General features: G+C 36.1%; 4 protein-coding genes across 4 annotated transcripts; all 4 read right to left on the bottom strand.

Moving 5' to 3' along the window:
- Positions 1-24,795: 24,795 nt before the first annotated feature.
- LOC141437978 (gamma-interferon-inducible lysosomal thiol reductase-like) lies at positions 24,796-27,930 on the bottom strand. Its single transcript, XM_074101588.1, has 5 exons — positions 27,780-27,930; positions 27,125-27,177; positions 26,128-26,283; positions 25,276-25,461; positions 24,796-25,073 (listed from the first exon to the last, which is right to left on the bottom strand). The coding sequence occupies exons 1-5, from the start codon at positions 27,844-27,846 to the stop codon at positions 24,837-24,839; spliced, it is 699 nt and encodes a 232-aa protein (XP_073957689.1). The 5' UTR covers positions 27,847-27,930; the 3' UTR covers positions 24,796-24,836.
- Positions 27,931-31,757: 3,827 nt separating this feature from the next.
- LOC141438494 (gamma-interferon-inducible lysosomal thiol reductase-like protein) lies at positions 31,758-34,404 on the bottom strand. The gene is made up of 5 exons (XM_074102393.1): positions 34,247-34,404; positions 33,586-33,638; positions 33,295-33,450; positions 32,551-32,736; positions 31,758-31,994 (listed from the first exon to the last, which is right to left on the bottom strand). Exons 1-5 carry the CDS (start codon positions 34,311-34,313, stop codon positions 31,758-31,760), a joined length of 699 nt encoding a protein of 232 aa, XP_073958494.1. The 5' UTR covers positions 34,314-34,404.
- A 991-nt stretch (positions 34,405-35,395) lies between these two features.
- LOC141437989 (gamma-interferon-inducible lysosomal thiol reductase-like protein) lies at positions 35,396-39,296 on the bottom strand. The gene is made up of 5 exons (XM_074101598.1): positions 39,151-39,296; positions 38,832-38,878; positions 38,287-38,442; positions 37,282-37,464; positions 35,396-36,246 (listed from the first exon to the last, which is right to left on the bottom strand). The coding sequence occupies exons 1-5, from the start codon at positions 39,236-39,238 to the stop codon at positions 36,013-36,015; spliced, it is 708 nt and encodes a 235-aa protein (XP_073957699.1). The 5' UTR covers positions 39,239-39,296; the 3' UTR covers positions 35,396-36,012.
- Positions 39,297-42,301: 3,005 nt separating this feature from the next.
- On the bottom strand, positions 42,302-47,237 carry LOC141437912 (GILT-like protein 2). Its single transcript, XM_074101489.1, has 5 exons — positions 47,016-47,237; positions 46,875-46,918; positions 46,188-46,352; positions 43,358-43,546; positions 42,302-42,866 (listed from the first exon to the last, which is right to left on the bottom strand). The coding sequence occupies exons 1-5, from the start codon at positions 47,098-47,100 to the stop codon at positions 42,633-42,635; spliced, it is 717 nt and encodes a 238-aa protein (XP_073957590.1). The 5' UTR covers positions 47,101-47,237; the 3' UTR covers positions 42,302-42,632.
- Between the last annotated feature and the right edge of the window lie 24,852 nt (positions 47,238-72,089).

A 72,089-nucleotide genomic window follows, 5' to 3' on the forward strand; every position in this document is an offset into this window, starting at 1 on the left:
GACTTGTTAACGCACGCTCAAATAATGCACGGACTGATAATCCGTGCTTATGTTCACGGATTATCATGCCGTGCATTATCTACCCGTACCGAACTAGCACGAGTGTAGTTAATGTACGACTTGTTAATGCACGCTCAAATAATGCACGGCATGATAATCTGTGCTTATGTAGATTTGTTTTTCGTGTACACCGAATATTAATAAATGGCGTAGAAAATAACTTAATTTGGTCCTTGTGTGGTCACAATAATTGGACCTAACACAACCTAACACAAATCTATGGTCATTCGAATCTATTGGATTCAGATTATCACGTCATACATTATCATTAAGTACGTATATTACAGCGCGCGCAATATTTTGTACGCCCTGATAATGCGCGACCATGATAATCTGTGCTTATGTAGATTTGTTTTTCGTGTACACCGAATATTAATAAATGTAGTAGAAAATAACTTAATTTGGTCCTTGTGTGGTCACAATAATTGGACCTAACGCAACCTAACACAAATCTATGGTCATTCGAATCTATTGGATTCAGATTATCACGTCATACATTATCATTAGGTACGTATATTACAGCGCGCGCAATATTTTGTACGGCATGATAATGCTGCGGATATTTCGAGTTGTATATTATTGTTTCCCCAAAATACTTTAATTTTTATAAGTATGATGTAACGCCACAGCATCGCAGCAGGTTCGACATGGCGAGGATGACGTTTTGATTTTTTACTTTTTGGTACTGGCCACTAAGAACGGACTTGTTAAAAAAAATGTCACAAAACAAAAACAAAAATTGGCGGGAGCAACGCAGTCATTGGATTGTTGTTTGTTTTGGGATAATTTTTTTTTTCAAAATACCACAAACGGGACTTATCACGCTAAAACACACGAGTAATATTTACCTCGACGTTTTGACCACATTACAGTGGCCGTGGTCACGAGTAGACTGAAGTGTTGGGTGTCAAGTCTGCCTAGCAGCACGAGTCTTTCGAAATACCCGCACTTGATCACAAAAACCACTATTAAATCAACGTGTAGGTATTACTCGTGTATTTTAGCGTGATAAGTCCCGTTTATGGTATTTTGACTATTAGTGAAAATCACGAAAGTTTAAAACGTTAAATATTTTTTATTTCCTCGCAGTAATCGTGAAAAGCACAATGTTTAGTAGTCTCGGCCAAAAGTTGATAGATGAACTCGTATTATTGAAGGCCCTTAGGGTCGGCCTTCAAACTAACTCGTTCATCTATTGCTTACTTTTCAGCCTCTACAACAATGTACTATTCTATAACCGGTAGAATGGAAGCTTATATAATAAGAGCTAGTTTAAGGCTGATGCCTCAGGGATAATAGTATTCTGTAGAAACGGGGCAAACATTGAAAATAAGATACACAACAATCTTGAAATGATAATTAAGTATATACTAGTCTATATTTTTTGCACAGTTGTTATAGCAACGTTTTTTGTTATATCACTTTCTTTTATACACGAATACACAATATCAAAGTTAATTATTTATTAATAAAACTCCTCAAGCGATAGCTTTACAGAAGTAATGTAAGCAGTGCACAATGAATTGGCCTGCTACTTTTTGTGTATCAGCTAATGATGTTATTTCCAATAATGTAGGAAACTCGTGTGAGTCCATTATCTATTGTGTTATCGGTGAATTCATTAAACTGTACTCTCATGTACTCGTACCACCTGCATGCATACCGATGTAATTATTCAACATTCGTATAAAACATTATTATTCCGCTTTCAGAATATGCCCATGTAACACCGTCGTTGCACTTTTGAAATAAGCATAGTAGTGGAACTAGTTTCGAAAATTAATCACATTCAGTGCAATCTACTGTACAGTCCACATGCCATTTGTATAAATACGAGTCACAAAGCAACTAACGTCATAGACGTGGATATATAACAAGAATTAATACATTTGTAGAATATAAACATAAGAAAGTACCCAAATATGACTAGGATATGTACTGATTGTAAAACAAAAGAAAAAGTCAAAAAGACATTCGTTCATAAAGACATTCGCACTCGTAGCTATCAAAATCTCGACGATATCTGCACCTACAAGGTACCTACCGTCTTTATTCAAGTAGATTGTACCATCAGCCAAATATGTGGTCTACTACCCTAAAGTTCATAATCGTTTGCATGTCATAAAACAATAATGCCAATAGTGGTGTTTGTCAACTTGAAAGTTTGTCTTTAGCGACATATTCATTTGATAGGAACTTGTTTAAAAATTGATAGACCACTTATTTGGCTGATGGTACCTGACTATTACAGGTAGGATGATGTAAGCACTGTCTCCACTTGTACGAATGTCTAGCCTCATCTACAGCTAAATTATAAAGAGTGAAAGTCTATTTGGACTGTAATGCCATCCAAGTGATTGGTCAAATGATATCTCCGTAATTTGCTTTTTGTTTTTTATTACATTGTTCTCAAAAATGCAGTGTTTCTGTAGGTACAGATTATAAAGTAATACTAATTTTGATTAAAATAAGCTTCACTCGATAGCTGTGAAAACCAACGCAGTTTCGAATCGAATGTGATATTGGAGACGAATAAAGTCCCTATAGTATTTATCTATGTTGATTTTTTTCACAATACATGCCCTATTTATTTTTATTTCAAAAAAATATCAAGCGAGCTGACTGCATAATGTTATCACACTTAGAATGAGAACGTTAAAATTTATCACTAGTCGATTTGACATTAAATTATCTAAAATTTGCACGGCTTTTTATTTTATTATGTGACTGTTTTGTAGGCATGTTGCTAAAAATGCTAGCCTAAATTTGGAATGAACAGATGAGTGGTCAGCCAGGCTAGTGGAGCGAGTGGTAAGGCCGCATGCCCGTGCCCAGCGGCGCGGCGGCGCGCGCGCACTCCGTGACGCAACCGCGCGTGACCGTGACACCAGTCCGCGCTGGGTGCTCCATCATCTGGCGCCACCACCCCGAAAAAGCATGTCCCGGTTACGTGTTCTGTGCTGCACTTCACCGTATATACAAGTTAAACTCGCAGTTGGTCGCATTACAGTCGCAGTGTCGTAATAACGGGTCGACTGTAAAGTTTGTAAATTATGGATACCGTTTATAAGAATTTGGGCATAAATATATTTTTTCGTGAATAAATATTAATGATGCAATCTTTCATTAAGTAGGTACGTTAAGGTCACCCTTGGCTGATTTCGATTGACTAAGAAGCAGTCACATTTTATTCGTTATTCTGTTACTGAAATCCGATAATAGTCGTAGGCCTCTAGGTAGGCAACGCGTCTGCAATACCCCTGGTGTTGCAGATGTTTATGGGCGGTGGTGATCTCTTACCATCAGGAGACCCACTTGCTAGTTTGCCATCCAGTCAAATTAAAGAAAAAAAAAATAGAAATGAATTACTTAACAGAAATACTGTAGCAAATCTAAAATCAGAAAAACTTAGTAAGTAATCTGCTTGATGAACTTAATACCAACACTTTTATGTAGGAGATTTTACGAAACTTTGTGTACAGAAACCTGCATATTTTATGAGGATAAAGAACCGTAAATATATTTTTTTAAACAAATTTACAATATTATTAATTCAATTATTAACTTACTTAATACCTAGGTAGCATTATTTAAAGATGTTTTTTTTAAATATTGATCAGTTATAATTTAATATTCTCTGAACAATACCGTGATTTGTGACCTTCATCTGACGTCTATAGACACACGTATTGAAGCACGGAGTAGACTTCCGGGAAGCACTTGTTAAGTCAATTAAGTTTTGTACTTTTATTTGGACATATTAAGTTAAACCGGAGAAGTTTTTGTTATATCTTTTTCAATACAAATCAGATAACTCTTTCGAGCAAAAAAAGGAACCGGCCAAGTGCGAGTCAAATTCACGCACTTAAGGTTCATATAGATTGAAAACTAAGCAATAATTAAGTATGTATTCCTACGAAAAACAAGTAATTTTTTGAACTAAAATAATTTCCTTGCTCACCCGCGACCTTACGATAGCTAAGCTTATGCAAAATATGCGTGTTCATGCAGTTCCTCCACCTCCACACTGTAAGAACACACACAAATCACACAAACCCATCTATCACCACCACCACACTACACTGACGCGTTTCGAACTCAAACAGAGCTCATCTTCAGAGTGACACAACCATACACCATGCTACCAGTTGTTAGACTAACGAACCACAACCACCGTTTTAACTTGTCACTGTAACTCCCCAAGTACCCACATACGTTTTATGAAACAAAACAAAACTACCCACAAATTATTAATAAATTTTTTTAACCGTCCTTCAAAACTACCTTGATTTTTATTTATTTACTGTCAAGGCATGTTTTATTAACTACCATTGCTGAAATTAGATCCAAGCCGTAGCAAGGGAGATGAAACTAAATTTACCTGCTCATTAATAATAGACCCCATACTGTTGTATCTAATTATCTCCATGCATTCTAAAACATCGAGACGAAACCCCTTGCCACAATAATGTAAGCGCGTCAGTGGTGTGGTTGGTTTGTGTGATTTGTTCTTACATATAGGTTGAAACTAAGCAATAATTAAGTTAGTATTCCTACGAAAAACAAGTAATTTTTGTTTTTTTGTGATTTTGAATTTTTTGATTTAGGTATTTGAGATGGTGAGGCCTAGGCATTTATTTATTAATTTATTTTAGGGACAATAAGATATTACAATGTAAGTTACAATAAAGTGTTACTCTATGTACAATCAACGACATAATCCACAGAGTACTGTGAAACTATAGTCGGTTGTCAAACATCGGACTGCTGTACATTTAAACTCAGATAAATTAAGTAGATATACATATTACATAACTTAACTTACTCGTAGTTATATATTATATCGCGTAGAATCTAATAGATACTGATTAACTTTATGCATTGCTTTGATGTTAATGCTTTTATGAGACAATCTTTGAATTTATATTTTATTTATACAAAAATTACTTATAAAGGTAAAATTTTAGAATAGATACATTTTTTACCATTGTATGCAACGAGAAGCACCTAAGTTTCTGATTCTATCAGTTTTTGTATGAAAGTACACATTTAAAAGATGTCTTCCGATCGCGTGAACTAGAAACTTAATTTTGTCATCTTAGTTCTTTGTAAGACATATTGCAAACCTAATTTTTAGCGTTCCGTAGTCTTACCTACAAGGAACCGTTATACAGCCACAGCTACATACAGCTTCTATTCCCGATTAGCTATGTTTCACGGTTGAGGGAGACATAACGAATTTAAAGGAAATAGGTACCATAACAGATAAGTAGGCTCTATAGGTAGGTTAACAAGTAAAGTCGATCAAAATGTAATATTGAATATTTGTCGCATTAATACGGAACTCTACATCGCGCGTGACCCGACACTCACTTGGTCAGTTCTTGTGATGTTTAATTCAACTTGATACCTCCACGCGTTAAAAAAGGTATTGACAGACAGACAAATAGCAGACAACAAAGTGATCCTATAAGCGTGATGGTTTTACTATATTTTTTAAAACGGTTCTTACACATTAGAATAACAAAATTATTCACTGAATATCACTTACATATCGAATCGACGACGGTTTAAAGGCTAATTGATCTGAGCGCCAATTTTTTGAAAAACTTTGAACATAGCTCAAACGACGGAGGATAATTCACTGATTCTGTAAATATTATAACTCAATATCTAAAAAAAAACAACACTTATTTCGATTAGCCTTTCAACTGTCTCCATATTAAATAAAATACTATACAGGTTACAGATGTCATTTGTTCGAAGTTAAAAAAGATGACAGTGGCGTGGCGGACAAAACAGTACTTTTGAGTGATTTGTAATGTGATGTGGCAGTAATCTTATTTTTATTTATTTCTCAATAAGGACTTAACGACATTGAATAGTTTCAATTAAATAGCGCAGACTATGACCCATTGCAGGTGACTTTCATTGTAACTGTCACCTTTTTAACGTATAATTATTGAGCATGCCAATAATTTAGTACTCGTATTATGTAAAATAAATGTTCGTGTTTTACACTATATTGTCATACTCTATGTACCTCCTGTACTGCGTTAGAGACTCTTAATTTAGTAAATAGGCCAGCTCCATTGCATTCCCGGTGATAAAATATTTATCATCAAATTCGCCTTTGCGAGTCACGTTAGAGCCCACGAATGGAAGTAAGCTGTAATGGTGAATTGGTTATACTTAAGTATAAAGTTTTAAACATTTACAATATATAGTATTATAGTCAGGGCGGCCGCTATCATAAGCGATGTATACATCTAAATATAATAAACTAGGTAACTAAACGTTTCTGCAACCAATCATTCTCAGTATATAAATAACAGTACGGACTTATCTATTGTGTATAAGAACGTGATCAGAATCGGAAGGTGTAACGAATGAAAACAGAATAAAAATAAAAGATGAGTGGAGGTATTCACATCCTCTCATTCGTCTCACAAGGGATTTTAAAGGTCGTAGACAGACTGATGGTTTGATGCGTGATTGGGATCGGCTTACATCCCTATGTTTTTTTCTTCTTTTGACACATCGAAACCTCCGTCAACCCCAATAAATGTACTTAGATATAATTATTGTTTATGTTGATTATTTAACAAAATCTAACTTAAAAAAAGTTATTATTTCCTAGGAATTACAATTATGTCCTCGTGGAAAAATATGTAAATATTGTAGTTAACACAAAATTGATCCATTTGTCCTGCACAAACAACAGTGCAGCTGATAACGTGGTTACTCATTTGAGGAAGTTCGGGATTTGCGGGTATTTTACGAGCAATAAGTTTTTAATCTATTGTTCATTATACGTTCGTAAAGCTACCTACTACTTCTGCAGTTATGTATTTTTTGGAAAGTATTCCAAAGTTAATGAAGATTTAACAGTTTATAAAAGGGTACACTAGGACACTAGGACACGCTTTCGACCTCGAGGATACTGTGCTAACTTAGGGAGACAAAAACCTCAAAATTGTCTTACTTTTTGGCATGATGGATTTAGTGTAATAAATAAATAGCATTACATAGTATGAATGAATGGTATGAAGTATGAAATAAACACGAAATATTAGTACCTACTATGCTAAAATAGGTAAATCTTTCCAACCTTCAAATGAGGGCAATTCCAAAGATATTGTATCGAATGATATTTTCGAATATTTACTTAGTAACAGCGCCAGTAGCTCGCCTTATGCCTGTTTAAATAGTGTTATCAAAGTCAAAGACTAGCCCAGGCCCAACATGGCGAGCAAGGCAATTGACCCTAATATCTGTTGACATCGAATTATCGCTACTCGACATTAGAGTGCTCCATTTGCCCCAAGATTGTTAAGAATTAGAACTTTTGAAATAGTTGAGTCGGCTCGTTAGTTTGATTGGTTGTAGAGTGAGAAAGAGATACGGGTAGGTAATATCGAAAGCCGGCCCGAGGACGGAAGTCGGCGCGTATTTATCTGTACAGCAGGCTGGGTGGCTATCACAGGAAGCGCTGGGTACCACTGCGCCGCGAGCCCCTATATCAAAGCTGCGACTCTGATGGCAGCTAGAAATAATTGCATGCCACTGGCAGATAAGTATGTTATTGCAACAGTAACAGATTACGGTCACGCTTAGATCGCTAGCTAAACAAGAGCGGATATATGTATATTTTCATGCACATAGGTTTGAACCAAACTCATCTTACAAGTGTCTGTTCTCATGGCTCTATTCTATAACTTTTTGTTTAAATAAACCGTAAAATCGTATTGGTGAAGTAATTAAGTTCAGCAAGGTCAGATGTTGTTATTGATGATATCCATAGTCCATAGCGATGATCTACTGACCCCGTTACTGCGTAGAATTGATTTGTCGGATCGAAATCTGTGCTTTGTAAATGCAGTAGCGCAGCGCAGCGTTCTATTTCGGTACATCCTAGCGGTCTGCGCAGTGCACTAACGAGGGGTCAGAGGCTGCAACGTTTACGTCTATGATTTATAATGATGGTGCAGTAAACAGGACGGCGGTTTATCGCGCGGGCGACCCGCCGCCGCGGTTCTTCACCCCGACGGCTGCACACTGACTCCTGCGCACTCGTCATGTGTCACGCGTTCACGCGTCGTCCTGTTATGTTCCCTAGTACAATGGTAAAAGTAATTAAATTAGTATATTTGACTGGGTCTTGAACGATCTGCAGCGTCTCAAAAGATTTGTAAGCAATGACCGGACTATTCATTAATTTTGTCTTCTATTTCGGTGATCAAAACTATGCCTCGTCGCTTTGATGCGAAAACAATTGGAAAGAAAATAAAAAGGTTTACCTTTCGGAGATTATAAGTATGAGCATAAAATAACGTAATCTACTTGTAATTTATTAAATGCAATGTTGAACTCTGACTTGACCCAATAATGCAACTGAACGATCTTTATTATCTACATAAACTCTGTTACGTAAGGTACCTACCTACCTATGACCGACTGAGCAGATACATAGTTAGGTACCTATTATGTATGACATTTATATTACGGCTTTGAATGTGTGTTGCTACAGCGAACCAAACCGAATTACTGCGACAAACTTGGTAGAACTTTTACTTGATCACGGCATACCTTTATAAAATACAATCAGTTATGTATGTTATGTACCTACTTAAATAGCATGTACTGTGACATTTTATGTGGTATTTACGACGCAAAGGTGGATATTGCAATGACAATGTTTTTTGTAATATAATAAAAAACATAATTTTTCGCGTTAACCCTGTAATTCAAAATTAAGGCACAATTAGAACTTAGTGCAATTATTTTAAATATATTACAATCAATAAAAACAAAGAGTGATTTAAAGCAGCGATATTCACGCGCAGTGAAGTTCTTATCACATTTTGATTAATGTTTCCATGGCTTGTGTGACAGTATTACTCCGAACACGTTAATGGCTTCGATATGAGGATGAAATATAATATATTATTTGTATTACGCGGATATTACTCGTGTAAACCGTCCTAAACGAGAGATGGAACCAAAATGGTAATTAACCGTGCATTCCAACACTATGATTTAAGAGTTAGTGCCTGTTGAATGTCTTGCGGGACGTGTATTAAAACCTTATGAATAATCGGAAAGTGACATGGACGATTTGATTTATTACCCGAGTTGATATATGTTCGTTTATTTATAGCAGAATCTCATTCAGAGCCATATCAGGTCCGGCAAAACAGCTCTTACACTTTAAAAAATCTTTAGAAAATTAAGTTACATATCGCAGTACCATAGTGGTTCGTTCTGGTGTATAGTACACCTAAACCATATAAGTTGTAAATATGGCCTCGCGTGCATTGCGCTAAGTACTGAGCTCATCAAAACAAGGAAAACTAATATGGCTTTAACTTTCCTTAATGAATATTTCATGAACTCAATTCCGAAGCGGCCATTAAGTGCTACAGTTATATTACTTACCTAAACTGTAATTGAAAGTACTGGTTTTGCGTTATCGATAAATATATGCTGGCAGCATGTCTTAAATTTGAATGATAGACCTAATAATGTATTCGTAGAATAGGATTTTTAAATCTGCGCTACGCATATTTAGACGCATAGGTAAGATTTCGTAACCTTTTACTGAATTTATCGATTTAAAGATGGTGGTTTACAGTTTTTGTGCGACTGACGTATGGATCTTAGGTAAACCAAAATATAATTTAAGGTTTTGTTTTTTATTTTAATTTTTTTGCGGATTATCATTTGTCTTTACTTATTCATATTTGTGAATTAAGTATTTGTATTTGAGCTTCCCTGCCTATTTTTTTTTTCTTAACTAGAAAGTTGTGTACCTACTATGTAAGTAAACAATACTTACACCTGTTGTAAACTAGTCCTTCTTTCGTTCTGTAAAAAAGGTTGCCTGGAAGAGGTCGCTCTTAAGCGATAAGGCCGCCTATTGCTTACCTTGTAATTCTTTCTCTGTGTATCTGTTTTCTGGATCGCTTACTATTTCTGGTGTACAATACAGAGTCTTTGTATTGTATTGTAATACACTGCACAGTACACACCTTACTAAATACTTTAGATAAGTTCTTCTGATTCTGTCGCCATACTCCGCGTTTAAAATAGTATTTTCAAAACCTCAATAGATATTCGAGTGTTGTGTGGAAAAGAAATAGTTACATTAAAGCGAAGATTTCGTAGACTATTCGCATTCAGAATTAAAATATCCAATAATGTTCTAACACTCGGAGAAAATACCGATTCATGTTAAACTTTTACTTATCCTAAGTATTTGACTCAAATAGCTTGTATTAAAAATGATTTGTAAGCGATGGCTCTGGTTCTATTGGGCTTCGTAATCAATATCAATATCAAAGTCAAAATATCTTTATATTTATAACAAGCACTTATGATTGTCAAAAAAGTTACCACCGGTACGGAAAAACCTCTTCTTATTGAAAAGAATCCGGCAAGAAAGTCAACGAGGTATACGAGTATGTGTTTGTGTATGTACCTATATGTTTCTGACCAAGGCAAGATAATACCATTATCCCACTCATATTATAAATGCGAAAGTTTGTAAGTCTGTTTGTTTGTTACTTCTTGACGTCTAAACCGCTGATCCAATTTAGATGAAATTCGGTATACAGATAGTTTGAGTCACGGGGCATAGGCATAGGACATAGGCTAGTTTTTATCCTGGAAAATTTCACAGTTTCCGCGGGATAACGATAACCGAATTCTATGCGGACGGAGTCGTGGGTAACAGCTAGTCTTACATATATCAGAATAATCGACGGGTGCCTGCTACTGCCATTCCATACATGGTTGGTCCTGTTATTATTAGTATGTTTATACTTGGCGTAATGAAGGCAAAGTGATTAAGAATAATCATAAAGGTAGGTATGATTACGCCTGTCTTTATCTCCGTCATATATTAGCACGGATAATATGTCATGATAAACACAACATGATATTCATATCGCACTTTATCTGAATTATTCTTTATAAATTGTTTAATTATGTTCAAACAATACCTATCCAGGGCAAGGTACCTATATAGGGCTTCGTGGATTTAATGGTTGGCCAAGAGCGCCCTAGTTACGAATTGCACAGTCGAGTTGAAAAAGTAAAAGTAAGTTGAAAAAAAATCGCGTACCGGCGTGGAACCTTTTTTGCTGCAAATACCAAGTTGACATTCTATACATTTGTCAAAGATATAATGGCGAAATGATTGAGAAAAGTTCCACCCTGGTATACAATTCAGTTTCTCTATTGTACTACTACTCGTAGGTCTTTGAACAGTGTGTGTTGCCAGTGATGACGGATCTGAGACGTGGGCGCTAACGATGGGTCTCATGAGGAAGCTCAAAGTCACTCAGAGAGCTATGGAGAGGGCTATGCTCGGGGTTTCTCTGCGGGATATAATCAGAAATGATGATATCCGCAGTAGAACTAAGGTTACCGACATAACCCGAAGAATTGCGGAACAGAAGTGGCAGTGGGCGGGGCACATTGCTCACAGGACTGATGGCCGATGGGGTCAGAAGGTATTCAAATGGCGTCCGCGGACCGGGAGACGAGCTGTCGGTAGGCCTCCAACAAGATGGAGCGATGACCTGGTTAAGATCCTGATTCTGGATCCTGGTCTGAGTGGACAGCCTTGGGGGAGGCCTATGTCCAGCAGTGGGCGTCTGTCGGCTGACATGATGATGATGACGATGACAGTACCTAGGTAATTGCTTAAAAGTTACTTACTTATTTAACGGACACAATCAAAATATAGATAGATTTTTTTTCATACACAACTAGGTATGCTGTAGGTATGTACATTGATTTAAGTGCTTGCAGCAGTTATACCTAATATAATAAACAACTATGTAAATAAAAGGTAATAACTATTGATGGTAATAACATTTAAAAAAGATTATGTATTTTATGGAAATTGTCATGGAAATTAACCCTTAAAACAGTAGAGGCGATTTAGCGACCACATGAATGTGGCTTGACTTGGAAATTCAACCTTAGTGTATTAGTTACAATATAAGTTACAATATCCATTGTAATTATTGACAATACTACTAGCTTTAAAAACATCTTTTGTCAGGTAGGTATGTATTCGATAGCTGCTTTTGATTCAGTGGTAGTATGCTCCAATAAATTGGGGCATTATTAAGCGTTAAGTAAAATACTGGAATTTCAATTCAACTGCTAGTTTTGGGAATAAACCTTTCAATAATTGATTGGTTCAGGCGTCACTTTGCGAAGGTTCCGTATCAATGATTGGTTGCGGTAGAGGTTGGGGGCCATCCATAAACGTCACACTAATTTTGATCATTCTTAGACGCCTCTCCCCTCCTTTTTATTCCTATTGAGGGCTAATTTACTGGCGAAATATCGCTAGATGGCGTTAGTATCGTGAGGACCGTTTGACGTTATAAGTAGCGTAGTAGAAATAAGCAACCTGAGATATGTACGCATAGGAAAAATTCGTGTCTAGATTCCTGTCCAGCGGTGGTGTAGGGGTTATAGCACGCAGCACGGATTGCTGAGGACCTGGGTTCGATTCCCAGCGCTGGTCTCTTTTTCTGGTTTTTCTGTGCATCCATGTCTCAGTTTGTATTTTCGATATGGTTTCACGGGATACCCGTAAAAGTAACAAATTTGGAGTTGAAATAAAAAATACAAAAAGACTCCAAAAAACCAATCATAGTTACGATCTTGCTTGCAATTGGTTCATTTAATATGTTAATAGCCTGGACATGCTACAGTTTTTTAGGAAATAATTCAATATAAGGCTAACTTTTTGTATACGGCTTTTACGTGTAATTTTAAGAACCTATCATTTCGAATCCACCAAAATTTGGTTCCGGAAGATAGTAAAAAAAATTGTACCTACTTTTTTTTACTTCTGAAAATATGAAGCTTTTTTTTAAGTTCCTTTAAAAAATATAAGTGGATTTTAAATGAGTTACAAAGAACATAAATAAAACTAGTAAATTATGAAGTAAATAGGCTTATTGTAATTTCATCTGATTTTTAAAGAATTATTAAAGATTATTTTTTGTAATATTTTACTGTCGCGGTGATAAATTTTGATGGATTATTGAAGAATATATTTGAAAATTACCTGACCTAATTTTTAATGCAAAAAATGGCTTATTTGAATTAATGTTGATTTTACTTAGAGCGAAGGTGTTAGGTGACTGGGGTATAACTAAACTAGCAAGACCACCCATAACGTCAAACGAACCTCACGATACTAACGCCATCTAGCGATATTTCACCTGTCAATAGCCTTCATTATTGTGTTCTTCTGTCACAAATCGAGGGACCCCCCACCCCCCTAACAGTGTAACGCAATTTATGGATGGCCCCTTGTAGTTCATTTCATTAAATTAACATTGCAAAACAACGGAAGCGTCTAGCCATTGTCCACAAACTGAACCGATATTTATTGGCGCTATATTTTTCCGTTTTTTAATGAACTTACCCTCATCACTCGGTGATTAAATAACTTACAAGTATTTTTTCAGGCCGTTCGCAGCGGGCCCTCCTGAAATAACCGGCGCATACATAATTCACCGCCGTGCGTTCGTTATTGTGACACTGAAAGCATTTCTAGCAGGTGCGTGTGACGGCTGTAGCGCTCCTGAATATTTACTTTGACTACATAGGCGTGTTTAAATTTTAGGGCAAGTCTGAATTGAAAATAAATTTATATACTAAAAATATTTTTTTCATCACACTTGTTTGTAAACAGTGTCTAACATGCAGGTTAACTTGGTTGCAACCCCTTGAATAAAACCCAAGGGCCTTTTTTGTGTATACTCGAAACAATGGGAGGGTGCGAAGTACTAGGTGGGGGTAATGAAATCTATCGCAGCGCTCATAGTGGCCAAAAGAAGAAATAATCTAGGCTCTGTCATCTGTCATACTCATATGAATCTGTCATTAACAAAGCAATTTGTATAGACTTTAACTGATAAAACGATTCGATTTGTAGCATTCGAAGATGGCGGATGTAGACAATATCTAATTTTGCTATTTCTGTTTCTTTGGCTAGTAGAAGTATAATTTTGATAAGTGTTTTATGCGGCGATTAACCTTAACAGTGAACAGTGATCCCAAAATTCTATATTGCTCTCGTGTCTAACATTTTTTAATGCGCAAGTGGTCTCCACGTGGTTTCTGGAATTTTACTATCAAGTTGCAAAAACTACAATTACCGTACAACGTCCCTCTCAAAGAAAGTTTACCTTGACACTGGCGAAATTGTCCTATTAATTAGGACAGAAAATCCATATTTTAAAAGAGAAGAAGAATAGACTTTAACTACCTAATTTAAGTAATAGATGTTTGTGTTATGATGCGAGCTTGAATTATTGAACACTGTCCCTGTTTTGTTCTTAATTACTCTACATCTCGGACATGTCCAGCAACAATTTTCCTTATGAAACGGTTTGTGGTTGAAATTTTATATTGAGTGATACTCACAAAACCGGTCTTCAAAATGATACTCATTTTGATCTGAAAACGATATTTAATTTATTACTAGCAATATAAGAACAATTATATAATTTTACTATTATTCAAAGAAACCAATAAGATGGCTTTATCTTTTCGTTTTACAGTAAAAGTACAACTAAACATGAAGTAAACAAACCCTGACATAACGAAAATAAAACACACTTTTTGAATAAATTTTACTCATTTAATTTTAATGACCAAAAATGAATTCACAACGTTTTGTCCACCCAAATCACGGTATCACAGTAATTTTTGTATTATAAATTAATACGTTATAGGTTTGATTTTTGTCACAATGTAGCGATGAAATTTCAAAACGTCAGAGCATCAGAGCCAAAAAAGTTGCGGGCGCTAGGTGGCGCTGATGTCGTGCACATAGCCAGTTGTTAGGTGCACTGCTGCTGCCGGGCGCGCGCAGCTACTGCAGCAGGCCACCCATCCACCTCCGGCGCATGCCGCGGGGCATTGGCAATTTTGGTAAAAATAATACAATACAAAACAAAGACTCTTTTGAACACCAACCAACACATAAATTAAATTAAATAAATGGAATAATAATAATAATACTTAATTAAGAAGTTCACCCGTGAATGAACCCAAAAATCTAGTGAATGAACAAATGGAACCAATGAATGAACAACTTTAAATAGATGTTTTGTTATATTAGGTATAAAAATACAAAAGTGAAGTTATATTAACACAACTACATTCAATATACTTATTTGGTCGATTCCATGTCCTAAATGAGTTAAAGTACAAAAATCTTGGAAACTAATAAATGAACAAGCTATAAGTGACTTTGTTCATTCACTGGACAACTTGAACCAGTTAATGAACCTATATTAGCATCGCGACTTGGTTTGTTTAGACTCAAAAATACGTTTATTACTTGCGTTATACGTTTAAAACTTGTGGGGGTACATAAGAAAATCATAAAGAATGCGCGGTCAGCACGGCGTGCAAAAATGCCAATGAGGCCATAGTGTAATCCACACATATTTGCGGTATTGAATGGCATTCCCCATGCGAAACGAAAAGATGCGAAAAGTTGATATGCGCACTGAATAGGTAATAGTTCAACCCTTACAAAAGCGAAAGGTTGTTCGACCAAAAGTACAAAATGTGTAGTGATTAATAGGCTGAACGAATTTCTGTGAATAATTGTTCGGCTTACTGACTCATATGCCAAGTAAATAGTCTCCTAAAGGTTGAGTTACGAAACGTTAGTCTGTGAAACAATACATCTGCGTACAAATTTATCGGCGTACCGTTACTCGGCGAAACGTTGTCTGCCAATCAATAATCTGCCTAAAAATAGTCGGCGAATCATTAGGTAACCGCCGGGGACAAATGCAGATACACATTCGAAGTATAGTAACTTTCCTTCTTCGTTACTTCGTTATTACTGCTCCATAGAAAAAATGTACAAAATACGTACGTCCACTTTATGTCGTCGGCATTTCAAAAGTATTGCTTAAAGGGTCGAAGAAAATTTACCAGAACCTAACAAGTAAAGGGGCTGATAAAAAAAAATATGAGGCGTGTTAAATTCTTATTAATTTCAAAAAATGTGCGCTAACATTTTTCATTCACTGGTAGGCACGCTTACCCTAACATATTTAATGAAAAACATTGTATGTCGCACGGGTGGGTTACGTAATTATAATAAGTTTTATTATTATTATTATTATATAAATTATCAGGCAGGCAGTTGCAAGCAACTGATAGGTGCCTGTATCTAGCTGTTCCTTGGTTAAGTATTTTTTGTATTATTAATGTGGTTGTGTTGGTTGGTTTATACGAACATAGACTCAATAAAGCCCTCAGTCTTCGACTTCGGGTTTCTAATAGACTGGTTGGTAATTCCTTATTTAAGCTACCTCGAAACCTTTGTCTAAACAAGACGCGTTCCTAATTTTCACGTCCTACTTATATAATACTTTCGCATTTTTAATAATATTAGTAAGAATTATTTATTTTGTTCGATCGAATTAAATTGCAAAAGTGTGTTTTGTAAATCAAAAACATCTTCTAGGAAGATCGATTTAAGTTGTTGTTATCCGTTCTTTGGTCATCATTACATTACCTGTTGTGAAAACCGTTAGGCAGGTAATAGCTCCACGAACAAAACAACCCGCCACCATTGAGTAACAACGTCCTTGTTATACCTGCAAGAGAAATTTGACACTGCTGCCGCAAAACAATGCGTCTCCACCGCGTTTGTGAGACTACCGACCGGTCCCATAGAAACTGAAAATACTTAGAAATAGAAAATCGATGCCCAGGCGGATTTGATTAAATGGAGTTATACTTTAAAATCGCCCTCTATCTGTTGGTCAAAAGCATTTCTATTACCATTACCACAGCATGTCATTTCATCCGCAGTTCTTCCAGATCCATTGGATTTCACACAGTTTTGAATTTGACCGCGAAAACAGTTGACAATCAATTAGACAGTTGCCAACAGTACTTAAGTAATTTCCGAATTATATTATTTTTCTACGTTCCTTGCAAAAACAAAAAAAAAACCAGATGATAAAAAACTTGAAATAAAAATCACAAAAAGCGCGAGTTAAACTCAAGTGGAGGGGTTTTCGTATTTTCCTAGACATTTCCTATGTTACACTTTGTTAAATACGGTCACGATCTTGTGTAGAAAAATCCTTTGAATTGTCGAATTAAAGATCATGACTGTATAATAGACTTCTCACATGGTTTTCTGAGAGTGGTCGAGGATCGTGTGCTCAGTGGCGTGCAATTGGAGAGGCAATGCCCAGCAGTGGACTAAGATAGGCCGATGATGAGGGTTTCTGTAAGGTTAGAACTATTTATGACATTTGTCAAAATATAAGGTCCCTGTTTTTCGAAGATAAGTGGGGGAATGGTAATTCATTGCTCATTTTCTTAATAACTTCTAAAATTCCTTTTCAGGTGCGGAACTCTAAAAACACCAATTTTTCTAGGTGAAACGGCGATTTTTCCTACTCGTGTGATCCAGCAATGGCGGTGGCGTGACGCCGCGCACCGGCAAGGCTGCGGCAAGGCCAAGGCCCGCGCTTTATTATGCAAATTATGGCGCTTGCGCAGCGTCCGCTAATCGCTGCGCTAATGTGTTACCATAATGGCTCGCTCATCGCTCGCTGAAACTGAAATGATTGAAAGTGAGCTAATGTATTTGGTGCTCTGTTTTTAAGCACATATATCGTACCTTCGGTAGTACAAGGGCATAATTGTCTAAAAATCGAAAAATTAGTTAATTTACAAAAAGTGGAATGATGCTCTTTTTGTACCGAAGGTACATGCGATATTATGTCTAAATGATGAAACTATCGTGAGACCCATTCATATTAAATGATATTGTAACGGATAACTCACGTCTTAAACCGAGTTTAGCTCGACAGTTGTGTGCATGTTGCGGCAGCCGCTGAGTCGCGTGAGAAGAAGGGCTACGAAATAGCCCGAAACATTTCGTGCTAAACTCGGTTTAAGACGTGAGTTATCCGTTACAATATTATTTAATATGTCTAACACATAAATCTCGAGTTAGTAGTGTCAAAATGTATGGAACTGTCAAGCTTAAGCCAGGTTTAACTACTAAATCAAGATTTATTTTTTCCTGCAAGACGGCCTAAATGTGTCACCGTGTTGTGCCTGGTTATAGAATAGAACTTCCCGTGGATATCATTTAAGATGAATCCAGAGGCCTTATTGTCTCACACACTTGCAATCACGTTCACTTTCACCACCTCTTTCTGTCACACAGTCCAGGATGATGTTAAAAACAAATGGTGAATACGATCGCGACGTCAGAGCCGGTCAACGTGCGCGGCGGCTTCTGGACTGACCTGAACTCTTGTCTGAAACACTGCGGTGTAGAAAGGAAGGGAAAACCACCCCCATTTTCCCATGAAAGCCTTCATGAAGGTCCGCTACCAATCGTCAACTGATCATAACGACCAGTCCAGCAAAAGTGTTAAGATTGAAGACGACATGTAAACAGGGGATTTGATGAATCTTGGCGTCTTTCTACTAAAACGATCCTTATAATACCTATTATTTTAGGAATAATAATATCTAGAAATCTCACTATAATGTTATAAATGCGAAAGTTTGTAAGTCTGTTTGTTTGTTTGTTACCTCATCACGTCTAAACCGCTGAACCTATTTAGATGAAATTCGGTATACAGATTATTTTAATCCCAGTGAAATCTCGGGAAATTGCATTGTTCCCACGGGATAGCGACACAACCAACCATAACAAACCGTAACAAATCCTACGCAGCTGAAGTAGCGGGTAACGGCTAGTAAAACATAATTCGGAAACTATGGCATTTTCCGGGATATAAACTATCCTATGTCCTTACCCGGGACGCAAACTATCTGTATACCGAATTTCTTTTAAATCGGTTCAGCAGTTTAGACGTGATGAAGTAACAAATAAACAAACAGCCAAACACAAACTTTCGCATTTATTATATTAGTGGGAAGTTAGTAGAGAAAAAGTTCACAAGTTGGAAGGGTTTTAAAAGAAGGGTATTATGAAACTGTAAAATAAAGTGGCCCAAAGCAATCGCTATCTGGCCGTGTGACAGCCCCTATGCGTAATAACGAACTTACGTTCAATTATCAAGAACCAAAAACTGTAGTCTGCCTGACGTAAACACCACTTATCTACGTACCTGATTAATTACGGCGTAAAATAATTTGTGACTGTTATGTTACCTGCACCATGATTACCTAACCAACCACTTTCATTCATAGCAAGTTTGAAAGTGCAATCCAGACAATATGACCGAGCATTCTGCTGGGATATACCTACGTAGTTACTCGCGCTGTGAATTTTGGCAACTCGCCGGAATCCCGTGCCAATGCTAACATCCCCGAACTAGTCAAATAAAAACTTAGTTAAAGCTGGCATTAATTCGTCCCCTTATATAAAAACATGCCAACATGGACACAAAAAATAAGGCTATGCATTTTACGTCACTTTAATATCATGATTACGTTAATACCGAGCGATCAGATTTTAATTGTGTTTAATGACGCTAGCAATGAACGAAATGCATCGGACGTTGAAAGGTCGAATTTTACCAAGGTTTTATGAAAATAAATTTTATCTGATTCAATGTGCGGCTATGATGTGCAGCGAGTCGTCCATTAAATGCCAGAACATTCGTTTACATAACGCTTATACGACTCAAACGTCCTTCGATATAGGTAGGTAGAGAATAAATATTTTATTCCTCTGTAGGTATAGGATCATTAAAATGGGTAACGCTACACTTGACTGAATAGTAATGCCTAATCTGTCTCGGGTGGAGCATTATAGGACGCAGCGGACGCGCCTAAGCAATGACGTCATACCTACCGTCCTGTTGCCCTGCTACAAATCTTTACATATCTTATTAATTTCACTTCATTCATTCGTAAAAAACATTGTGTACATCTAAAATATTTTTATAGCAAAATATTTTCGTGTCGTTGCACTTGTGGACAAAAGGGTATTTTTAGGAGTTTCGAATTCAGAATGAATGTCGACCGACAGTGAAGTGTTTTTTCATCGATGGGTTTGGCCACTCAAAGCTAATAACAACAAACTCGTAGGCATGTTCTACAATTTAACATTACACTAGATGTGGTCTCTAAATGCTTGTTAAATAGAATACCTAATTATTTCGCAAGCTTTTGCTTCGCCTATAAATTTGTTAGTTTAAATTTTTGTTAGTGGATATAGAATCTTACAAGTTATTTTTTACCTACTTTCAGTGGATAATCCTACCTTGGATAAAGGACTTACCTATATATGTCCGATAAACATTTGCCTAATAATAAACTCTTTCACAAGTTAGGTATATTTCAGTCAAAATAACGAGTACAATTTTAAATGTCATTAAGCACTTACGTTAATGTTTTTAATTAAAAACAGAACTAAGGGAGTGCACATATAAAAGGCATAAGTATCATTATAAAAGTCGTTATCTCGACTACAACAACAGTTTCAGTTTCAATTCGTTTACTTGTTTGTTCCCAATTGTGCCCTTGACTACTAGACTACAGAAAAGGTATGTTAAGTTAAAATAAATGCTCCTGACTGGAGGTTAAAATACTATAATCTCTCTAAATAGTTTCTATAAAATTAAATCACAAAAAAATCGAACTTAAAATTTTTCAAAAGTATTTACTTATATAAACGAAGTTGGTATTAATGTTACGTCTAAATGTAAAGAAAATTGAAATTACTTACAACAAAGTTGAAACGTGCAAAAGTGACTAGCGTGAAAAGAGACCAACAAAAAAATTTGATGAGGACAACGGACAGACATTACGAAGCAAAAATGGATTTGAGTACGTAACCCTAAATACCATAATACATCCATCTTTGTTTTTTAAATGGTCGATGCATAAGTTTTTAGTTCACGCAGACTAAAGTCATAAAAAAAACAAAATGGGGCCCTACTCGCCGCTGATTCATTCAACCGCATCGCGGACGCTCCGCGGGTTCGGGCAGGCAGACCTGAGGATGCATTCACATCGATTATAAATATATAGTGTTTGGTTTAAATCAATATTTTTTTGTCAATGCCTTACGATTTGACTATGATCGCTACCGACTCCTAGAAAAAAAAATACAGTCACATATCTATACTGGGCTTATCCTGTACTTATAATATTTAGGAATATTAAATTACAATATACCACTTTCCTTATTGCTATTTTATTTTATTATTAATGTGTCTTGTTAGGAAAGATCCAAAACAAGGGATATCATTCCTTCATTCTTTATCTCATTAGTACCTAAAGATGTGTTTTTTTTTACATTTTTATTCATGTTTACCTTTATGATTAATCGTACCATTGATGTACGGTCAGCATCAAAAGTAGCTGCATACTTTTGTACTTTGTCGTTTTACTGCAACGTACTTTTAACACCATAAAAATTTGACAAATGTGTTAATACGACAAAGTAAAAAAGTGATCCGCTACTTTTGATGCTGACTGTACATACAGCAAACACACATCAAAACAGAAAAGAAACTTCTAACCAACAATATGTAAGTGACCCCATTGCGATGTTAATATCCAATGATTGCGATGCAGCATCTTGACTGACACGTTGAAAGTCAAAGTCAAAAGTAATTTCAATAAAACTTTATATTAATAAACTTAATCTCAATATAAGTTATTGTTATTTCAGACGATTCATAAGTTGACAAGAGACGTCATGATACCTGACTCGTTGTCATTCGTTGTAATTGGGCCCCAGAGCGTTGCCGTTGTTTGAGCAATTCGGACTATTAATTAGTTTCACGACCCTCCCGAGATTCAACTTCCCTCGATTCCGAGCGAAAGTAAACACTTCTTCCTTTATTGTAGAGCTGATGTAATTTAGATGAGCTATAGAAGAATCAATTAAGGCATTTGGTTTAAGCATCCTGCAAATGCTTTGATTTTTTTAAATATTTTGTCACATTTATGGACACTATGGCCAATATGGTCATTGATGTAAATTTAATACTTGAAGACCGGATAGCCACTCGGTTAATGGTTGTGAATAGATATATGCGCGTGGTTAGATGCTGGATATCCAGAATAACACATAAGCTACCTTTTATCCCGATATCCCGCCATGGGATGGGCATGGGCTTGAGATAAAATTTCAAAATACCAAATTTAATTTTATGCATGTGTTTTATAAGCAACGTAAATTATTAAACCCACGAAATATTTTTGGGGATTCCCATCGGAATGTTTGAGAAAACCCGGAATTTCACCACAACTGCTAAACCTTTCTAATGATAGTAATGTGTTACCCGTGCGAAGCCGCGGCTAAATGCTAGTATGTATGGTATATTACCTGCATTAAATTGTTAAGGTTCCGTAGCCAAAATTACAAAAACGGAACCCTTAGGTATACTTTCGCCATGTCTGTCTGTCCGTCCGTCCGCAGCTTTGCTCAGGGAGTATCAATGCTAGAAAGCTGTAATTTTGCACGAATATATGTAAACTATGCCGACAAAATGGTTCAATAATAAATTCAAAAAAGTTTTTTTAGAGTACCTCCCATAGACGTAAAGTGGGGGTGATTTATTTTTCTTATCCATATCGGTGGATAGGTCTTTTAAAACCATTAGGGAGTTGCTAAAACGATTTTTCGATTCCGTGATTTGTTTGCAAAATATTCAACTTTAAAGTGCAAATTTTCTTTAAAATCTAAACTGGAGGATGGAAAAATTAAAAAAAAAATTAGAATGGTGGTAAGTATATCAAACTTACAAGGAAAACTATCACGGTTAAGTTTTCTTGAGAAATAATAGTAAATTGCAGCCTAAGGTATAAAATATACAAGAAAACTTGGAATATTCCGTACAAAATACGAAATCCTCAGAAAAAAATCACTTAATTTTTTCGTATTGGCTACGGAACCCTATTTCGAGCGTGTCCGATACGCTTTTGGCCGGTTTTTTATGCTAAAATATCTACAGAGTAGAGTAGAGACATTAAAAATAAGCAAACTTTAATAATCCACATAGTTTTTTGCTCACTCTTGCACACAATGTGCAGTTGATTTTATTATCGCGCCTGGCTTTACTCACAACGAGACTGGACTTAAATGACTAACTAAATGTCTGCTGTTTTACGGCCAATAATACAGTACTGTTAGTCATAACATCAGCAAATTTTCTAAATGATTCATCTGCGGCACTCGGCCGTTGCAATGGTAACTGCATACCGACGGTTCCTTTTAACACCACATTCTTCGCTGATATCTCTACAATGAATAAGACCAAAGCCTCGATAAGTAAGTAAGTAAGTATAGTATTAACTATTGTCGATAACAATGTTCGCATTGCACGGGAACTTTGTTACCCGGGATATACAGTGGTCTTGAATAGTTCTATTAATGCGGATTTGCTGCTGTATAGATGAGTGGATGATTTACTTAAAACTACAGTTTAAACAAAATTTAAATTTACCTTATTATTATTTTGTTAGCATAGATAATATCTACTAGATATTAACGAGTATCAAAGTATTAAATAGGTAAGTCGTGTTTCATGCAGATTGACTTGACATTATAAAGAACTGATTCAAAATAAAATTAAAAAATAGTCAAGAGCGATCATAATGGAATATATAACTATAAAGTTTTGTACCTAGTTGTTAAATCAGTCAATCATCTAATTATTTATTTTCTTAAAGCTCATTTATCTTGGATGGATCTAAGCGCCTTGCGATTCTTCACCGCAAAACATACGTTGTCAGCCGTGCTCCGCTAAAACTTCTTTCATACTCGTACTGAACTGATGGAAAAAGGCTTCGCTACCTACTTAATGCGTTAAAGTTAAATTAACGAAATTTAAAATGCGTTTAACTAATAAATGATTTTAATAAAAATGAAATTTGATGAATAATGTTCTGTATAATGTTAGATTCAAAATAGTCTTATTATAAAGTATCTTGAAATTTCAGCTCTGTGAGTAGATAATATTTCTTTTAAATTATTGTGTGGGACAGTCACTAAACATTTTAGATGTTTTCATTCTTTTGGGTTGAGGAATACAAGGTGACAAAATGTAAAATTAAGTATGTGGTAGAGCTGGTTAGGTTTATACTATCCCTAAAATTAGTCTTCATAGTCCTTACTTGCCGGACACTGTACTGAATTAAGAAGTGTTCCCAAACGTCAACCTAATTTTTCGGGTAAAAACCATTTTCGCGTGCGAAATCCCATTCAATGTTTCAGACTGTATCAGAATAACCTAACCCACAAAAAGTTGGAAAACCCACGACTTTGTCACTTCAAAGTTCAATATCTCAAAAACGGCTGATCGATTTTGATAAAACCTGTCTAAGAACCATCGCTAGAAAACCTGGTTTCAGTTAAAAAAAACCGCATTCAAGTCGGTTCACCCGTTTAAGAGCTACGGTGCCACAGACAGACAGACAGCCACACACACAGACATACAGACACACAGACACAAATAGCGGGCAAACTTATAACACCCCTCTTTTTGCGTCGGGGGTTAAAAATAGGTTATTCACAATTATAGGATAATACAATGGAAACCCATCGTACCAATTTTATTAACAATAGGCCATTCTACAAGAATTGCTCGTTTAAAGGTATTGAGGCTTAAAAAAAGGCAAAACGTTTTTCATCTAGGATAGGGCTTCATGGGATAGTAAATATTTAAATTGTGTTTCAATAAAGGTTAATTTTGATTTTTAAGATTCATCTCGCCTTTCAATAATATTTTATTATTTGATAACCTTTATTATTATTGGTATACTTCTTGGCATTGCGGCGGTGGGTTCTTGAAAGCCGCACAGACTTCAGCCATGAATTGGCTATCATTGTCATTGAATAGCTTCCCATTTATGAGTGTATACGGCACACTAGTTTTATCGGGATGCTTGTCAGTTTCTTGCCCATAGTACTCGAGTAGGTCCTCGCCTCTCTGACTTCGAGCGCAAGCTGTGACCGCAGCGCCGTCGATTCCCATTGATGTTCCACACTGAAATGTTAACACGAATTTAATGATGATGAAATGTGGATACTGAGTATAGCAGCAAGTGACTAGTGTGTCAACACATTGCATTGCTCTTATACTCTCCGTTTAGTATATCTAAAATAGCGGCCGATGTATTGTTGCAATGTCATATTTATCAATTTTAAGAGTACCTAATAAAAATTTATTAATTAATTTGTAGTTTTACATTAGCTGCATCTGCATCAGTAGATCCTGCGCCTCCCCAGTTCGCAGCCATCATGCAGGTGTTGTAGAACTCGGCCCGAGTTTCGTTCTGTATGATGTCTATTGCGCATGCGTGCAACTTATTGCCATAACACTCGGCAGGCCCGTGCTGGCAAACTATTTCGGTCTTCCCATCCACCACTCTCTTCTAAAAAATAAATGTGAGTTTAGAGAACTATAAGAGAAAATCGCACTCATCATCATCATCATCATCATCATCATCATACATTTAAAAACCTATTTAGTTCTTGTCGGTGGAGTAATCGCCATTCTGTAGGTACGCCGCTCTGTCAATGCTTTGAGCTCCTGACCTGATACGACATTACATTCTCTTTGGCATCTCTCGTCATAGTCGTAGTAAATGTGAAACTTTAGACAAATGGATATTTTGAACATGCATATGCAGCTAGACGCATTTGGATCAAATTTGGTAAACCGATAGTTTACAATAACCTGGATTATCACATAGGATACTTTTTATCCCGGAAAATTACATAGTTTGCACGGTATGTCGTAAACAGACATTTTATTTAATTATTATACCTACGTCAAATAAAAACCTTTTTTTGGCAGTCGGGTAAAAAATGGGTCAACTGTTCCATAGTTCTATGTGGTATAGTAAGATTTTTGATTTTGAAAAAGAGGGGTGTACCGCATCGAAATCGATCCATCCGTTTGAGAGCTATGATGCCACAGCTATCTGTCTATACAAACAGACATTGGCGTTAAACTTATAACACCCCTCTTTTTGCGTCGGAGGTTAAAAATATTTCAAAACGTTGGCTAATATCGTTGAATAACATAATTTGCTTACCCTGGCGTTTCCATATGGATATGACTTTAAATCTAAATATGAACCAATCTTTGTAATCGCTTCAATTAATGGCCCTGTATGGAACAGTTTGCAGTCTGGACATAGACATTCGTAAAACACATCTACTTTGACCTTTTCTTGCGTATCTTGTATTAGCTGAAAATTTAAAATGCAATTTAATTTAAGTAAGGAATTAAATTAAAATGTTTACATAGTTATGTAAATCAACATGAAATTAAATTAAATTAAATATTTTTTATTCACAAATCTTTTCTATAAGTTTAATAAAACAGATATGCGTCTACGCAGTGTTAGGAACATACCTACATGCTGGTTAGAATTACCTTGGAAATTAAATTAAACCTTTTTTTACATCTACCTTAAACTACAGGCGCATCAACTAAATCATATTATTAAAAGGTGCCTAGGGGGCAGGGGGCAGGGGGCAGGGGGCAAGGTTCCGAAGATGCAGGCAGCGTTCCCTCTTTGAATAGCTGAGCTACCTAATGCTTTGGCTGAGGAAGCAGCCAGCATTGCTTTTGTGATATATGTGGTTGTCCGCTAAGTAAGTAATTGACTTAATAAATTGATATTATTTACATTTCTCAATCTCAGTGCACCCTTTATCATGAATAAATATAGAGCGCTAGGTAGTAGGTACGAGTGACAACACCGAAAAAAAGGATAGCTGAACTAGTTAGGCTACTTGACGTTTAGCCAAAATTTACTAATTATTAGGAACCAAAATAATGCTAATATTGCAAAACTGATTTTGTAAGACACCACCTAACTTTTAGCTACTAGCCTTAGTTTTGTAGTCACTCAAGTTATGTTACAAGCAACAACTTTTTTTGTTACTGTTAGCAAATATATTTCTTCAGTGCAGCAACAATATTAATAAAGAAAAACTAAAAATGCATACAAGTAAAACAACAGCTTAATACCAAAATCTGTCTTTGAAAATGTATTTAGACACTGTGCCTAAAGCTATTCTTACCTGATAATTGTAATATTCGGAAGGTCTATCCACCAGATATATTGATTCAAATACTGTAAGTAGAACAACAGAAAGTTTTTAACACTATGGCGGTTTTCAATACATAGGCTAAACATGATGTTATTTCTTAAAATTTTGACATAGATCCTTCGTATAAAAACCTGGTAATAAGTCAAAAAAAAAATTGTCATAGATAATTTTCACTTTTTGAGTTGAGTCATTTTAAAAGATCAAAATTTTAATTTACGAAGGTGTTGAGTAGCATTGTCGTAATACAATACATAAAAGAGACATCAAACAAGCTCACTGCTTTAACCTTTTTTTCCATTTATGTATGAATCAAAAGCATTAATTATAATAAGTTAATATTGGTCATAAGTCATAACTTAAGAATCTTTTACACTTTTTTACACTTTTACTCTTTTACACACCACGCACAACAAATTAAATTAATTAAACAGTAAAGAGTTAGGTCACTAATTCTTAGAGAAATTAACTTCATATGATCTGTTGAAGTTCCCTTAAGCTAACGGAAATCAAAAATAACATAGAATCCATCAATTTATTATATAAAAATAGTGACAATTGGGTCATTCGAATAAAAATTAGCTATACCTACCTAATAAAAATAATAAACAACAAATAATGTACATACCAGGGTCCGAAGTCACGATTACTATAACCGCGGTTAAACAAAGTAGAAAGTTGCGATAGTGTATCATCTTTAACTTTTACAAGCACGACAGGACCCACTGACTGTTGACTTGCGTATGATAACATAGACTGCTGATTCGGTTTAACGACTAGAGTCGTTGTAAGGATTTATATGTTTATAACTAAGAACCAAAGCATGAAGGAATGTTCAGTGGCTTTTCTTTGTGTTGATAAGCTTTATGGTTGAACGAGTCCCTGGTTCTGCACTAAGGTAATTTTTATTTTAAATACTAAACGTCGAAATACTGGATAACTTACATACGTTTAGTATTGTGAATACAAATAGTTCATCCAACAAAATATTTACATACAAGAAATACATAAATACAATATACAAGAAAGTGATTTAAAGATATCAAACCGTAAATTCAAAGTCTAAAACTGTGTTGTTGTAAATACTTATGCCATCATTCTATTGCAGGGGTGGCCAACATGATTAGATCCAAGATCTACTGTTTACTAACGAAACCCTGTGCGATCTACCAATTACATACTTATTTGCTGATTACGTTGCGCAGTCTTTTCTACGTATTTAATTTTTGCTTTGCCTCGACTGGACTAATAGTCGTGATCGACTCGCGTTCGAGCGGTAGGCCACCATGAGCGAAATATTGAAGACTAGCAGTTCTTATCTAGCAGTAGGACTTGTAAATATCCCACTGCTGACCACAACCCTCTTACAATACTCTATCTTCTATACATATTAAATGGTTTGTCCTGAAAGACTGACTGACGGATCAACGCACAGCCTAAACCGCTGATCGTAGAGACCTGAAACTTGGAGGGTGTATTCTTTGTATGACGTAGGCAACCAATAATAAAGGATTTTCCGAAATTCTACCCCTAAGAGGGTGAAAAAGGGGGGCAAAGTTTGTATGAGACAACGTGATTCCTTGGTCCAATCTACTTCAAATTGTGCATACATATTCTTTAACAGAATTAAAGGAAGTATTGAAAATACAAACTGAAATATAGATGCACAGAAAAACCAGAAAAATAAGACCAGCACTGGGAATCGAACCTAGGTCCTCGGTATTTCGTACCGCGTGCTATACCGCTACACCACTGCTGGTCAACGGTACAGACACGAATTTCCCCTATGCACTTCATATCTCAGCTTGTTTGTTTCTTATTTAGCCACTTAAACAGTGACGCTACGTTACGGGATGACCGTAAAAGTAAAAAATTGGAATTGAAATAAAAAATACAAAAAGATTCCAAAAAACCAATCTTAATGAAAGACCTGTTTAAAATTTTATTGAAATTCATCCCCTAACGGGGTTAAAAAAGGGTAAAACTTTATGCCAAAGGGTGATTTGCTTCGAAGTTGATATCAATACTCCTTAGTACATACTTTTGATTTAAACTATATATTATTCTGACACGTTTGAAAACTCAATCCGATTTTCTTCAAAAAAAGGTTGAACTCACATAAAAGCTTGGTGCGATGCAAATGCTCTTTAAAATTGGAATATTTCGAAAGTCACCGTACTATTTTAGTTTTGAAGGTTTCTAAGCTTTAGAGAGGTCATGTACTCATGTACTTTTAGGACACGGCCTCATAAGGACGTAGAGTTCGAAATCTTAAGTAATAAAACTAGGGACTGGAGATTTGGCAAACTGATGTAAATCTGGTAACAATTCAATCATTTGGCAGTGACATCCTGCTCATTCTGGCCAGGATCGTCTCCGTTGAAAGGAACTCCTCAAAAGTTAATGACACAAACAAAAAAACTCTACATCTATTCAGTTTCAATGACAATGCGTTAATATAATATGTAGACATCACCTGAAGCTGCAGCCAAGGTCATGACGCAACTCCTCAAGGGTTGATAGCACAGAAACGAAATTTTACATTTACGTTCAGTTTTGAAGTAAACATGACTCGATGAGATAAAAAATATCAAGGTAGCTAAAAATATGAAATTAAAATAAAATAATAAAAAAGTTTTGCAAAAACAAGCTATAACACTATTACTTATTCTGTGTTATAATTTAAGTGTGCTCTGAAAAACGAAAATAAACATTAAATACCATCGTCAAACTTATAAACTCATTACGTAACATAATAATTTATCTATTTATAACTAACCTAGCCTAAACCGCACCATGACTTACTGACTGACAGACAACGCGTAGCCTAAACTACTGGTGCTAAATACTTGAAATTTGGCATACATGTACATATAAAGTATTATGGGGGTGCACTAAAGAAAGATTTTTAGAGAAGTTCATGGGATAGGAAATGTATAAACTTTGTTTTTTTCTTTGTTTATTGGGTGGTGATCTCTGAAACTACTGAGCTGATTTAAATATTATTTATTTTATAAATAGAAAGCTACACTATCCCTGTTATAAACTACTTTTCTTTGGAAAAAATCGGAATAATATCCGCGGAATAAAAATAAGTGAAATGAATTTGGGGGCAGATTTTCAAAATTCTTTCAATAATAGAAAGCTACAACTACAATGTCTTTTATTGACAATTAAGAATGTTAAAATAGATCTAAACAGTACCTAATTCATATTCCGCGGGAATTTTACAATTTCTCGCGATAAAAGTAGATTATTATGTCAATCAATCAATTACTGGCACTTGAGGTTGTCAACGCATATCATCATCAGGAGACCCACTTGCTCGTTTGCCGTCCAGTCGAATAAAAAAATAAAAAACTGGATAGCTTTCTATTAGTGAAACATTTCTATAATAATAATAACAATAATAAATAGGGAATATTGAAAGTTTTTTTTTTAATCGATCTAAAGAGTTCTATCCTCAACAGTTACCACAAATTTAAGCCGCGGGCAAAAGCTGTGAAGTTGTTTTGATAATAAGACAATTTTGCACTTTTGCTTAACAATGTATTATGTGCTTCTTCTTACAAAATTTGATTTTATATACTTACTAGCTTTTGCCCGCGGCTTCGCCCGCGTAAGATTCGGCTATCGCGCGCTGTTCCCTCGGGAACTGCATTTTTTCGCGATAATAAGTAGCTGATGTCACTCTCTAGCTCGTAAACTATCTCTATGCCAAAATTCACGTCGATCCGTCGCTCCGTTTCGACGTGAAAGACTGACAAACATACAAACACACACACTTTCGCATCCATAATGCGGTGTGTGTGCATGATCAAGATGTGCCTACAATATTTGAAGAGTTCCCTCGATTTCTCCAAGATTAATCTTCAGATTTCGACTTTATGACTAAATAAAGTATTTCAAACATAATTTTTTTTTTTAAATCAGTTCAGAGCCATCTTCGAGAAACATATCTGTACCTACTAAAAAAAAAAACAAATATAACAACAAATTGAGAGCTTCCTCTTTCATAAGAAATCGGTTAAAAATAAATTTCCATGTGGTGCAAGCATTAATATCAATATCTGTCACTTCCATAGATTTTATAATAATTAGAAGAAAGCAAGTCAAAGAGGTCCATCATTTACAATATTACTTATAAAGCATCCCACAGTTAATAGAATTTAATTTGTATAAACTGCTAAGTGGCCGTGAACTTGGAAAAGTTAGGTAAATAGGTAATCGTTTCATATGGATTAGTCTGTAGAGTACATTATTTGCAGGTAATTTTTTTTACGAAATGTGCATACATTTATTTTTCTCTACCTACAGTCTCTACTTCAATTCTTTCTACATTTAAATCAGGACATTGTGATCTAACTTTGTAATCAGGATATCCGATAGTTAGTTAGTCTGCATGTTAGTTCAAAAATGTGTGTCAAAAATGTTACATAATGTAAAAATAGTAGATTGTACAACGAGAGCATAAACGAGCTATTTTACCCGAGGCGTTCATACAGCCACCCGAGCCCATACGGCGAGGGTGGATAGAAACGTCGAGGGGAAAATGTTTGCCAAAAAAAATTTGCCATATTTTAGTATCAATTAACTTTATTCTTATTTAAGTATTTACTTCTTGGCACTGTGGCGGCGGGTTCTGGAAAGCCGCACAAACTTGAGCCATTAATTGGTCATATTCATCTTCGAATGATTTATTATTTATAAGTACATATGGCACACTCTTTTTCTCGGGATGTTTGCCAGTTTCTTTCCCGTAGTACTCGAGTAGGTCTTCTCCTTTCTGACTTTGGGCGCAAGCTGTGACCGCCGCGCCGTCGACTCCCATTGATTTTCCGCACTGAAATTGAACAGGGCCGTCTTTAATCGGGGTTGATTTTTCATATTCATATTCATATTCATTTATTTCGACAGCATAGGTATAATGAGAGCAAACTATGATGTGCCTATCGGCGTACGAAATTATTTGGAGAGAACTTTTTTTGGTTCCTTATGGTTAAGATGGCTTTACTCAGGAATGAAACATTCTAAGACATTAACTGAGTAAGGTAACACTGCGACCAATGGTTTGGATTAGATTATGTGATACTGTTACCACACACACACACAGACACACAAACACACACACACACACACACACACACACACACACACGCGCGCGCGCACGCAGGCACGCACGCACGAACGCACGCAACAACGCACGCACGCACGCACGCACGCATGCATGCACTCATACACGCTCACATAGACACATCACATTTTTACGACATTGCGATACGATATAGTATAATGTCACGTGATTGTATTGATACTTACATAATCTAATCCGAACCATTGTATTGCATTCAATCTCTTATTTCAACACAAAAAATAAAAAATAAAAATTAGGGGTTTACATTAGCGGCATCTACATCAGTGGATCCTGCACCACCCCAGTTTCGAGCCATCATGCAGGTGTTGTAGAACTCGGCCTGAGTTTCGTTCTGTATGATGTCTATCGCGCATGCGTGCAACTTATTGCCATAACACTCGGCAGGCCCGTGCTGGCAAACTATTTCGGTCTTCCCATCTACCACTTGCGTCTAAAACATGTACATTGCTTAGAGAACTATAACGCTGAAATTCAATAGGGTAAACCAGGTTTTTACTTGGTTAAAGATACAGCTCTAAGTACCACAAATATTAATTGTTATACTTAATTGGAAAGATTGAAAATATTTATTTTCAGTCGGAGGAATGGAATGAGGAAAGTAGAACTATAGGTGACTGTTTCAATAGATATTGACACTATATTAACTTATACTAGCAGAGCCGCCATTCATGGTAGCGTGAGGTAGAGCGAGATTGTCTACACCGCTTCTGAACCTCTCATAAGGCGCCATCATTTTTTTATTTTGCACGGGAACTAGAAAATGACGCCCTTGCCTAGAGAAATCACTACTCTTGCCCTACCCCAGGGCTGGTGCAGCATACTAGGTCTGCAGCTCTTAACAGGTTCAACAACAATGTCTGTTAAAACTTTGTCACTTCTATATTCACCGCCACCTGGGCTTGTCAAATTTCCCTTATCCATATTAGTCCTAGTAACAGTTAGGTCACAGTTTTTATCAACTTTAAAATAAAAACAATGACTTGCTTACCTTGGCGTTTCCGTATGGATATGATTTTATATCTAAATATGAACCAATCTTCGCAACCACATCAATCAAAGGTCCGGTGTGAAACTTTATGCAATATGGACATAAGCATTCGTAAAACACTTCTAATTTAACTTTTTCTTGCATATCTTGAACAAGCTGAAACGTCGTAAAGCTGTATAAATACCGAATCGGGGTTAATTAAACGTTTCTAAACGGATGAATTTGTTTATCAATATTATTAGGAACATAATACTCCTTATAGCCTTAATTATTTAATTAAACTATTCTCACCTGGTAAGTGTAATATTCAGTAGGTCTCTCCACCAGAAGTCTTGGTTCAAATACTGTAAGATAGATAAGAAGAGAAAGAACGATGTAAAGTTTATGTTTATATTGCTATGGATGGCGGTATATCATGGCGATATTCAATAGATTTTGCCTGTTTTGTGAAATTAATAAGCCTTGTCGTCCCGGCTGATAGAGACCTCAGGAGACCCCAGAGCTGGCGCTTACCTCTCCCAGCGAATTTCTCTGTCTGTACAGAGAGGCAATGCCGCCAGTGTGTTGGGGTCTATGCCGCAGGCGGGCCTCTTTGATGGTGTTTTCTTTTTATAGTTAGGTATATTTATGTTGTTTTTATTAATTTTGTTTCCTATCATATTATTGTATCTTGTGTTGTGAATAAATCAAAATACAAACTGCCTTCACCATAAACTGAATATTAACAGATCAACCAAACTAAAAACTAATTAGTACAGTTGGGAAATAAAAATATCCTAAAAATTAGTCAATTAACACTTTGGACACCGTATGAATGAAATATTTAAATGAGCCTAACAATTTTAATTTTTCCACTGTTAAATTTATAAGCAAATATTGCTTTAGCGTAGATAGCGTAAGGCGTAGTATTTAGTAGTGATACTTAAACTATAAACACCAAATAAGTAACTACCAGGATCTGAAGTTACGATTGCTATAACCGAGGATAAACAAAGTAGAAATTTGTGATAGCTTATCATTTTGAACTAGTCTACGAATACGACAGGACCCACTGACTGTTGACTTGCGTGTGATAACGTGGACTGCTTAATCGGTTTAACGTCTCTGTTAGTGTTTTATAGGTTTATGTACATGAATAAGTACCTAAGTATACCGGACTTTAGTGCTGCTATTCTTTGTGTCGATAAGTATTTTTATGGTTGAACGATTCCCTGGTATTGCTCAGTACTGACACATGTAAATAATTAAATGTTGACATAAGTATTTGCTTATCCGGAATACGGAAATTCATCGATGAACTAAAGTTAGACTTTAGCTGTAAAAATATGCAAGTTGTAGTGGCAATGAGCGGGGCACATCGCTCGAAGAACAGATAAACGTTGGGGGAGAAAAATTCTCGAATGGCAACCGCGAACCGGAAGACGAAGCGTTAGCAGGCCTCCCAGTAGGTGCACTGGGCGGGTACCGGTAACCGGTGGATGCAAGTGGCGAGTTGTCGTTCATTGTGGCGTTCTAAGCGGGGGGCCTTTGTTTAGCAGTGGACGTCTTCTGGCTGTTGTTGATAATGATGATATTTGCTGTATTGTTTCACCGAAAGTCTCATGGTTATTTAACCAAAGCCCCCACCACATATTCCGAAAATAAAGAAATAAGCCCCAATTCGAAAACATGACTTTGCTAAAGTGACATTAACGCTGATAGGCTGGGGTTTTCGATGCCAAAAATATATTTTATAATCAGCATCAAATTAATTTACGTTGAACTTTTGTTGCATATCCTGTTTCTAGTCTAGGTATTATGTAGAGTCTAAGAAACTTCACCCATCAAGGTTTTGGTATCTCTGTAGAGCTTACGCTCATAAAAGCCCTTTCCCTAAATGTGCACTATAATTTGGGAATGCCGGCTTTACGAGCCAAAGCTCCCATTTGCTGTACAAAAATTTGCAAATGGTAGGTACAACACGAACGAGTAGTCAATCATAACTCAGTTATTTTAACTACCATTATGTATTTACGTATTAAATTTTTATGGGGCATGCGGTAATGTAAATGATTTTATGACGAAAATAAAAATAAAAACTTAGAATTTTGTGTATATTTTTCTGCGTCATTTAATACATTTATTTCGCATGAATTGAAAAAACCAGGCATAATACAAAGTTCAATAACGTAACACATTACCGGTGTAAGGTAGTTTATAAAAAATCAATTTACCTAGTATAAAATACGTTACGTTTATTTTCTATTAAAAATACGACTTTTACTTGGTTACACATGATACATTTTTCTTACCATCCATCCAGTTTGTTGCATTGAATTTAATAAAACTTTGTATTATATTTTATGCTTGTACTTATTAAACGCATTTTATATAGGTAAAGATGTATATGTAGAGTAAGAAAAAAATTAACCAATGAAATGTATAGGTACCAATGAACAACATCGCTTAGAATTGCTGACCAAATAGGTAACTAAACTACCGATCTAATGTCAATAAGTTAGTATGAAACAATGCAGAACTTTTGCCTGACTATACCTACTTGTATCCGATCTACCTACAAATTTTGTATATATACATATACGAGTATATACCAATTTTCAAGTCAATTACACTACCGGAAGAGGTTCAAATTTCACTTGCAGAATTTGGCCTACTCAGACTAACACACAAGTAAAAATAAAATAAACTAATTGCGTTCACTCCAGGAGTTATCTTAATTTACTTAGGTCTGCAAATTGGTGGCTGCGGCACCAGTAATCGGCAGACGGAATAACCAAGGTACTGAGTGATGACTTCTTGATCCTCGTCAGAACCGTTTAGGATTACGTAAGGTACGTGGCGCGGGCCCAGCACGCGAGTCTGGTCCCCGTATCTCTTCAGGAGATAGGAGCTCCGATCACTCTGCATGCATTGCCATAAAGCACTGGTTGGAACGTTCAATTTGCGACCGCACTGAAAATAAGCAAATATTTTAGTAAGTCAATGATTGGGAGAAGTTGTGGATAGGTAAGCTTAAAACAAAGAAGGTTATTTGCATGGAATAGGAAAAACAAGAGAAAATGGCATAGCAACGAGACACGTTGATCTTAAAAATATGTTCAACTGAGCATAGCTTCATCAATTTCGCTGTCGAATTAGTAGGTAGTTCTATAGCCATATTCAGCAGTGTTGAATCTAAATGCTTTCATATGTTGTTCGTTTTTCAATGAAATATTTTAAAGACTTATCTATGGGTTGATGGCTACATATTATTTTTTTATTTATAAACAGATATTCCGCAACTCTATGCTAGGTTGCAGCTCATTGTATGCAATTTTCATTTTAGCTGTACAATAGACACTCAATGATATATCGTCGTAAAGTTTTTATTATGCTACCGGTTTAAAAGTTTTTACTTTTTCTAATAAAAGCTACGACCACGACGAATAATCACTAAGATTTCAAAGTGTGTATGAATGCGCATGTGTGCATTTCCGGCAACACTGGTTTCAGTACAAACTGGGGCTTGTGTCATTTATTTTCCTCTTGTTTCTCCTATTTTATGTTCAGCAGAATTTACTACTTTTATTATATTTACACATATTTTTTGCAGGATGTAGACCACGAGTATTTTTAAGGAACCCCCCATATTTCAACTTATCTACCCGCATCATGATCAAATTTTCTGTCTATCCATAAATAATGATGCTGGTAGTTGTGTCGAAATATCGGGAGCCCATTAAAGGTTTATTAGAGGTTTATTTTAAAATGTGAGTAGATTTTAAAAGCAGGGTTTTCTTTTGAAAAAAATTATCTTCTAATAACTGTGTGTAAACTTTATGGTCCGACACACAGAACGAATATTTGTAGTCAAATACAATGTAAACTTGGGAAAATTACATAATTTAGTACCGGTTCATAAAATACTCATGGTTGTGTTAATATACCTACTGCGTTTACAAGAAACAATCGTAAATTGTTCTCAATTGTATTAAGTTTGTTATTTACCGAAGAAACGAGATCGTTGAATTTGTTGTAGTCATATGTTTTTCCAATTATACAAATGTTGAAGAGTGTTGCCAAAGCGTTACTTGCTATGTTGTCTACAGCGCATGCGTGTAATCTGTTTCCGTAGCATTCTATGTCGCCATGTTGGCACTGAAATGTGTACTGCCCGTTTTCGTATTTAGTCTGAAAGACAATTAATCACATTATGTACAGAATTATATTTTTAATACAGCATTATAAATTAAGAAGAATACTGAACTGGCTGCGGAATTTTCGGGGGTCATTATGTTACACGGGAAGAGAAATGTTAAGGTTTAATGAGCCCCCCCCCCAGAGGACTTTATGGGGGGAGGGAGGGAGGAGTAGCGCACGGGCTCGCTGAGTAGGCTACATGAGAACACAGCACCCTGTTTAGACTCTCAGTCTTTTTGACTGTTCCACGCTAGAACAACTGGATGGATTTGGATGAAATTTGATATATATACAGATTAATCTCTAAAATTAATAATTAGGCTACTTTATACCTTGATATTTCTACGGGGTCAGGATTAACGCACGTTAATTTCCCTAAAACACCATAGGTAGCCATATATATTACTAGCTTTTGCCCGCGGATCCCCCCTGTGGAATTCGGTTATCGCGCGGTGTTTCCTCGGAAACTGTGCATTCTTGGGCTATGTCACTCTCTGACCCATAAACTATCTCTATGCCAAAAATCACATTGATCCGTCGCTTCGTTTCGACGTGAAAGACGGTCAAACATACACACACAAACACACACACACTTTCGCATTTATAATATTAGTATGGAAGTATGGATATATTCGTGATAGTAGTTTGAAGATAAAAGAGCATGTCAATACCCAATACCTTTCTTAAGACTAATAGATACACTTAATAAATTGTACGCAATTAACTTAGTACCTAACTATATCATCATACTTACTATATCATATTTACTTAGACCTAACTATACATATAGTGGAGCACGCTTGAATAATTTACCTTCGTGTGTCCATACGGTATCATATAAACGTGCAAATGCGAAGCCAGCCGCTCTACTGTGGGTGCCAGCTGCTCTTTGAAAAATCGAATAGTGGATGGACAATGTGTCTCGTAGAAAATTGTAAGGCGCACTTTTGACTCTCTGTTATGCTGATTCTGTAAAAAGTTATGCACGTATTTACATGTCACGCAATGGGATTTTTCGCAATTTGATAAGGATGTTAGTTAGGTATTTCATTTTAATTATTCTACCACATAAAATCTGCACCTACGTTGGAGAAGTTGGCACACTTATAAAATTCAAGGTAGAATTTTAAAGGTCAATCGAAAATAAATATTTTTAATATATTGTAAAATATTTTAATTAGTGAGAATAAAATAAAGTTCTTTAGGCAATAGTTAAGATTTCATTTCATAATATCGACGGCTTTTTATGATTCAACGTCGTACATTTATAATTTTATATATGTACCTCTATAGTAGGTACGTATATCATACAAGGTTGAGTAACAAAACCGCGGATACCTACGGATGTGGTATCTCACCTTCTGAGAAGCCGACTGCCAATTTTCATTGTTGCTGTATTCTCCATCTGAAATGTAATGTAGGCGTCTTTAAGTAATTTTTTTACCGTCATCTCTTTGTAATAAAGCCAATAAAGGGACCACTAACATACACAAATTAGTTTTTTAATAAATAGATTCTTTATCTTCACAATCTCTTCACTTGATTAATTAATTGCAATAAATTACTCACTAAACAGATCACTCAAATCTGAGGATGCGTTAAATTAATGTGTACATCGGTTTATTTGAAAACTTTAGAGTCTTGATAGGTTTTGTATTCTATTTATGATAAACTTACCTGAATATTGCGCTTTTGATATGTTACTAACACCGATTAAAAAATATAAAACTAATCGAACTGACACTGATTTTAATGTACAAACCATTGCTTATATATAGAAAATATAATATAATTATAATTTTAGTTGACTACTGAGAGTTCTATTCCTTCTCGTGGTTTCTTATTGAATGAAAAATATGCAAGTGCAATTATTACTAGGTACTCTCATTGAGTATTTTAGGAAAGTTGAGTTAATGACAGGTTAATAATGAATTGCCTTAACGATGCACCATAATTAATTGAACGTAATGGTATGTATAATTATTTTAATTTAATAAGTTATTAGGTATTTAGTACATTTCAAACGATGTTTTCCCGTCGTACGGTCAAGGACTTTAATTCATGAGCCACCATGAAATTATTTCACAGTAAACTCATAGTGACATCATACACATTAAATATTTGTACCTAATTTGAAGTTGAGTAAGGGGCAAATCAACTATTTTACCGACACTTTGGGCGTCTCCTGCGTTACCAAAATTGTCTCTGGCGTTACCAAAAAATCGTACTTCCAACAAGATATTTCACGGTTTAATAGGTTGAACTTACGTGGGATGGCATGTATTCATGTACACCATCTATTAAATTATAGAAAAAACATGTTTACTCACAAAAATCTGCAATTGTTTGAAAAATGTCGCGGACAGATTAGTGTCGGTAAAAGAGTTGATTGTCCCTAAGTTGTATACAGATCAGTGTCCAAACCACATTTTGACCAAAATACCAAATATGAGGGTATATATTCCCTAATACCTAGCTTAAGGCAGCTTTAAGTCTCTTCCTGGACAAATGCCTTAATTTATAAACTAGTAATGAACACGGTCCAAGTCACACTACGCCATCATCGTGATGTCTCGCGAGAGCCTAAATAATAACGTCACCGACTTTTATTGATCTTCAATGACGAATCATACACCACCCAAAAAACCCTGACAAATTGCAAGTCCGCTGATTATAATCATAATACAAGTATTATAGCATCGCATTGGAAAAACCTCGTAACTATCATTAGAAATGCGAAAATTAGTAGTGTGTGTTTATTTTCAATCTTCCTCGCTAAAACAGCTGGACAGATTTGAGAAAAACAACACACAGATATGTTAAATCCCAAAATATCACCCGCTTAGTCTAAGAAGCAAGTAATAGGGAATATTACGCAAAACTCTGCACAGGGGGCGGGGGCGACACAAACTGTAAACAAATCGCCATAATGGCTCATGACATATTTCTTAGTAAAAAAATAACATGATATTTACATTGATAGTAACGAATGATAGAGCTATATTTTCGAAAATGTAATTGAAGTAATAATGATATTATGGTATCCTACGGCTATTAAAAAGGCATTTAAAGAACTGTTTACAGTTTGTGCTAGTGCTGCATTCTGACGGTGAACAAAGTTCGATGAACGCCACGATGTAATTTTTGGGAATTTTATAAAATTGCGAAATTACTCAGTATTCGCCCCTAAAGATTCATGCGATTAAAGTCACGGATAAAGGCTAAGTAGTCTTTATATGTTGACTACACATACAATATAGGTTGATGTTCTCTAAACGCGGGATTACGACGTAGCCTTGAACTGGGAAGTCTTTGGAAGCTCCACGGTCTTCGTGAAGGGAATAACACAGAAATAAAACGGGATTCGATTTTATTGGCCACGACGAGGCGAGCGTATAAAGTATAATACGGATCCGAGCGCGTGTCGCTTTCACTGTTATGGTTAAAAGTTTCACTCTAACAGGAATATTCTTCGTTTTGTTCAATAATGAGCCAAAGGGAGCGAGCTGAAAATGAGCACATGGGTCATTATTCGAGCGTTTCAAACGCTTCACTTTTCGTGGTCACATTTTTTTATGAACGTAGGGCTGTAGAATTTGATGAAATTTTAGATCATTTTTTATACGCCCTGTACATCTACTAGCATTGACTGGTGTGCATTGCTTTGATACAGAGTATTCAGTAGGAACTTTGCGCTGCAGGAGCGCGCCACCAACACTAGCGATGCCTATCCTGCTGCCTACTCAGTGCACGTCATACTCTACAAGATAACCCGGAAACTGTAACAGAATCTTCTACCATGTCAACAAAAATGTCTTCTCATAAATCAAACGGAATATAAGCTCGAATAATGACTCATTTATTAAGATCGATACCCACGTCAAGTTGTACCATTTTGTGCTCAATTTCTGTAGGTAGTGTGAGATATGATAAAAAAACATCGCGTTGTATCATTTCCCATGCGGAATTCAGTGATTTGATCAAGTTTCCGAGCCGTTTTGGGGGAATGATAGAATTATGGCAATGGCCGATGGATTTCATCGTTTCTCTTAGCGATTTGATCAAATCCCTGAGCTATTCTAGGGAAAAGATAAAACGAATCATTTAAGTCAATTAAATTTGAACATTTTGCTTAACACGCCTAGTTTTTATCAAATCCCTATACATCATCATCATCATTAGCCTATATACGTCCCACTGCTGGGCGGAGGTCCTTTCTTGGGTGAGAGGGAATGTGATTTAGCCCCCACGCTGGCCCAGAGCGGGTTCGCATACATCCTTGAATTTCTTCGCAGATATATGCAGGTTTCCTTACGATGTAGTCCTTCACCGAAAAGCTAACATAACTATCAAATGATATTTTGTACATACTTAAGTTTCAAAAAACTCATTGGTACGAGCGGGGGATCAAGCCCGCGACCGCCGATTGACAGGCTCTACTTATACAGTTTTAGAAACACGTACTATTTAGTGACAAGAAATAATACGCATACAAAGATACAAAATATTTATTTGGTAATCATTTTGGTAACATGTCCATGTTACACACATTCACAATAATAATCAAAATATTCAAATAATCAACAGTCAAAACTATTCAGAGATATGAGGTGCATAGGGGAAATTCGTGTCAGTACCGTTGACCATCAGTGGTGTAGCGGTATAGCACGCGGTACGGATTACCGAGGACCTGGGTTCGATTCCCAGTGATGGTCTTATTTTTCTGTTTTTTCTGTGCATCTATATTTCAGTTTGTATTTTCAATTTAGGTTTTACGGGATGACCGTAAAAGTAAAAATTTGGAATTGAAATAAAAAATACAAAACGATTCCAAAAAACCAATCTTTATTTATGCTAAGGTATGTTAAATAAAACGCAACAAAAATAAAACACTGTAATACTTAACAAGCGTTCGTAACATATGAGTATAATATATTACTTCCTAATAATTTAAAGATGTATTAAAAATAACTTAAAAGAAGAGTCTTTTCAAAATTCCGTCCCACAAAATATAATCCTTATATCTTAATCCCTTCGTTGTCTACTGTCAAGTTTATATCTTTACGCTAGAGCAATGTTTGGGGCAAACATGTACATGGTTTTACGAACTTGACATAGCATATTGTTATATAGGTACGGACTCGCATTTGGCTGGTTTCCTATGAGAAAATGGATCCAAATGTCGAAATGCAGACACGGGGTGTCGGCCTCAGCAATCGGCAGAGATCGTATTCCAAGAACTCCGAAGGCTCCCCGTCTAGCATCAGGCTTGGAACGCCATTCAGACTTAAAGCGTGTGTCTGGTCTCCGTATTCCCTCAGAAGAGCTGATCCTCTCTTGCTGTTTACACACTCCCGTATGTCATTCGTTTGAATGTGAAACTTAGCGCCGCACTGAAAAAGTTTATATTTTTTATTTTATTTAGTGAACTTACGTTCCAATAAGATTTATGCAATGAAATAATTTTGTAATATAACCTATTTGTGGCTATTACTTTAATTATTGTATTGCCATCGGAACTAGATATGTACCAAGATTTTAAGAAAACAAAGAACAAGACATACATAAAGCACGAAATAAGGAAAAATAAAAGCTAGTAGGTAAAATAAAAAAGTTCAGGGGAAACTAATTAATGAAACCGTGAAAATCATTTTAAACGATTTGCTGATTAATAGCTGGTAGAATTTAATATGCTGGTTCCTAAGTTGGCAGTTTAAATTATTGTTCACGACCAAAAAAGCGTTGATACTGAGATTATGACAAATTAAATAAGTTGAAATTATACATAATTTACCAACAAACGAGAAAATAAACTGCGCACACGTAAATAAACTAAAGTGTACATAAAATCTTACAGTTAGATGAATCATCTTTAATTAATTACCGAAGTTAGAACGTTGTCTAGAGCGGCATAACTGTATGTTTCAGTCATCAGACACACATTGAAGAGAGCTGCTTTGGTGCTGTTTTGCAATAAGTCTATAGCACACGCGTGGATCTTGTTTCCGTAGCATTCGATAGGTCCGTGTTGACATCTAAACATGTACTGTCTATTTTCAGAGTCGTATGTGGTCTGAAATATAAAAGTTTTTTACTCAGAAAAGTACCTTAATTCTATAGCGCATTTTCCAATATTTATGTAATATTAGAGAAAATTATAAGTAAGAAATTGACAACCAATATTAGCAAGAAAAAATTATAACATGTAGTTATTGTATACGTACAGGCCGTTACATAGCAAAAATACTAAAACAAGTTTATTTTAAAACTGAAATTTTTACACAACATATTTTTGCTTCTTTTATACTTTATTAATTGTACTTGCATAGATGTCGAAGCTATATATCCGTACTAAGTTCATGTAGATGCTATTAACCGTTAAGGAGTTCCGTCCTGCGGAAACGATCCTGGCCGGTCTACCAGATGTTCACTACATGATTATTGTATTATCACCGAACTTACATAAATACCTATACCACATTTCAATTCAATCGTATATCAGGTAGTAGTTAAAATTTAGGTACTTATATACCTACGAACGGGGCAAGTTAATTAAAGACTTGCAAAGAAACACTGTAGGTAGGTACAGGTGTATTTCAAAATATGCCATTAAGTAAGGAACAATAATTACTGTCTACAGTTTGGAATTCTCGATTAATAAATCTTTCCATAATTAACATCAGATACTCGTACTGTGCGTAATCTAATAAATCCATCTAATGCCTTGAAACGAGAAATACTTGTGTATGTGTATATATATTTCTACAACTTCTACAACTTCTACAATTTCTACAATCCTTTTTCTCCTGTTTTGATTGATTTTTCGGAGCATTATGTGGAAGACACAGACAGTCGTTGTTTTAGACAGATGGTATAAATTATTGGAATTCAAAAATCGACCTAAATAATCATAATAATAATCATAATTCATATAATTTTTGAACCCTTGTTTCACATATTCAGGGGTAGAATTCCAGAAAACGTTAAAGTACCTATGTGTTTCTTTTGCCCGCGACTTTGTAGGTACACGATATAGGATAATTCCCGCGGGATAAGAATAAGTGAAATCAATAGAAAGATCTACCCTGTCCCTGACTGAATTGAAACAGGCTTATTTTACCCCGGGAAATCGTAAAGTTCCCATGGGATAGATATAATTCTTTAAATCGATTTAAAAAAAAACGGCCAAGTGCGTGTCGGTCACGCCCAAAATAGGGCCAAAAATAGCCATTAGGTACGAAAAAATTAAGTACTTCATATTTTTCTGAGGATTTCGTATTTTATACGGAATCTTCCAAGTTTAGGTATATTTTATACCTTAGGCTGCTATTTAAGAGTAAAAGTACTAATAATAATTCTCAAGCAAACTTAGCCGTTACAGTTTTCCTTGAAAGTTTGATAAACTTACTACCATCCTGTTTTTTTTCAAATTTTTCCACCCACCGGTTTAGATTTTAGAGGGGGGGGGGTGACGCTCGATTTTAATGAAAATTTGTACTTTAAAAGACCTATCCAACGATACTCCACACCACCCCACGGACGGACGGACGGACAGACAGACATGGCGAAACTATAAGAGTTCCGTTTTTGCCTTTTTGCTCCGGAACCTAAAAAAGTGCAATAAGCAAAAAAACGTTCACAGGTAACTCTTGCATCAGCGGTGCTATAAACATTCTTGGTGGCATAGAAATTAATAAAAATTGAGAAATTGTATAGAGTCTAAATGTAGACTGAAATTTAGAAATCGGGAAAAACCAAATGGCATTCGAAGAAGGTGAAATAAATTGCGTTGAATTTGAAATACGAATAATGTAATAGAAATTAAAACTTTATTTGAGCTGTGATTTAATAGAAGTTCAGTAGCAAAACACACACTTTCACTAATAGAAAGCTACAGTTTTTGACTGACATTGGCTACCTACTTTTTCCTCGGGAAAATGCAAAATTCCCGGGAGATAGAAATAAGTGACTTCTACATTAGGACTATTTAAAAAATCTTTCACTAATAGAAAGCTACACTATTTTTTATTGATGTAGGCTACGTTTATCTCGACAAATTCTATTTTAAAATCCTTAATTGTCAATCTAAGCATTGTAGCTTTCTATTATTCGAACTTGAATTCACTTTTATCTTCCGAAAATCTTTCATTTTTTAAATTAATAAGTATCCTTTGCTTATTAAGGATAGTGTAGCTTTTTATTGGTGAATGGATTTTTTTGTAGTTTCAGACATTATCCCCAACAAACAAAGTTTAGATATTCCTCATTTTTAGCAATAACTCAAAAACGATATATCTGATTATATGAAAACTAATTTTGGTTAAAAGTAGTTACTAAGTTTTGTCTTTGTTATTTTTTTAATGTTTTTTAGAAATATTGATTTTCATTATTTAACACCAAAACTAATGCAAAATTTCAGCTTTCTAGGTTCAAGGGTTTGGGCTGGGCGTTGATGAGTCGGTGAATGAATGAGTGTATCAGGAATTGTATTAATATATATATATAGAAGATGTGTTATCAGAATCTTGGAAACGGCTCCCACAGAGGTCAGAGGAGTATTTTTATTTTTAGCATAACAACTTTGTGGCAAATAAGTACAGTCGGTGTTCCAACATAAGTATCCACTTGTCGACGCAACTAGTACTTATACAAAAGTTGATACGGGAACTGACCGTACGTCAATTAGTCTTTATAGTTTACATATTTATATTTACCTTTGCATTTCCATAAGGGACCATATGAATGTTCATGCGAGAAGATAGCACCTCCATAGTAGGCCCAAGCCTACTTCTGAAGAAGTTTATGCAGTAGGGGCAATGTGTTTCATAGTAAATTGTTACGTTCACTTTTGAATCAGAGTCCGTTAAAATTGATGTGTTCTGTAAAAAGAGTAATTTACGCACGTTAGGTGGGAAAAAGCAATAGTAGGTAGGTATACTCGTAGTCAACTAAAAATAGTTTACTTTACTTGCTCCACAATTTTATTGTTTTAGTACACAAACGACATATTTTTATTAAATTAAAATACCTACAGAAAGTACCGCATAGCAACTGGAGTATCTTTTGGAGGCCTGATAAAGTCGTGTTAATAATTTACCAAGCATCTGATGATGTTTCTCACTCTTAATGCATCGCAAAAAATATAAATATAATAAATTATAATAATACTAGCTTAAGCCCGCGACTTCGTCTGCGCGGATCTAGGTTATCGCGCGGTGGCGCCCTCTACCGGAATAAAAGGTATCCTATGTTGATCCTTGGGGTTCAAAATATCTATATACCAAATTTCATCAAAATCGGTTCAGTGGTTTCGACGTGAAAGCGTAACAGACAGACAGACAGACAGACAGACAGACAGAGTTACTTTCGCATTTATAATATTAGTAGGGATTAAGCCTTACCCTGGAAATACTGTGGTTCCTTGCGTAATTGTGTGTCCGATGGCCTGTAAGAAAAGCAACGTTTTCAGTGTTAACTTGCTCAAAGCAACGTTATGGTATCGTTATTTAATACGAGCACCTAGATAATATTCAGAAACTTACGAAAATGTCTTGCTGTATTAATGCTGCACATGAACGTTAGGAACAAAATAATTTGAACTTTATGGATATTGAATGTTAAAACCATTTTAAAGATTAATTAAATTTATTTTAACTTAAATTATTATTTTGTAAAATACTAGGTATCTATACAACTATTTTATATTGTTTTTATTCGAGACTATTCAGTATCTTACTGTACTTTTCAGTGGCTTGTAACACAATAAAATAACTGTTAAGATGTCGGTATTGTAATATATGTAGGTATGTACATACTAGTGATAACAGAGCAACCCGTTTTGATAATTTTTTAATTTTATGACAAAAGTTCAAAGTTCCTTTAATAGCTTAATAGCACAAAATAATGTCAAAAATGATAATGAAACTTTGTTAAAGCAATTATAGGTATACCTACCTACTTTTGTTTTACAACGGGTTTTTGACGTACGCCTTTTGCATGAAAAAATGTATAACAAAAAATTGAACCGACTACAAAAAAACATGAAAATAATTGTCTACCAGTCTGAAGTCGGTCGGTGAATCAGCACGAGCCAGTAGGAGTGGACCTATAGTCATCTTCCTCACCTACGTACTTTATAATGGGCTTCAATCACTATCAAATGGGTTCGTAAATGAAGGAGTTCTGAGGTAACAAACATAAAAAAATACAACCGAATTGATAACCTCCTCCTTTTTGAAGTCAGTTAAAAATACTTTCTCAACATGGGGTTAAATAAATTTTTAAAAAGTAAATAAATAATCTTCGTAGAGTCTGTTAACAAACCATTTTTATTGTATACAGAAGAGATGTTACATGAGGTAGTGAGTAAGAGAAGTTATTATCAACAAATAAATATACTCTACTCACCAGTCACCACTATATCACATGTGGCATCATGTGCCTCCTTATTATACTCGCTATTTAAAAATCTATTACCTTGACGATTAATAAAATAAGTGCCTATATCAAGTTCATTCACATGCTTTTGCGCACGTGAGCTGACATTCCAATACTATAAACAGAAACGATAACCCATAATGTATTCAGCTGATAACCCATTTATAAAAGAGATTACCGCAATGCCCACTGACCATGCCTAGTTCCCGAACTATAAAATAATTAAATAAGTAAGTGAAAATTTTTATATTGACTCAATGAGAGGGTACTTCAATGTACCTAATACTTACGGCCAGAAATAGTAGGTATTATTTCACGTATTGAAAGATGAAATCATCACAATCAGTAAGGAGCAAAGTAGTCTGATGATTCTGTAAAGGCAGGACGAGGCATCAGCATTCGTTACAAAACTGGTCCTTTTAGGGGAGTTAGATCCTCCTTCGAAGCTAGTTCAAAGGATGGTAGATTACCTATTCCCGTTTCATTTCTATTGAATTGTTGTAGGTACGAGTGTACAAATATTTTAGCCTGTTTCGCGGATGCGTATAGACCGCGCACAGTTGTATAAATCGACGGTCATTTTTCATTTACACAACGAAGAAATTTCATTTCCCGGTGGTCGCGGCGCACCTGGCCTATATAGTGATACGAACACACAAAAAATATTGCACCTCGGCTGTGGCACTGCCGGCAGGCGCTCGACAGCTTTTCACCTCGATTCTGTTTGAGTATAAAAACGTGCACGCTTAATTGGTTTTTAAAATTTCTGTCCGATTTGAGTACATAGTCATATCCAACCAATATCTAAAATTAAAACTTCCTCATGTATTGGTAAAATACTTTCCAGTATATACGAGTATTTATTTTTAACGTTGTATTTGCTACGAGGCGATTCAACAACAAACAAGAAATAGAAATATCCATTCGTCCTCAAAAGATAAGTAGGCAATTTTCAGTTTCCTGCAAAACTTAGCCAATAATTCTTGTACCAGGACTATTACGGGAACGTACAAAATAAAACTTTCATTTGAACTGGCACATCTGATAAAAGTTGTGGAGTGTGTACCCACAAAGCGGTGTCGCTGACTACGCAGCGAAGGCGTGGGGTGCTGCTATCTGCAGTTCCCAGCTGGAATTACAAGTATTCCAGTAAAAACAGGAAAAGAAAACACGTTACGGCTTTCAGGCTGAGAAAATATGAACATCACCTGATGTATCTTGCACATTTACCTACTTCACATTTTCTCGCGTTTGATAGAATTTCGGCTTGGCTTGATTGTTTTAAATCTTTTCGCAATATGTTACAATTTTGATAAATACATAAAACAGCTAATTCAATACTCGTAATTTTTTTCGTTTATTCCTAATTTGAATCCAAAACGGTAATGTTAAAAACAAATAAATAAAGTAGCAAAAGAAAGCTCACCAGTGTAGAAAGCAGAGTCGAAATATCTTTATTGAAAAGTGAAGTGAACAAGCAAGATGTATTATGTGTTTGTACAGAATCTTTTACCGCGCGCCAGACGGCGAATGTTAGGCGTCTGTCCCTCACAATAGCTGCTAGCTGTCGCTTTGTCGGACTTTCAGTGTTGAAGAAAATTGCGTTAGCTTACCTACTCGAATTCTACACATTCGACAAAAAACAAAGTCGGTACCTAAGTATGTTAATTACATTATATTATAACTCTAGCATTGCCAAAATGCAACGAGTTCTCGTCACATTGAATGAAATTACTAGCTGTTCCCTGCGACTTTGTCTGCGAATAATTGGCTTATGCTACCTACCTTAGACTTCGATGAAATAATAATAAAAAATGCTCAATTAGTTCTGTCGATCTCGAGTCCTGCGCTTACGAACACCAACATATAAATAGTCATTCCTATTTAATTATTATAAAATATTGAATTCAACAACTTAAGGAAACAAAATTTTAAATGCTTGCTTAAAAAAATGCACTTATGCTTAAAACATACTAGTTCTCGGCATACGTTTTGTAAGCTGGCAGTAACTTTTAACGATGCTCCGAAACGCTTACGACAGTTACTACGACTTGCCATTGTTAAGGTGTATTTTTCTTGGTACCTCGCTTGATACGAACTAGTTAAGGATTACTTTTCCACTCGCGCTTTGGAGAAATAGCAGAGGTAGCTGAAACGGAATAGCAATAAGTTTTTGTTAACAATTTCATTTTTACTACAAAATATTTGCTGACTGTCATCTTTGTTGAATGTATTTGCACTGTCTCCAACCTACACATGTATACCAAACTTTAAGTCAATCTGATCACTAGAAGTACTTATATACTTGCATATACAAGGTGTTCATTTATTTAATAACTGAAAACCACAAACTAGTTTGCTCAGAATCGACAGGAGAATCGATTACACCATGTTTTAAATCAGGTTGTGTTTATGTTTTTAAATCCCTTTTTTATTGCGCCCAGTCTAAAGGTTACGACTGCAACAGGCGCCAATTAAATATTTTAGCGAGGTTGTATACTATTTCGATAATTTAATACTGGCCATGGCCGTTATACTGTCACTGTGTGATTTTCTGATGATTTTCTTCTAAAAACGTCAAAGCGCAAATGACAAATACAAAATTATGAGTGTAGAGTTAAAAATGACGTACAATTACTGACTTAGCAAAATAATGAAGGTATTCAAAAATAAATGCAGTCATCTGACATAAAATGAAAAAATATTTTTGGGGTGTCTGAGGTTATCAGTTATTTATAAGTTATTAGTTGTTTATAAGTTTTTTATGCAATAAATTATACCTACATTTTAGATTCTATACAATTTCTCAATTTTAATTAATATCTATGCCACCAAGAATGTTTATAGCACCGCTGATGCAAAAGTTACCGTGAACTGTTTTTTTGCTTATGGCTTTTTTTAGGGACCCGTACCCAAAGGGTGCCAACGGAATCCTATTACTGAGACTTCTCTGTCTGTCGTCCGTCTGTCACAGGACTCTATCTCTTGAGTCGTAATAGTTAGACACTTGAAATTTTCACAGATTATGTATTACTATGGCCGCTATAACAACAAATACAAAAATTGAATAAAATAAATATTTAAGGGGTGCTCCCGTAAAAAAACGTGATTACTTTGCTGTTTTTTTGCTTGAAATATTCACAGAATCTTTTTATTTATTTATTCAGAAACAAACAAACAGTCACATTGGTAGAATAGACACCATAACACAATGAGTATAAAATAGACCTATAGTTTCCTAAATTGTATAGATACAATAACGTTAACAAAAAACGCGACACAGCAAACAGTCAAGCAAACAGTAATATATCAACTGAGGGAGATGGAATATATATTAATACTATACAATGCGTGTTTACTATTATAATTGTTATACATACATGTGAGTGAACGATTTTACTCCAAGCTGTAATTTTCTTAATTATTAAACAATGATATACTTAAACTAGTTAATAACCACTATCAATTTGATCTGCGTTAACAGTTGGAGCTAACAGGCTGAAGAACCTGCTTAAACGCTTCTTTTAATGTTTTTAAAGTGCAGTTAAATATGTCAATGTCCTTGAGTGTTTCATTTTCTTCAAAGTATGTACAAGCACGCCTAATAAATTAATACATTTCTAGCATAACAAGTTCTACTTCGTGAGATTGAGAAAAGATTTTTTCTTCGACAAAGACGCTCACGTCTACGGGGAACTCTAATATTAATCTTATGTAGTAGAGAAGGGGCTTCTAATGTAGAATGCAGGATTTTAAATAGCAAGGCAGAATCTACGCAGTCACGGCGGTTGCTAAGCAATTGCATATTGTGATGTTTAGATGTATAATCACTTTAAAAATAAATAATTAAATTAGAATAAAATTAATATTCAAGGGGGGCTCCCATACAACAAACTTGTTTTTTTTTTGCCATTTTTTGCTAATGTCTCATGTTGTAGAGATAATCGTACGGAACCCTTCGTGCGCGAGTCGGACTCGCACTTGGCCGGTTTTTTTCAAAGTAGTATTAAACTGCGCAGTCGCCAGCTGCTGCCGACCTGTTTGTCATTAGATTTACTTTCAATTCCAGCGCTCGACCCCGTTCCTGATTGCGAGCCCGACTATAACGCGATTTGCATCAGCCGCTGAAAATAAAACGATTTGCCGTAACAACTTAATTTAACACTCGATAAAAATCATGTTACCTGCCTTTTTAAATACCAGACATAACTAATTTCACTAACTATTTTTGGACTTAATATGTACTCGTATATTATGTTATAGAATCTAAGGTAGGCGCCTTATATACTGAGCGCCAAAAAAATTGATCCTCGAATGTGTGCCATATTAAATAGGCTATATGCCGTAATAATAGTGGGCTAGAGTGGGTTATTCAGGTCAATTTTGTGCCGCTAAGTATATAAGAGGGAGAACATAGAATCTGTAATAATTCCATAAACATACAACAAAGTATAGCCAAACAGTTTCGTATGTGTTACGTAGCTATACCTACTTTTAATTTGTATGAGGAATAGCTGATTCGGAAAATTCAATTCCAGACGTGATCTATCGTTATACTCGTATTTGATCTCGGTCCGCCTATCTCACTATCAGCTCCAATGCAAAGAGAAATTTATAGATCTCCGTTGGTTTTACAAAGTTTTTGATTGGTTCATAACTTTCTTAGAATTTGTTTTTCGTTCATTTAGACGTTGGGATTCAAGAGTAACGTAATGGGATTTATTTTCATGTTCGCGATTTTTCCGTGCTTTCTAATTTATTTTGCGATGTTGATTTGATGCAGCTGGCTCTATCTTTTCGTCTAGTCTAATACAATGGTTCAGCAAGTTTGCTAATGAGATATGCTTATCCTTGTAATAGAAAAAAAATCTAGCTGACTGATTACGCCCATCCCAATCTCTTGGACCCAAAAAAAGAAAAAAACTTTGTGATATATAGACAAGGAATAAGGATACATTTTGTCAAATTACTATGGGATACGGAATTTTTCAACGCAGATGCGTGCGTGTTAGTGAAATAATTTTGTTTTTTTTTTCTATTCTATTACATACGAATATTACGTTTTGTCAACAATATTATACACATACAGGTAGTCTTGATTTGAACTTAATATTTAGACTTCTTCCCGATAGTCTAATCGAAGTACTATACTCCCAAAATTGTGATATACGTGTTTGAAATACAAATAATGCAATGTATGCATGCTATAACAAACATGTCAGATAAGATAAGTTTAATATGTTTTTCCAACCCATGTCATAGCTTAATTCCATAAAATATAATAGTTATTTTACACACCAAGATAAATACAAAATGGATGAAAAGCTAGCCGGGCAGGTGGTCGACGGCGAATGCGGCGTCAGAGAGTTTATTTATTTGCAGTGAAATGAAAAATTGAAGTGTCTGCCAAGCTCCAGAGATATTTAAAAGCCGCATAATGTCAATGAATATAAATTGAACAGGATTTTGAGTGGTACCAGAAATATTACCGGGACTCATTATGTTCATGTGTGCGTTTTGTAGCAATACAGTATTGCTTTTTGCTTATACTCGAAGTACTTCAGATGAAGTAGCGAATTAGTATTTATAATATTTAATTAAGAACACATCGTATTAATTAAACATCACTGGGTATGAATTCGACTCCATGGTCGCACATGCACAATGCATGTAGATCTGGTTACATGTTGGTTGACATATGAGGCGAGAAAGGAGCATCCGAGGCGGTTTGTTTCTCAGTTAGAACTGTAAGTGTGTGAACGCACAATCAGCGATATTCGGTCGTTGTTCATTGTATGCTTGTATGTATGATCACGAAATTTTTGCAAGTTTAAAGGCGCTGCCACGACTACACGCGATCGGCGGCGCGGCAGTGTTTGCTCGGTTCATTACGCGTTCATTACATTGCACAGTGGTTACTTGGCAGCACACGTAATGAACAGATAAAACGCTCGTCATATCGTTGCTCGTGCGCAGTCCTGACCAAGCAGTATCTTTACTATTTCGCAGCCAATAGCCGTTGTTGTTTAGCTCTTACACATGCCGTCGTCTAACCGTAACTGAGACTACCGGATGCCGACGGGGAGAAGCGCCGCAAGGAATACAAATCTCGAGACAAGATCTTGCATATTTACATATTAAACAAACATTTTGTCTGGGTAATTCGGGATTCTCCAAGTGGTACATTTACTAGCGTACGATGTTTACGGCTAAAGCTTGTGTCACTACCATGATTAAGATTCTTAAGTATATTGATTGTATAAATTCAAGTCATTTTGTGAAGGAATTATACGCATGAGTGATAATCGGATTACATCAACTTCTTTATAATTTAAACAAATAGGTACTGGTCATTGGCTGCATGCAGTTCCTTCCCGAAACCTTGGCACACTTCTGGACCCTGGCTCACTGAGAATTGCCATATGTTTGCGACTTGGATTAAAAGCTTGTGAACCTCACACTTGCTGCCGGTGTGGTAATACAGTTGATGGTTTAGGCCGACACGGCTTACATTGTCAACTGAGTGCTGGTCGTGTATATAGACATGCGTCGCTTAACGACCTTATCCGCCGGGCACTCAGCACTATTGCCATACCGGCGACCCTCGAGCCCTCAGGCATGTCTGCTTCGGACGGAAAGAGGCCCGATGGGTGTACGCTGGTGCCTTGGAGCTTAGGCAAGCCTTTGGTGTGGGACGTTACGTGCTCAGACACGCTGGCTCCGTCCTACGTCAGAGGTTCTGCCAATAAGCCAGGGACTGCTGCTGACCACGCGCAGACAACCAAGTGCCGCAAATACGCGTTCTTAACAAATGATTACATATTTGCGGCACTTGCGTTAGAAACTTTAGGACCGTGGTCATTCGACACCAAAAAATTTGTTCGCGAGGTGTCGGATAAACTAGTTGGCGTCTCTGGCGACCCCAGGGCCGGGTCTTTTTTCGCCCAGAGGCTGAGCTTAGCCGTGCAGCGAGGGAATGCCGCACGACGCCCCGAGTAGGAGAGATACAGGGTTAAGATATTTTTTAAACTATATAATTGTTATCGTTTCTTTTTATACTATATTATGTTTGTTGAAATAAATAACTTTCATCTTACTAAAATTAAGGATTTCTGCATCAGAAATACTTGGGTTGAATATAGAAAAAAAACATCATCAACTTAAGTGAATTTTGTATTCTGTATCAAATATTGCACACATTGAACCTGAAATAAACCTAAATAATTGAGTGATCAAAATGTTTTACGGTAGCGCTACGACCGCTACGCCGTAGCAAGGAAGAAGTTTTCAACTTTGTGTCGACCAATGGCTCGGAAAACCCTACAGTGCAATGGCCGAGGGACGTCAGTCCACGTAATGTATGGCCGGGCTATAGCGATAATGCAAGCGGAACAGGTGAAGGTTCCCACAATATCAGGGTATCGATGGCTCATTAAGAGTATTGTGTTAAATATTAATGCGTAGGGAGTGCTACGCTGCCTACGGTTGGTGCTATGGAGTGCGTTTGGAGGTTCGTAAGTAGATATTGCAAATACAATTAAATACGTATTTCATTATCATCTTTGTTGCAAAGGCTTTCGTTGTAATGAAAAACTAGTAAACCGAGATGGTGGTTTGCGCCGTCTATTGATTATACCGGGTGTGGCCTGTAATATAAGCAAATAATTAAAACATAGATCATTCTTCTCAAACTGAACAACATTCGTTCAGCTACTTTTAAAAATAATTACTTTTTTAATTTTTATTACACTTAAGTTTATTCGAAGAAGCAATGTAAAGCAAAATGCTTGATGTTTGTAGCGTGACAGGCGCCGTCAGTTGTTCTAGGATGGCGTACATTGATAGCAGTATTTAATTGGTATGAAAAAAGGAAAATTCAAAGACTCCATTATTTTTAAAAGTCGCTGAACTAATGTTGTTCAGATTGACGAGGACGATCTATGTTTTAATTTTTTGCTCAGGCCAGACCCGATATAAGCTTGTTATTACTTATACTATTACTTACATATTCTGTGGTTATAATACTTAAACATGTCACAATGACACTTCGCGTGTTAAAACAAACTAAAAAGTTCTGGGCTCTGCAAAAAATCAGCCTTGCTGCACCCAGTATGTAGCAACACACTGCGTGGAGACCCTTAGACAATTAGTGTCACCACCATTATGATGTAAATTATATTAGGTTACTATTTATGGTTTTCTGCTGTTAGGTAGTGGTAGAACAAATCCTAGCGTATTGGTGCTACATGGCAATTTACTGCGAGATATAATCTTACCAAAAAGCTGGGTGAAAAGCATCAAAACTGTACTATTTTATAGTTTGCATTTCCTAATTGTGAGATCTGTGTAGGATACGAAGTATCACCGATAAGCCTAGGTTTGCCCTACTTTTGGGACCGTAAATATAAAATTTTTGTTTCTTTCCTTTTTTTCAAAGTTACTAAACTAACGAACCCGGTTAACCAAAATAAAAATGCCATACAATTTTTCGAAAAAACAAATCTTTAAAAGGAAATTCAAACCCAAGATATGGATCTGATTGATTATTTTACGCATATAAATTGGTTTGCTCGGTTCGGTGTTCCGAATATTAATTTGATAAGCACTTTTCAACGTCAGCGTTAAATTTAGTATTCTGGGAGATGGAAGTACGCGGGGCCTGAGTCAGGTCAAACAGCGATGCTCTCCCTTTGTTTCTACAGCGCTTGCATGGCCTTTGTCTAGCAGCAGATTGAGGAAATGAATTCTGCGAGCATAAATTAACTGGAATCCTTACCAGTACCTATTATAAATGAGAAGGTAAGTTTGTTTTGCGTCACGTCTTAACTACTAAACCAATTGCCGTGATTTTTTTAAGCATGATATTGGAAGACCGGAATAAATACAAAGTAGCTTTTATCCCGAAAAAAAAAATTTTTTTTTCTTCTCACGAGTGCGCGATAAACAAATTCTTCGCAGATGAAGTCGCAGGCAACTGCTAGAAAAATAAATCCTTAGTCTAAATCACTGGGATTCTCATGTTTTGCAATGTTCATCGTCACAAAGAAACTGCTTACTTAACTGAGGTCTCTGCTCATACTTACCGCAGATTAGATTGACGGACGGACAGGTTCTATAAAAAAAACAACCAAATTGTTAGCCTCCTCCCCTTTTGAAGTCGGTAAAAAATCATATTTATACATAAGGCGACATAAGGTCACAAATAGGAACGGTTTACGAAAAAACACATTTTATGGTCCTAGATAATGGAATAGCATGAAAAGACGAAAACTACAAGTACCTAAGTAATAGTTATTTTCTGTCTAAAATCAAAGTTCTTTTTAGCATCACAAAGACATACCTACCTACCCGTATATTCTGACAATTATTTTATTTTTCTAAGTACAAAATCTACGTATCAAAGCAAAATTGTTTTCTTTATTTAAATATACTGTGAAAATATATAAACGATACATCCGACATTTAATATATATAAATTAGTGCAACGCAAAATGCTTCCTATCTCTGCTAATGAGATTTATTTTCAATTAGAGCCGGCGGGCGGGTCGATCAGAGCCGCTTCGCTTCTAATGACATGATTTACATCCAGCTTTATTTACCCCCGCTCGCGGTGCCATCGGGAAACGCAACGGGAAATTGCTGCGAATTAAATATACGTATCACTACAGACGGGCAAACGCATCGGTGTCGTTTAATTGGTGTTTGAGGCGACCTTTATAGCCGTCGCGTACAGTACCGTAGGTACGGTACAATACGTTTATAGCAGCTTTGAAGCTTTGGAAGCAGTTACAACGGGGCGGGTTTGCAAAAGACTTGGAAATAGTAGGTACCTATTTAACTACGTTCTTTAGAGGTTACGTCAGTGAGTTTTTATAAGGATAGCTGATTTCCGGTGGAAAATGTCGTCCACTATTTTTATTTCATATCATTTTGTATTATTATTTATTAGTTAGGTGTAGGAGTATGTACTTACCTATAGTTTAGACTCGAAGGGTCTATAAGATGTTAAGTGCCTATAGTTAAAAGGCATACTTTTATTTGTGGAATGACAAGAGTTGCATTTGCACTTGCGGATAAAAATGCAAGTAAAATAATATATTGGTGAAAATGAGCATTAAAATATTATGTTTAATAACTTCCTCCTTTCTTTGGAAACATGTTAAAAATAGGAAAGAATGTTGGATAAGGGCATTTTTTTACATGAATATAATTAGTTTTACACAGAAGTTTTAGTCTAGTCTTAGTTATTGTTTTTTATGTATGTCGTCAAATGACCATCAAACGCGGTTATAAACACGTTACGAAGCGTTCAATAATATGGGAGTAAAATTGATGAAATATGTATTAGTTTATTCTGTGCGAGGGATCAACAACATATTTCCGGCAATTTACGGAGCGCGCCTGGTATGAAGGCAATATTTTTGCTCTATCTACGAAGGGCGCTGAGATTGCACTATTACACGGATTTTATTAAGAATAAACATACCATGCTCGTCGGCAAAATGCTCATCAATCGCTTTAAGTGAACATTCTGTTTATACGAGTATGTACTCTGTTTCTAAGCTTATCTGCATTTTTATACCATTTTCAAGTATATCCACACGTATATTACTGCATATAAATAATAACGAAAGATTTCGTCTCCTAAAATAAGTTATTTTGCATTCGGTCTGCATGCAGTTAAAATGAATGGACTGAATAAAAGATTCATTGCATTGTAATCCTGTTTTCTCACTTTTTTGCATGTCAATGTGTCTGCAATGAATTTCGTTAGGAGCAACGAGAAATGTCTGAAAATAATTATTTGCGGCATTCGTTTTGTTGTGAAGTTTATGTATATATATATTACCTATTATTTAAATAAGCGTCTAACTAAACGAAATCAATACTTCACATATTTGACAGTGCATTATAGTATTTTATGTATTAGTCGGCGTTTTGTTCTAATCATAGTGGTAGCAATTCAAGTAGAACATATTTCAACAACTTTAAAGCTTTCAGAACATTTAAGATATATAGATATAAATAATAAACAAAATTACATCTACGACACAGGATCATGCAAATATACGCGGAGGTACGTACTAACTGAAGATGCCGGGAAAATCTGTTTTTTTCATGAGTTTTCAATGCCTGAGGCTTGCAACGCTCTACTAGTACCATAGATTGTTAAGCTGCGTTGCCGACGTAGTAGAAAGGGGAAAAAATGTCTCTGTTTTATGACTATTTTCACAGTTTTCACCCCTCGAGGGCGGACGTGTGAGCGAGACGTACTAGGAAATGTTTACGTGCCTGCGAATGTTAACTATAACATGTATTTATATCTGTGGACTTAATATCACACGAGGTCAATGAACGGGGAATGCCAGCCGAGCTTCATATTTTTGACAATGTTCATTTGAATAATTTGTTACTGATGTTTTCAGTAGGTATTATGGTTCTGTAGGGGACGTTGTCGTGTAGTGTCATAAACAAAAAAAACTATACTTTTTGATCACTGTACTCGGATTATCTTGCAACCTACACATGTATGTATACCAAATTTCAAGTTGGGCAGACCACTAGAAGTGGTTAATGTCGAATTCCACGATTTGACCCCCCCCCCCATATTAAATAAAAAGCTAGTGCCAAACCTAAAGATAGCTGCTAGTGTTAATAAACAATTGCTTCGTTTATTTTTGTTTAGTACCTACCTACTTTCGTTAGTCACCCTAGCCAGTGCTAGAACGTGACCATTTTTGACTATCGAGCAATTAAGCGCCTAATTAGCCGCCCGCCTGACCTGACCTCGCAGATATAAATTTATCCATGTAGCGAGCACAAAACATTTATTTTACTAATTCCACGAAGATAATCTGGGTCGGCAATATTATTTCGGGTTTAATCTACTTAAATCTTGCGTCATTTTATCTGATGTTGGGGTTGAACTTTCACGGGAATTCATAGAAGAGATAATTATACAAAATAACGTAGTTTGAAACTAAAGTTTACTATCCCGCAATGCTCCGCATACGTTTTTTTCGATTCTCTCTGTTCTGTCTTCTAAGTCACTAAATTCTTGACAGAGTGAAGGTTTTCGTTTTTGCTGTTATTCAAACACTACTATCTAAAAGCAGAGCGAAATCCAGTTTTTTTTTACTTTTTATATTTTTAGACCAGGGCTTAAAGGCAAGTGACCCCGACTATGGAGTTGAGAGGTCCCGGATTGGAATTCCATTAAGTATTTATGTAAAGTATGTACTTAACTTTATCTGTCTGTTGCTAGAACAAATAGCTTTTTTTTGGGACTGGGTCAATTGGTATGAATTGTTAACGATATTTAGGGGCTGTTTCACCATCTATTGATTAGTCGTAACTAACGGTTAAATGTGATGCCGTCTCCGTCTATTCGAACAAAACAAATAGAGACGGAATCACATTTAACCGTCAGTTAACACTTATCAATGGATGGTGAAACAGCCCCTTAATTTTATTTCATTTTCATTCATTTTACCTCTAAATAGAACCAGTCGGCAGTCGTATAGCAACCCGTGCAACCATAAATAATTAAGTACGTACATTCACCAGCACCAATATCTGACACAGCAAAGCGAGTATAATGTCTATACGACTCTTTTTCTAGAGCCGGTAGGACTTATCGAAAATAGTTAGTTAGTTCCAATGGAGTGCTAAAAGTTTCTCGATGAGGGCTACAGCATAGATGTCGCTAGTGTCGCTGCTTAAGTGACTAAATAAGAAACAAACAGGCTGAGATATATGGTGCATAGGAGAAATTCGTGTCTGTACCGTTGTCCAGTGGTGGTGTAGCGGTATAGCACGCGGCACGGAATGCCGAGGACCTGGGTTCGATTCCCAGCGCTGGTCTTATTTTTCTGGTTTTTCTGTGCATCTATATTTCAGTTTGTATTTTCGATATGGGTTTTACGGGATGACCGTAAAAGTATCAAAAATTTGGAATTGAAATAAAAATACAAAAAGATTCCAAAATCCAATCCGGTAGGACTTGTCAGATATTATTGCGCGCTCCGCTGTGGCAGATATAATTGCAGGTGATTGTACCTCATTACTCATATCTTAAAGTTGGTAAGTAATGTAGCCTTTTAATGTTTCGAACTTCTGCAGGTCGCAGATCCTCCGCCCGTCGCCGGTTGCCGGAGCCAGGCGTCACTCCAGACTCGGCACACACTCTGATCGGGGTTATCGAATCCTGGCAGGTCACTTACCTTATCCGAGTGTCGTCTGGATCATTTGCTTTGAGTATCTTTGGGAAAGGTTTACGCAACCTTCTGATGAACGGCGGGCAAGACGTGAATGTATTTAACTTTCGGCTCCCATTTATATTTATAAATAATGCTCGATTTAAAATAATACATATAGGTAGGTACTCAATTTAGTGTTTATGTTTCAGTAACCCTAATGTAGGGTATTATATCGTACATATAGGCATAAGTTACGTATTTATAATCATAATCATAACGGCTTGGAAATGATATAAATTGAACTACATACTTACTTTGCTGCATACCCTACATGCCTACTCGTACTATGTTTAAAATATGAAAGGCTTCCCTTGACCGCGTTTTAAAAGCCTCCATCTTTTCAGGCAGCGGTTGGCAACGTCTTCTATGTTTCAAGTGAAGATAATACGTCTAAAAGCACTAGACTAAAAGGCATGTTTGCTGAAACTGGCTCGTGCCATATTAAACCGAGTGATGGGGTCGCGCTACCGTTGCTGTTTACTAATGCATCATGCACGCCACTCAAGAGTGGACAGACAGCTCGTCTTTCTTAGACCTTTTAGTTAAAAGCTCACTAGGAACTTTATTTAGTATAAATACAAAGCAGTTATTTTAAAAGCTTGTTAAAATCGGCCTATAGCTCTTCATCAAAGACCATAAATATACGAATGACCAATTTACTAACGGAACATTAACTTTATTGTGGTAAAAAATAATAAAACTGTTCTTAAAATATCTTGACCTAAGTAAAGAAAAGAAAAGAAAGAAAGAAAGGTTTATTTTGGCTCCATAAGTACCACCTAAAACTAAGACTAGAACTAGCACTAAAACTATGTACCAATACATATGTACCTAGCTATATATCTATATGGAGCTTTGTATTACATGTGCTCAACGATTGTGTAAGTTTTTGTGGTAAGACGGTTAATGATGTAAGCATAAACAATTGATCTTTGATTTTCGAAATGGCTGCGTGCCACACGCGATATTATATTTCAAATGCATTATGTTTTACCTAACAAAATAACAGTTTAAATGCCGGTAAAAATATCGAATAAAATGTAATAATAAATTAATGATATTCCTTTCATATCAGATCACACAAGAACACACATTTAATGAAAAATCATCAATTTTGAGGAGTAAACTTTCTGCTAAATCCAGCATCATACAGTGAGAGCGGTTTTAAATAAATCAAACGATGCATATTACTCGATAATATTGACATTGTCACACAATAGACAATAATACAAGACTTAGTGCTGAGCGCGTTGTTTAATTATTCCGGTTTGCCATTAATGGTCTCTCATTAGTAATTATTCAATTATCGACGTGATTCACTGCCAATGAACTTGTGTTCACTTAAGTAAGTATACCTAGGGCCATCCACGAAGACGCGTGATTTTGTCAAAATTAAGTAGAAATTAATGACATTGTAATAAGAACCATGGCACGCGTCACACTCTACCCATATTGCACAACATCGTTTGACAAAATGTCTTTATATAATTTATGTGTACAGAAATAAAGAGTGAATTCGTAAGAAAAGCTTATTTTCACATATTTTCACATACACAGTGAGGGTCATTGAGATCTCGAAGACTAGAAGAGCGGAGAGGCCGTCGCGGTCGCGTCGTCTCGGCTATCTCCTATTCCAGTCTACCGCACTATTTTCCACAAGATATGCCCTCAACGAGCTCCTCCCGTTCCTTTATTTGATCAATTCCTTATTCCATCACCGTATAATACATATTTTGTGAGTAGTTTCTTATTTATGAGGACCATTTTGTATAATATGAGCTGTGGTTTAGTTAAGATTTATTTGAAATGTTGCACTATTTCACTCAAAAATAAAAGTATTTAACGTTTTACGATACATTTAGGTATGCGTTATTACTTTCTTAGATGCTTACTTATTTTTACAGTATCAAATGAAGTGCCCCATATTTCAATCTAATATCATCCTTAAATTACCATGATACATAAATTAGAACTTAACTCGTCAAGTCTAACGCATATTCGATACAAGTCATATAAAAAATAAGACTGAAAGAACTTTTGTTATGTAAACTTATATACTTCTAAATATTTAGTTCGATTATTTGAATGCTATTAATGCGCTTGACTATTATCTCATCGTCATCAGACGGAAGACATTCACTTTTGAAGAATGGTCTCCCCCTTAGAATGACAACTCGCCAATTTGCCAACGCTTCGTCTGCCGGTTTAGTTCGCGGTCGCCCCTCGAAGATTACTAAACACTGCCCAATGCCCATCCGAGTTGGATTCTTCGGGCGAGTCCTTTGTCGAAACTGGACTGTCCAACGTAAACATAGTGGACGACAACCTCTAGTGTATCGCGCTCAACAATTAATTAGTAGGCACAAGTGTGATAGAGACATTTGAAATAATCTTAATCTAGTCAATATACGTGAATTTACGTACTTCTTACAGAAAGTAGGTAACTAAGTATTTACCTAAACGAAGCATCGTACACGTAACCATTAAGGAAGATAAATAGTTATATTAAAAGAAACTGGGAAACCAAACCGCCCACGTTACCTCTCGAGGCTGCGGGGAAAATGTATGCAGATAAAGTAAATAGCGTTTTCTCCAGTAGCCCATACCGAATTTACTTTAATCTTTTACTGTTTGAACGTAAACTTAAGCAGTTTATATAAATGGTTTAAAATAATAAATTCATGAAATGGCGCCATTTTGCGATATGCTTAGGAATTTCGTGATCTGGCGGATTTTACGATCGGCCGCCAACATACATATATATTCACGGAATCCAGTAATGGTTAATAGGCAAAGAGGAACAAGCAGTAGATAAAAATTTGATTGTACAGTTTCGCAGTTACAATTACTGTTAGTTAGTAAAAATGCCATTAAAAACAAGATGAAAGTTGCCGTACACTTCGTTCCAAAAGGCTGTCTGATATTAAGTTTACAAAGAATTTCTTCGCTTCTACATACCTATATCGAGTTACTTAACACTAGGCAAAGGCGAAGTGAAAGAACGCAGTAAGCAAGGCGCGGGCACAAAGTGAGTAATTGGCGGAGTGGTGGATCTTAGCTCATGCGGAAATAAATCTGCCCGCCCGTGAGCCATAATTGAGTTCAGACGGAACTGCAATTAATTAAGGTACCTACCTACTCTACGAAACTGGCCCTATACTACGAAGTGCAATATCGAACTTCGTATCTTACCGTTCCACTGACGCTAATATTATTTAATACAAGAGTGAGAGGGATAGTACGATAAGAATTTCGATTTTAAAATTTCGTAGTAGCCCCCCTGGACAAGAACTATGCTCGCACTCTCGGCGTTTGCGCATGTTGCACTTACACCTCAAATGACAGTACTACAACTTTTCACTGTGATACAGTGCTTAATTTAACTTCGCAGTCTGCCGCTTAATTGAAAACGTACGCCTTTGTACTGTTTGCAGCAGATTGCCTGTCATTACTTTTCCTTTTTTTTTGCAGAATATCCTAAGAATAGAGTACAGGTTAGTTATTTGTACGTGCTTTCGTATAAATAAATTAATTCGGTCTGAAAATAAGATTCGGTTGGTATATATTTTTACTATTATGGCCATAATATTTAATTGAATAAGTATAATTATTGTTAGATGCTTGACTACTTCGATTATTTTGTTGTGCTACTTACTGAGTAGGGTACATCCACTGATGTACAGGTACATCTGTTAGTTTTTCTAATTTTCCTATACGCAGAATTGTACATAGTCGCCGTAGCTGAAATTATCACACTTAAAGTATTTTGAACATGAAACTACCGTGAGACTCACTCATTAATATGATATTGTAACGGATAACTCACGTCTTAAACCGAGTTTAGCTCGACATGTTTCGGGCTATTTCGTAGCCCTTCTTCTCAGGAGCACGCCACTCGGCGGCTGCCGCATCACGCACACAACATAGCCCGAAACATGTCGAGCTAAACTCGGTTTAAGACGTTAGTTATCCGTTACAATATCATTTAATACACTTAAAGTAGGTATGTATTTATACCAAATCAGTCAGCTACTACTTAATTCTAGAGTAAAAGTATTCTGAATTTCGGATATTAAAAACACATGTGAAGTGAACGTAAATCTAGCGTGCAGTTTATTAAAGACTAGCTTTTGCCCACGGCTTCGCCCGCGTGGAATTCGGTTATCACACGCCGTTCCCTAGGGAACTATGCATAATATGTTTTCGGGATAAAAAGTAGCCTATGTCACTCTCTGGCCTGTAAACTATCCCTATGCCAAAAATCACGTTGATTCGTCGCTCCGTTCGACGTGAAAGATAGACAAACATACAAATATACAAACACACGAACATACACACACACGGGCATTTATAATATTGGTATGGATATCAACAAATCCCTAGGCATACTAGACTATTTTGGAATAGGTACCTACCTGTTTATAGCTTGTAGACGTGTCTAATGGAGTTTAAATCACAGGTCAATGGGTTTTGTGTGGTCGGCGGTCGGCGCTCGCCGCACATTTCCGCGCGCCCGATTTGCCGCCGGAAACTACTAGATTCTCCTGAATGGCGTCGTGTGAACTTACCACACTACAACTACTGCCTAACTCTTGTATGATGATATAGGCGTGCTAATAGGTACTGGTTGCTATTGACGACTAGCATAGTTTAGAAAAACGAGCAAACATGATTCAGCATAATAAAAATAATCTTAACGTTTACCTACTTCAAGATAGGTAGTTAAGTTGACGTATGGGTACGTTACCTAATCCTATGTTGTAGGAATACTCACGCCGTCTCTGCTTTGGTATTAAATAGCATCTGTCTGCATAGGCAGGTTATGAGATACGATCACAATTAATTGTAATTATACACATATCTACTTTCTCCAAACCTCCTCCTCCATCTTGAGGCTTCGGGTTCTAAGTCTTAGATCGCCTGAACTCTTGTAACTCGAACAAAAGAGTTACTAAAAGTTAATTGAAGTAGATATACTTACTCCTCGCCTCGCCTCGCCACCCTGCTGTTTGGTGTGAGACGCTACAGGACCCCATTGTACCTCCACAATAAAACTGTTTGGTCGAGGAGTGAGTGCAGGAGCGCAATGACTCTTGTGCCCAAGCACCGGACCGCAGCATTCCGCGGAAGTTTTAAGTTTGCGGCGTCCAAGTGCTGGAATGATATTCCTCCCCCTATCCAGGGAGCGTGTAGTGGGTATACCTTTAGGCGCAAGCTGAAGGATTACTTATTGACGCTCCAAAAATCCTTTCCCTATCCAGCACTTTGACATGCCATCCACATTGATATGCCAGCCTGTTGTTTTCTCTTTCTTTTTAATTATTGTTCGTTGTAATTTATTTATTTCTTGGTTTCTTATAGTTATTTTTTTCTTTCTTAATTTTATTTGCATATGTATGTACGTAAGTATTATATTTGTGTATCGTTCCGTGAGTCACAGACGGTTCTGGCAGAAAATCAGCGCTGCAGGCGTCTAACGCTTCAGCATAATGCTGAGTCAGCGACCGTTTCACTTTCGGGGGGACACACAACATTGTGTATATGTATTTACTATTTTCATGTATTTTTCTATGATTTATTATTATATATTTTTTGGTCTATTTGTGTAAATTTTGCTGTATATGTGTGTCTTCTGTGTTAGTGAATAAATGTCATCTTTTTTTCTTTATTTCTTTCTGTATATAGTGAAGATTGAACCCATGCTGCGCGCGGGGCTTTGTAGGTTAAAACATTGTAGCTTTTACAGGTTCCGTTCCACAATATGGTTGCCTGAAATGTTCACCGGGGTATTCGCATTGTGAGCTACGGGGACATTGCACAAAGCATTTCAACGATATTTTGATACCACCATTTGCAAAATGTCAGCGGCCAGATGCCGCGGCTCCTGTAATATTCTGCTAGGATTGCAGAAATAAATTACCTTTTGTTCTATTACAAAGGACAATTCGTAACGAATGAGAATACAAGCCGACCGATATAATATACCGCTAAGTTTGTTAAATAAATATCTACGCGTTTAGAAAGGTTTGACAAATGTTATGAATCAAAACCAATCCTTTCTCAAAAATACCTCAATAATTGTGTGGACGAAAAAATCGTACGTACGTAGTATAAACAAGTCTCAAATAAGATGTAGTAATGAGGGCTATCGCGAATGAATTCGCCACTAGAGGCGCTAGTGTAGCGTGAGGTCTCCGAAATGTCAAATCTCATAGTTTTTGGGTGAGCTACGCGGGTTTATTTATAATTAGAATAATTTTGTGAATATTTTGTAATATCTCAAATTAATTATGGCAAATATGCGTCCCGGGGCAATGAATGTCTGTGTTTTGAGACAGTTTTGTCTTTCGGAAACCTTTGTCCCCCCTTATTTCCGAACAAAACGGGGACTATGTAACACTGTGGCATGCTCGATATTTTTATGGTACGGTTTTAAGGTGTATTAAATATTATTTTAATCTAAACTTTGTTTTCACGCCCGTAATAACAGACTTTGAAAGCCATACTTAAAAACCTCACGCAACAGTGCGCCATCTAGTGAGACAAAAAACGATAGCCCTCATTAATGGGAAATTACATTGGGTGTAATGAGGTTCAAACAACTCTCCATTTTTTAATAGCTTCAAAGGTTAGGTAACTCATTGATTAAAAGCCTATTTTGTATTAATTGTCCCAGCAGTAGGTAGCTTCCTGTGTACAGACAAGGAAACTGAATTGCGTACCAGGGCGAGACCTTTTCATAATCAATTTCGCTATGATTTCTTTGGCAGATGTTTGGAATGTCATTATGATTATGACATCAGTAGCACAAAGGTTCCACCGTGGTATGCGAGTCAGTTTCTTTGACTGTATACGGTAATTAATGTACAGTCGAGGAAACTGAATCTCGTACCAGGGTGGAACCTTTTCATAGTTGATTTCGCTATCACTTCTTTGGTAGATGTATGGAATGTCAGTATTGATATCAGAAACAGACAGTCAGTCAGAAATTGAAGACACCTTGTAAAGTCAACTACAAAGATACCGATATGACCAAAGTTACAAAAATATATTGTATACACGAGCACGACTTTATAGACTTAAAATTAAGGTAAATGAGTACATATTTTTGTAACTTTGTATCGATATCTTTGTAGTTGACTGTACATTCAAGTGCAAAGATATCGACACGGCCAATGATACAAAAATATGTATACACGACCAATGTTAAGTGCATAAAGTCGTGTAGGTATACATATTTTTGTAGCTTTGGCCGTATCGATCTTTGCATTTGACTGTGCACAGTTGTCGCATGAAATATGTATTCATAAAAATCCCCGTTAAAGAGGCGAAGAGGAAAATTCATCTCGTGAAAGAGGATTATCCGGCGACCAGACTCCGCCGCGGTTCCCCGGATATTCCCTTTTGATCAGGTTGCCGCGACAAATTGAAACAGCAATATAAAATAATCTTATTCGATAGAAAATAATCTCGTATAACAAAGACTTATCACAAATAGGTAAGTCACTGGTGAATTTTTAGCTTAGAAAGTTTTGATTTGGGTAATAATGTGTTATGAAAATTCTGGTGGTAAAACATTATGTTTTAAATATTTACCGTGCCAAATTTTAACTTTAAAATAAATTCAAATTTGGCATGCTTCTACAGGATTCGTTTCGGAGATGTTTAAAATTTTTAGTTTTAAGACTATAATAATATCTAACTGGTAGGTACTTTGCCTACTTACAAACCGATAAAAAAATCCCTATCCCTATCAAACTGATTATTTATTTAATTACCCTGACTTCTTTAAATATCGGGAAATTATTCCCGCGAAACGCAGACAAAGTAACGGTCAGCAGTATGGAGTAATTAAATAAGAAACAAATAAATAGGCAAACAAACGAATGAAAGAAAAGTTTCCCATGGAAGTTAAAAAAAGTAAATGATCTCTCGCTCAATAAAACTTATAAACCCCCTTCCAATCGATTGAAACAAGAGATCGCAAATGCTTCACCGAGTCAGACTGAAGACCTTCTGATACGGTCTGCCTGCAAATCCGGGCGTTTACAAGCTAAGTCCTGACATTTTTACGACTTCTTTTATAATAACGTTCTTAGAAGTATAAATCGGTCAATCTTTTGTAAGCTAAAATGGTACAAAAAAGATTTACTGATGTTTACTGCAGCTAATTGAGAAAGAATGATAAAAACGAACTTTTTCGACAGATACTTTTTCAATAGATACGAATCCACGAAATGACATTCCTGCCGAGGCCTGTATACTACTTTTCTCCAAATATGCAAGGAAAGAAAACGAAAACATTATATTTATTCGACACAATGTTTATATAACAATCTACCTACCTACAATCTAAACAAAATTAACACTTTAATAGTAATAAAAATAAACCTTACTGTGCGCTACGAGTTAGGAGTTTGTCATGTGCCCATTAGGATATTTTCATCACTAGGTACTTGTAGAACTCATTTTATTTTCGCAAAAATAACACGACAGAAAATCTTTGCAAAATGAAATTCACGTTCCCGCCTCAATTTCGATATTAAAGATTTGGGTCCGAATCGTATATTTGGTTCCACATAAAAGATAGTAATCAGAATAAATTAAAAGAAAACTTATAGGATTAGTAAATATAAATATTATACATTTTTACTTTTAGTTAAAGCGGCAATTCCAAAACGCACAACATTAAAAAAACATACTTTTGTTACAATTTAGCAGTCCGAGAAGATAATAGTCTAAATACACCTTATTATGATTTGAACATAATAATTATTGGCATTATCTAAACACAGAAAACAAAGTTTTTTTTAAATCGCGGTTTTTGTACGTGACTATTGGACAATATAAATGCGAAAGTGTGTGTGTTTGTGGGTTTGTGTGTATGTGTGCCCGTCTTTCACGTCGAAACGGAGCGATGGATCGACGTGTTTTTATGTGGAAATAGTTGATGGTCCGGAGTGACATAGGCAACTTTTTGTCTCTTTCTAACCCCCACCCCCCCACCCCCCTAAAATAGGGGGTCGAAGTTTGTATGGAGCTTTTCGCAGTTTTTAAGGTAGAAAACTAAACATTGGGTATGCGGACTCTTTGATACTAACGAAACATACTTGCATGAATTGTTTTTTTGGCAATCTGCACCCAACCCCCTAAAAAAGGGGGTGAAAATTTGTATGGGACTTCAGTTTTCAAGGTAGAAATCTGAAAATTGATCTACACTTTGTTTTATAATACACGAAAACGATTTTTTTTTAAATCTCCCCCTAACCCCCTAAAAACAAACAAATTTAAACATACAAACTAAACTGTGTTACCCGCGGATTCCGATAGATGGCGCTACTAGGATGTTAAAACATGCTAACGATGTGTTTTCTTAATATGTACTTCAACATATTTAAAATGCTATACATGGCGTTACTAGGTTATTAAAACACGCTAACGGTGTTTATTCTTAATCTGTATTTAGGTCCAGGAATCTGTCCGCGCTGGTCCACACTTCACTCTAAGCGCATACGCTACCCATACGCTCAGACTGACGGCCGAGGTTGATTACGATGGTTGAATAGCCAAACGTGTTTAGTTTTGAGATTTTGTTGCCTTGGTTTGGTTCATAGATGAGAGTGTGTACTATACTGGTTTGGTTTCCGATTTCTTTAAACTCGCATTATGAGTTTCTAAAAGGAAAAGTTGGAGTTTGTTGAAAGATAAAAATAAGTGAATTCAATTTCGTGGCAGATTAAAATTCTTGCAATAAGTAATAAAAGATACAATGTTTTAGATTGACAAATTAAGGATTTTAAAATAGAATTTATCGGGATAAACGTAGGCTATGTCAACCAAAAACAGTGTAGCTTTCTATTAGTGAAAGATTTTTAACCCCCGACGCAAAAAAAGTTGTGTTATAAGTTTGACCGCTATGTGTCTGTGTGTGTGTCTGTCTGTCTGTGGCACCGGAGATCTTAAACGGGTAGACCGATTTGAATGCGGTTTTTTTATTTGATAGCAGGTTTTCTAGCGATGGTTCTTAGAAATGTTTTATCAAAATCAGTCTAGCCGTTTTTGAGATATTGAACTTTGAAGTGACAAAGTCGGGGGTTTTTTAGAAGTCACTTATTTAATTAGTCCTAATGTAGAAGTCACTTATTTCTATCTCCAGGGAATTTTGTATTTTCCCGAGGAAAAAATAGGTAGCCAATGTCAGTCAAAAAGAGTAGGTAGCTTTCTATTAGTGCAAGTGTTTTTTTTTAATTGATCGAAAGTCACATCTATCCCGCAGGAACTATGCGATTCCCGGGATAAAATAAGCCTGTTTCAATTCAATCAGGGACAGGGTAGCTTTCTATATAATTTATATTCTATAGAATTCTTATCCCGCGGAAATTATCCTATATCGTGTAGGGGAGAAATAAGTTCTTAAAAATCGGCTTTGTCACTACTCCCCTCTGTCACAACTCTCCTCTGTCTCCCTTACGAAGTTGCAGGTAAAAGAAACACATATATAGGCACATTAACGTTTTTACGAATTATCCTCCGAAAAATCAATCAAAACGGGAAAAAAGGGGATCGTAAATAGAGAGTAAATTTATGTTACCCCAAATTTAACGCGAGCGAAGCCGAGGGCAAAAGCTAGTGAACATAATAAAAGCCACACACGTCAGAATATGAACGGTACTGAAGCACAATAATGTAAGTAGATATAGCACACAAAACTTCCCCTGTATCGATGGGATCTGCGGAGTGCTCGAGTCGAGACGCCGCACAAATCAATGTAATGCTCCGAGTGCCTCCGAGCCACCGATGAGAAGCCCGTCTAGACCGAACTGCTGAGCCGGCCGGTGCAGCCCCTTACTTAGCTAAATTATAGCATTACAATAGTCATGCATTAAATATTGGATGTTCAGTTTTATATAGACACTTTCA

This window comes from Choristoneura fumiferana, chromosome 18 (genome assembly GCF_025370935.1).
Source record: "Choristoneura fumiferana chromosome 18, NRCan_CFum_1, whole genome shotgun sequence".
Taxonomy (NCBI): Eukaryota; Metazoa; Arthropoda; class Insecta; order Lepidoptera; family Tortricidae; genus Choristoneura; species Choristoneura fumiferana.

Coding starts and splice junctions, on each gene's coding strand:
- LOC141437912 (XM_074101489.1), bottom strand. CDS start 47,100: ATGGTTTTAACATTCAATATCCATAAAGTTCAAATTATTTTGTTCCTA. Junction 43,547..46,187: donor TCCCTTATGGAAATGCAAAG/GTAAATATAAAT, acceptor TTTATATTTCAG/ACCACATACGACTCTGAAAA. Junction 42,867..43,357: donor TAGACAACGTTCTAACTTCG/GTAATTAATTAA, acceptor AAACTTTTTCAG/TGCGGCGCTAAGTTTCACAT.
- LOC141438494 (XM_074102393.1), bottom strand. CDS start 34,313: ATGATAAGCTATCACAAATTTCTACTTTGTTTATCCTCGGTTATAGCA. Junction 33,451..33,585: donor CTGAATATTACACTTACCAG/GTGAGAATAGTT, acceptor ACGACGTTTCAG/CTTGTTCAAGATATGCAAGA. Junction 31,995..32,550: donor CTGATGTAGATGCCGCTAAT/GTAAACCCCTAA, acceptor GTTCAATTTCAG/TGCGGAAAATCAATGGGAGT.
- LOC141437989 (XM_074101598.1), bottom strand. CDS start 39,238: ATGGTTTGTACATTAAAATCAGTGTCAGTTCGATTAGTTTTATATTTT. Junction 38,443..38,831: donor GGCAGTCGGCTTCTCAGAAG/GTGAGATACCAC, acceptor AACTTTTTACAG/AATCAGCATAACAGAGAGTC. Junction 37,465..38,286: donor TACCGTATGGACACACGAAG/GTAAATTATTCA, acceptor ATTGTCTTTCAG/ACTAAATACGAAAACGGGCA.
- LOC141437978 (XM_074101588.1), bottom strand. CDS start 27,846: ATGATACACTATCGCAACTTTCTACTTTGTTTAACCGCGGTTATAGTA. Junction 27,178..27,779: donor AATCGTGACTTCGGACCCTG/GTATGTACATTA, acceptor TTCTACTTACAG/TATTTGAATCAATATATCTG. Junction 25,074..25,275: donor CTGATGCAGATGCAGCTAAT/GTAAAACTACAA, acceptor TTAACATTTCAG/TGTGGAACATCAATGGGAAT.